This window comes from Protopterus annectens, chromosome 5.part1 (assembly GCF_019279795.1).
Source record: "Protopterus annectens isolate FY-2018-M chromosome 5.part1, PAN1.0, whole genome shotgun sequence".
Lineage (NCBI taxonomy): Eukaryota > Metazoa > Chordata > Ceratodontiformes > Protopteridae > Protopterus > Protopterus annectens.
The window spans coordinates 53,353,637-53,425,725 of record NC_056736.1 but is presented as its reverse complement, the minus strand read 5'-3'; positions in this window follow the sequence as shown (position 1 = coordinate 53,425,725).

The following is a 72,089-nucleotide window of genomic DNA, read 5'->3' as shown; positions in this document are numbered from 1 at the left end:
TTATATAGGTGTGCTAAATTACTTTAATTAAATCAATCATTTAATTAATTGGTTATTAATGTGACCACAGTTAAAGGTATATTAAACTAATGCTTGTGTTTCACTACAGCTTGCATTGCCTAAAAATGACAACGCGTGTTGTATACATCCAAAAGAGTTTTTTTAGTAAAAACATAATATAAACAGGCATAATATCTAGCATCTTGTACTTGTTTCCTCAATTAACATATTAATTTATGACATTGACTAAAAACTTTACAAATCCTAACAAGTAGACATTCTAAGAAGTTATTAATAATAAAGTCACAAACAAAACTCAGACGTACATGGATAATAACCGTTATATACTGTGATTAATTAGACCATTCAAAATAAATGTAATTTGAAATTCTAAAATGTAAATTGAATATATGTTATAAATAAATAAATAATATGTCACTAAATGTCACCCTTTATTAAATAAAAACTGGCACTACTAACATGTATCGACCAACCTTACCTATAAAAAAGGGGGGCCAAAAGGTATATAAACCACATACCTGTACCTAAAATTATGGCACAAATATATATATAAACGAATATAAATATATACACCTAATCAAACTTGAAAGGGGGGAAGTAAACAAACTTTATGTCCCTATAATTTAGCTCTCCTAATTTTAAGAACACTACTGAGACTGATAGTGTCATTGAGCCCTGGTGGTTTGGAAGCATTAAGTTTTAATTGCCACAACAGTTCTCTATACTCTAGAGACGTCTCCCAGTCTCCACCTCTTGGGTTATGCTCAACTTGTTCAAGGATTAAAAATTTTAAAGACATTTGTGTACAAACCAATGAATGTTTGTAAAAAGCATTGGATTCTTGCTTTTTATTAATTTCATAAAGGTGTTCATAAACTCTCTTTCTTAAAGTCCTTTCCGTTTTTCCAACATAAAACCCTAAACACTGTTGGCAAAACGCAAGATACACCACTCCTTTGGAGCTACAGTTAAAATATCCTGGTGAAGTAATGTTAATATTTCTAGATTTAAGGTACAGACCCTTACCATTAACAATATAGGGACACTGTTTGCAGGCCTTACATTTAAAAGTACCTAACTTCAGCTGAGTACCCGAGGAACTAGCTGAGGATTGTCTTTCAAAAAAGTCTTTTAAATTCATGTTCCTTCTACTGACAAATTTTGGTTTTTTAGAGATGACTTTATTTATATCTTCATTTAAGGACAAGAAAGGCCAATACCTAAGAATGGCATTCTCAACCTGTAAACTGTCTTTACTGAAAGAGTGCAGGAAAACATTTTCTTTGTCCGTAAGCACTCTGTTTGACCTCTAAATTTTGCTCTTGGGTTCTTCCCAGCAAAGGAAAGTATTTATCAGCCCTTTTAGACAGAACATCATTAGCCAACATGTCAAATAACTGCAAAGGGTATCCTCTTTCTAAGAACAAAGTTCTAAGAAATTGCACCTCCTCATGAAATAACTGGTCCTCACTACACATCTTCGAAGCTCTAATAAGTTGGCCCTTAATAATCCCTTTCTTTTGAAACAGTGGATAACCACTGTCAAAATGAAGGTACATATTGGAAAATGTGTCTTTCCTCAAGATGTTAGACTGAAAAGAATTGGACTCGAAATTTTTCCTCAGGTTGACATCTAAGTAATGTAAACTGTCTGGACAAACTACATATGTAAATCTTAAAAATCCATGGAAGAGTTAATATGTACCATAAACTTGTTGAACTCATCCAAGTCACCATTCCACAGTATACATAATCACAAGGCATACCCAACTGATGGTAGGAACCATGTTGGGCATCCACAGATATGCTCCGAATCACACAGATATTACAAACAACATACCAAACACACACACATATTGCTAACATACAACCTGTCAGGTGCAGTGCAAACATCCCTCCCCCCCCGAGTGCAAAATACCTATCCCAGCAGATGGTCCCCTGACATTGCAGATGTTGAGGTAACAGCCATCATCTGCAAAGCAGAACACACAGCAGCAAAGGTATGTGATGGTGTCCTGTGCTGAGGCCAACATGGACCCCAAGAGTAATGGAATGCAAAGCCACACTACTGGCCAATGTCAGCCTTACCACAGGATATGTACCCAAAGAGCAGTGTACAACAACAGTGGTCCATCACAACAAAGGTGTTGCCTGAATGGATACTCCAAACTACCACCCCAGGATCCTGACAAGCTTGTTCTGCACAGCTATGGAAAGGATCAGTATGTACCGCAGACAGAAGGCTATTGTGGACCTACTGATACTGGACCCTACACAGTGTGGCTGTTGTAACTGCAAAACCTGCCCCTAAACATGTCTGACCCATTTGAAGCAGTCATTAAGGTCATTAATGAGGGCTATGTGGTCCACACAGCGTAGCTGGACCGTGCACATGCTTCTAGACAATACCGTACGTGTTCAGTATGGATATGTTCACCAGCTTAAATATACACCCCTATGTCAGTAGAGGGGTTGCAAAGCAGACCAAGGACAGAACTGAAATGGTCAGACATGCCGCATCCATGTCAGACTACAAAGCGGATATGAGTGGCATCCCACAAGGCTTGGTCTTGCCCCCCCACCCCCGTTCTGTATACATGTCCCATAGGTATAGACCAACATGGAAGGACTGTGACTGAGCATGTATGCAGAGGAGTACAAACAGCCCACCATATCTGACCCCCAGCTGACACAAGCAACCCACAAAAGGGCCACCTACAAACAGACAACTGTAGCCATAGCCATGTCAGCAAGCTAATCGCAGAACTGTGTATAGACAACCACCATGGATATACAGTAAGTGCCCACAAATTACCACACAGGTGTTAACCCATGAGGTACCTAACATGTAATGTGAGACCTGGGTACAAAAGGGGATAAATATCCTGCACTGGACAGACATGTGTCTGTAGTGTTCGCAGAAACATGTACCATATACCCAACCAAACATGAAGGCTGGCAGATGTAGATAAGGGGAACTCACTCTGGCTCTGCAGCCATCCTCCATCAGCATCACAACTGACTACAATAGCCCCTGTGGGATATACCACAGCAGACACCTCCATCAACTGTAAAGTCCACAAAAGTACCCCACCAGGGGTAGCAAAGAGCATGAACAGATGCCATGTGTTGCCTGAGTAAACAAACTGCAGCCCCACACACCGCCATCCTTCCCAGCTACAGGAAAGCTGTGCCTGATGTATGAAGCCATGTCCATCCTGGAATGAATGAACATGTTGCACCTTGTACAATCTGAATGGCAGTGAGCTATGCACATGAGAGACCTGAACCCCAGCACTGACATACATAGGACAAGCTGTACAGAATGATCCATAACACAGAAGGCACCCCCACACTTCAGTAAACTCCTGGTACAGGTCAGCTAGAGTGCCACATATCGACACCCCTCAAGAGGCATCCTGATGAGTGTATGGGAGATGGTAGGCTACCCTGGATATCACTGTTATGTCAGAGGTAGACAGAGGCACAGTATACCAACCATGACATATGTAATGGCAAACTCCAGTTACAATGTGTGTCGAAGGACAAACACACCCTGTGACTACCATCAGAAATGGCCTACAGAACATCGCTAGTGTTTGCCAATGTCCACCCATGTTGTGGAATACACTAGCAATGTTGGACGAGTCTGGTGTAGGTAGTCCATATCTGAACATATTGCAACATGGTCATATGTGCACAACTGGCCCCTACACAGTCTGTTGTGCTCACTATGAAGATGTCAAGCAGTGATAGGATTAAAGCCCAGGATACTGTCCACCACAGGGAAAGCCCTGAACCAGTACACTATACGGTACTACAGTGTTAGGTCATTATGAAAGTATGTTGAGAACTGTCTGCAAAGTATCCCATGCAATTCCTGCAGGCACAGTATAATCCCTGTTGTGGCAGACACGAAGCAGTTGGCCAGTTAGTACACAACATGACACCTAGCACACAATCATAAACGTGCAATAATGTCGAAGGTCACACACACCCAAATATGTGGTGGTCTTCAGAGTGCAACATATGGAAAGCTCACACTGGGCATGCTCGCACACTTTGATAAATGAGGCATATGTCAGACAACATGCCATGGAAAGGCTGAACTGGGCATGCTCACACACTTAGGCCATATCTCCGTGTAGCAGTTGGTCACACATATCTGGTATTTGCACGTGTCAGTCCAGGAACCAACCACAACACAGCAATCAGCCCAGTGCACACAGTAAATGACCACAGAGACATAAGTGATATAGTGGATCGCCGTCATATGCAAACATCAGATACACAAGTTGGTCATAGAAACAGGGAATGCTATGGCAATAAAAACCTGCAAACAGTAGAACAGCACAACAAATATTGTGCATCCGACAATTGAACATATGGGTGTAGAGGTCAATACTAGGCTTCTTGCCCCAGGGAATGACAGCTCAGCCAGAGTGTGCTTGGCATCTGCATCCCCAGGATAGTAGGCTACCGTGCCACTGTAAAGTAGGTCACAGAAGGCAACATGTGAGGCTAGTGAGCTGTGCCTCTGTCAAGCAGGGGCACCGTGGAGGTCTCAGGGATTGAATGTGCTAAGCCACAGCCATGTTGTCGGTGTGTGCTGTGAGAGGGTTGCTGAGGATCTCTGACAGTAGGTGTCCGTCAATAACAGACTGAGGGGAGCCCTATCTGCATTCTCTGGACGATTCCACTGTCAACACTGTGTTGTAATGAGTATGTGTGAATGAAGTGCCATGCTGGAACTGTCCACAGATGTCCTCCCTCTGTGGGCTACAGCTCTGCAATGTATTAGGTCACTCTGTCTGTTGAACGCATATATGGCCGGTGTACAGCTGACAGGTGTCTTGCTGTGGAGCAGTCATGGGTATATGTGGGATAGCATGACCAATGCAAACTGTACACATGCTCATAGGATGCAATTGTCAAGGATTATGCTGAGTGGCCAGTATAGTCCTCCAGCATGGGTCCTCTGAAGTCATCCACCCCAGTCTACACAAGTGGAGAGTCTGCTTGTGCTAAACACAGTTTGTGTGCAGTGACAACCTTGCCTGGGGGTGGAGATGAGATATGGATGTCCAGGGAAAGGTGGTTATGGTCAGATATCAACAATGGTGGTCTACCTCTGGTGTGGAACAGTGAGTATCCACATTGCAGATGGACAGGTGCAATATGTATTCACCCATGTGGCTGTGGTGTGTGGTTCTGCCATAGCACATGGACCCACAAATTGTAGTGGCTGTAGGGTAAAGTGGTAGAGGCCTGAGTAGTTCTCACACACAGTATGCCTGTACCTGATGTTAACAACTGGAATGGTGTATGTGAATACCTGCATATCCTGGCACTGTTCCCAGGGAAGCTAAGTGTGTGTCCTGGATGTGGGTGTGTTGTTCTGGACTGGTTGTGTTGTGTGTTACAGGTCCTGTGGTCCCAAAGCATGGTATAGAACATAACCTGCCAGTGCGATGTGCATATCTGACCCTGATGTAGGTGGCTGCAAATGCATATATATGCTATCCCCCACCTGACAGGTAGTACTACATCTACATATCTCTGTGGAAATAAAGATGTCAGCACCCTAGAAATACTGCAGGTGCAGAACAGAAGCCCAGTAATTTGGATAGTGCGCTCAGCTAATGCGTCTCCCTCAAGTGTCATAATATAGTTAGTTAGGTAGGGGTTCGAATCCTGCAAGTGTGTGTGTTTGGATGAGGGCGGTTATTGTGTGTGTGCAAATATGTATGAGGGAAATGTCCCTTTTGGCAACTGGAAGAACACACTACAGGATGCACACTCCCCTTTCTAAACACAGATGATGTCAGCACCCTATAAGTACAGCAGGAGAAGGGATGCCTCCCAGTAATGCAAACAGCGTGCTCTGCTGATGCGTCCATCTCGAGTATCATAACATAGTTAGGTAGTGGTTTGAATCTTGCAAGTGTGTGTGTTTGGATGAGGGGGGTTGCTGTGTGTGTGCAAATATGTATGAGGGAAATCCCCCTTTTGGCAACTGGGAGAACACACTACAGGATGCAAACTCCCCTTTCTAAACACAGATGATGTCAGCACTCTATAAGTACAGCAGGAGAAGGGAAGCCTCCCAGTAATGTGAATAGCGTGCTCTGCTAATGCGTCCATCTCAAGTGTCATAACATAGTTAAGTAGTGGTTTAAATCCTGCAAATGGCAAGTGTGTGTGTTTGGATGAGGGGGTTAGTGTGTGTGAGGGAAATGTTCCTTTTGGCAACTGGGAGAACACACTACAGGATGCACACTCCCCTTTCTAAACACAGATGATGTCAGCACCCAATAAGTACAGCAGGAGAAGGGAAGCCTCCCAGTAATGCAAATAGCGCGCTCTGCTGATGCATCCATTTCGAGTGTCATAACATAGTTAGGTAGTGGTTTGAATCCTGTAAATGGCAAGTGTGTGTGTTTGGATGAGGGGGGGTTGCTGTGTGTGTGCAAATTTGTGTGAGGGAAATCCCCCTTTTGGCAACTGGGAGAACACACTACAGGATGCACACTCCCCTTTCTAAACACAGATGATGTCAGCACCCTATAAGTATAGCAGGAGAAGGGAAGCTTCCAGTAATGTAAATAGCGCACTCTGCTAATGCATTTCTCCCGAGTATCGTAATGTAGTTAGATAGGAGTTTGAAACCTGTAAATGGCATGTGTGTGTGTTTGGATGTGGGGAGTTTGTGTGTGTGCATTTCTGTATGAAAAACATGTTAGTTTTGGCAATCAGGAGATCACACTACCTGATGCACATTACCCTTACAAAACACTGATGTTGTCAGCACCCTATAAGTATAGCCAGAGAAGAGGAACTATCTAGTAAACCGAATAGTGCGCTTTGCTAATGCGTCTCTCTCACGTGTCATGACTTAGTTAGGTAGGGGAATGAATCCTGCAAATGGCAACTGTGCATGTGTGTGGGGGTAGTAGGGTGTGTGTAAATGCAAGTGTGAGCGCACAGATCCATTTGACAAATACTACAATACACCAGATGCTGCATACTCCCCCAGTAAACACAGGGGATGTCACCACACTATCAGCACAGCCAAACAGGGCTAGCTGGCTAGTAATGCCAATAGTGTGCTCTGCTACTGTGTCTATTACCATTGTCAGAGTACAGATAGGTATGTTTTGGTAACCCACAACTGTCATGTGGTTGTGTCACACAGTATGACCTTGTGTGGGTGTTTGTACATAACAATGCATGCCATTGCCTAAACCAGCAATGGCATTGCACACATGATGTATGTGTGTGACACATACACAAAAATACCTGTGACCTGCAGTAGTTACCATGTCTGACACATGCTTCGAGTGGATAAATGGTATTTGCAATGTATACCAATATGACTGTGTCTTACTGTGCAGGGTTCGCACGTGGTATGTCCCTATACAGTGTGGGTGTCTATGGTGAAAGACCTACAGGAGGGGATAAACATCTGGTCTGGGCCATATAGTGTACATGTAGTCGATATACAGCTGCTGCATGTCCCCACCTGTTGTGGTAATGGTAACATGTCATTCCACTGCAATTCGGTGACCACATTCTGTGAACCCTTCAACTAGTGTGTTGTAGCTACAGTAATGCTCACACACAATGTTTGGCTGGATGCAGTCCGGCCATATAAACACAGTTCTTGAGACTGTCATATTGCCAGTGTTGTTATGGAGGATAGGTGGTCTTCCTGTGTATGGGAGGGTTGTGTGTGCCAGGCTATGAACCAGATGGCAGTCCGACACACTGTCAGCTGCACATGAGTAGGCCCTGATGGTGTGTGCTGTGCCAACAACCTGGAGGTGTGTGTATCTGTGTTACCTTGGGATACCACCCCCCTATCCATGTGTGTTACATGTGTAGGGGACGACAGGCATGGTATGGGGCATAACCTGTCAGTGATGAGTAACACCTGTGAGCCATGAATCACGAATCTGGTACTGCACAGACATTGCAGTTCACCGTGCTGAGGGCAGTGTCTGGTGCATGCATCTTCCGGTGTACACTGCTGTTGTTGTGTAGCAGCACTGTTAGTGTCCTAACCTGTGTGATACCCATGAAGGTCGCTATGTAAACCATGTCCTGCAGCATAAGGCAGTATGTGTGTACCAAGGAGCTTTGCCATTATACATCGGGCCATGGGTGTCACATGCAAGATGACCCGTGCACATCATTGTGGCTTCCCTAGCATGTAAGCACATGTTGACAGCCAGTGGATACCCTATGTATGACAGTGGAGACTGAGCATAATGTAGACATACAACACCCTTCCCACATATAGTGGTAGAATACCTGGTGAGGGTATGTTGGCAACCAACATCAGGCTCATACTGGCCTGTGCCACATGCCGAGAGATCCATTCTATGTTCCCTATCATGTAGTCCAGGGAGGTATGTCTCAGGCAGCCACACTGGCATGGTCAATGAGTGAGTCATATCTGTCTATGCCTCTGACTAACCTGTATGCATGTGTGATGTGGTGGACCATAGTGCCCCTGAGGCATATCACTGTGACCTTCACCAGATACAGCCTTTTGAGAGGGACCCCAGTGCAGCACACAAGACAGGTACCTGACACATCTGTAGCAGGTGTGTTGTGTAGCCCTACAGGCTGTGAGTGTGTGGCACAGGGGATGTGAATGCCATGTGTGGCATGTGCTCTGTTCCGACTGAACATATGCCTGTGTGCCAGCTGCGGAGGTGTGTGATGCCCAGGCAGGCTGCTATTCTGAGTCCCCACATATGCCCCAGTGTGTTCAGCATGCTGTCAGCGTGTGTCAATGTCTGACTGGTATTGTAGTCACTGTAATATATTTTATTGATTTATTTATTTATCCTACATTTGTTGACTGGGATAGTCCGACTGGATGCATGTCCATTTCCAGGGGAGGCCCGTGGAGACAAGCTACGAGGGTAGCAGATACAGTATTACATAATACTAGCATTACAGATTACAAACAGATTATTTACAGAGATTACATAAGTAAGCAAGTCAAACATGTTCCACATGTTAATGTTAGACCCGAGCACAAGTCAGGATTAAATTAAAATTACACAGTAAAGTGGTTCACAGATTTTACACATTCGAGTTAGCCAGGCTCGATACATTGACATAGCCAGTTAAGTGACTTAAGTGACATTGTGGCTTCCCTAGCATGTAAGCACATGTTGACAGCCAGTGGATACCCTATGTATGACAGTGGAGACTGAGCATAATGTAGACATACAACACCCTTCCCACATATAGTGGTAGAATACCTGGTGAGGGTATGTTGGCAACCAACATCAGGCTCATACTGGCCTGTGCCACATGCCGAGAGATCCATTCTATGTTCCCTATCATGTAGTCCAGGGAGGTATGTCTCAGGCAGCCACACTGGCATGGTCAATGAGTGAGTCATATCTGTCTATGCCTCTGACTAACCTGTATGCATGTGTGATGTGGTGGACCATAGTGCCCCTGAGGCATATCACTGTGACCTTCACCAGATACAGCCTTTTGAGAGGGACCCCAGTGCAGCACACAAGACAGGTACCTGACACATCTGTAGCAGGTGTGTTGTGTAGCCCTACAGGCTGTGAGTGTGTGGCACAGGGGATGTGAATGCCATGTGTGGCATGTGCTCTGTTCCGACTGAACATATGCCTGTGTGCCAGCTGCGGAGGTGTGTGATGCCCAGGCAGGCTGCTATTCTGAGTCCCCACAAATGCCCCAGTGTGTTCAGCATGCTGTCAGCGTGTGTCAATGTCTGACTGGTATTGTAGTCACTGTAATATATTTTATTGATTTATTTATGTATCCTACATTTGTTGACTGGGATAGTCCGACTGGATGCATGTCCATTTCCAGGGGAGGCCCGTGGAGACAAGCTACGAGGGTAGCAGATACAGTATTACATAATACTAGCATTACATATTACAAACAGACTATTTACAGAGATTACATAAGTAAGCAAGTCAAACATGTTCCACATGTTAATGTTAGACCTGAGCACAAGTCAGGATTAAATTAAAATTACACAGTAAAGTGGTTCACAGATTTTACACATTCGAGTTAGCCAGGCTCGATACATTGACATAGCCAGTTAAGTGACAAATGTTGTTTGAGTCTACTGTTAAATTGACCTAAGGTGGACAGTAGGGTAATATCAGCTGGAAGTGAGTTCCAGGATCTACTTACAGGGTTTGCAAAGAGAGAATCACCGGCTGTGTTATTAAACTTGCTAGTCTGAAGTAGTACTTTGTTAGAGGATCGACGCAGTCTAGGATTGTTATAGGGGGTGATAATATTTGAAGTGCAGGAGTATTGTCTGGATTATAGAGGATTTTATAGGCCATAATCAGTTGGTTATACTGTATTAGGCTGGGTATTGCAAGCCAACCAAGCTGATTTAGATTGATGCAATGATGTGTCCCAAAAAGCAGCCCAGTGGCAAACCTGGCAATGTGGTTGTAGCAAACTGAGTGTTTGTTAAGGACAGTCTTGTTCATATTCGAGAGTAGAGGGGATGCATACAGAAGGGTTGAAACAAGGTGTGAGTGAGCTATGGCACATTTAGCTGGAGGGGCTAGGAAGGCTTTAATTCTGTAAAGTGACTCTAGTTTTCTATTGATGGCTTTGATAATCTGGTTAACATGTATGTCACATTTGAGATTATTGTCTATGATGACACCTAATAGTTTCAGAGATGGGTCAGGGGAGATTATTGTGCCATCAGTTGATGTTATGGTAACGGTGAAAGTGGTAGACCTACGTGTTGGTGAAATAACAGCAGTTTAGTTTGATTGGGATTTAGGATCAGACAATGTTTAGAAAGCCAGTTTTCTATTATATTAAAGGTGGTCTGGGTAGCTGACCATAACTCTACTGGAGATGTGGCTGAGCAGATCAGAGTAGAGTATTCAGCATATTGGATACAGCTGACTTTTGGGATGACAGTATAAAGGTCGTTAATGAAGATGGAGAACAGCAAGGGCCCTAGTATAGAGCCTTGTGGTACTCTGAGGGTGTTAGGTAGAAGGTTAGAGAGTTTGTTCTGCCAGAGGCCAGCCTGCTGTCGACCATGCAGGTAGGATTGAAACCATTGGAAGGCTCAACTATCTAGACAGTCTTTGCAGGGTGTGGAGTACAAGTTGGTGATCAACCATATCGTATGCCTTTGAAATATCCAAAAAGAGGGCTGCAGATATATAATTATTGTTGCAAGTATGGCTTATGGTGTTAGTAAAGGCTAGGAGGCCTGACGTAGTGCTGTGATGAGGATGTAAGCCATGCTGAGTGTCTGCCATAATGCGAGTTTGGATTAGGTGGTGCATGACTTGTCTATGACGAATGTTTCCATAATCTTTGCAAGTGGATAGAGTAAAGCTATTGGCCTATAATTGGAGACTTCAGTAGAGCTGCCTCCTTTGTGAAGTGGGATTACATATGACATTTTCCAGATGGTGGGAAAGTTAGATTCTAACATGGTTCCTTTGATTACCTTTGAGATGAGGTAAGCAATAGCATCATCTGGTTTTGATAGGTACTCGGCAGGGAGTTGATCAGCAGAAAGTGTAGTGGGTTTCACTGTTTCAGTCAAGGTACAGAGAAGTGAAATGGTGACTGGTTGGCAGCTGGACACAAGTAGTTTTCTAGGGGTGCTACTTTCAGGACCAGGGGAGCTAGGAGGTAGATGGCTAGCTAGGGCCTGAAATGTCTCAGTAAAGAACTGGTCAAAACTATCAGGAACATCTTCAGGGGTATTATCAATAGTAGCAGCAGGGATTGGGGTTGACATTTGTCCAGGATGTAGTATATATGACATGCCACCTGACAGGGTATGGCATTACTGGGTTCAGAGAGACCAGTCCCCAGATTGGCTGTGTGGTGGTATCCCACACATGTGTTGTACGTTCCTGGCCAAGGGTGATGGCTGACTGCATACATGTGGCAGCTGTGACAATTACACATGACTCATAAACCACAACTGGACCATAGAGGCGATTCACAGGTTACCTTTGCACATGCTACCCTAGTAGTGTGACTGCCATGGTGAGTACCAACACATAGGGCCAATGGGGAACAACATACTGAAGGTGTGTATGTGTGGGTGTACCGCTAGTGTTTCATAGCACTGACATATATGACTGCACACGTGGGTAAATGCCAGGTAAGACTTGTGCAATGTGTCACAGGCAACGTACATGCTTACAGGACAGACAGTGATGTTCTGTCATGTGTAAAGTTGACATACGTATCGTACGCTATGCAGATGTCACTAGAAGTCTACAGAAGCATTGTAACTCTGCATTGCAGGTGTAAGCAGTGTTCCAGGGGACCCCAAGCAAACATGCATGCAAACAAAGCTACAGTAAACAGGGCTGGAAGTAGTGCATTATACAACAAAGAAGGGGTAACAATAACAGTAAGTAACAATGCAAATATGTAGGCACTATCAACATGTACCCAGGAATATGCAGATCAGATGCCCATGGTAGAACCGATATTATGTCATACTAATTTGTGATTTGGATTACATTGGTACTGCACACATATCTACATGTGCAAACATCCACATGGCATAGTCGTTGTGGGCAACTTGACACCATTACTGTACATGTCCACCATTGCATATCACTACTTGCGTTAGCTTTCCCCCTGTGCTACCCATGTATGCGGCTATCTGTTGACAACCTTACCACCGGCATGCAATTATGTTCAGCTGTTATACTTTGGTATGTACTATGGGTGCAGATAACAATTCAGGACATTCATACAGTTACTGCAGCAGGCATGCTGGGATAAACACACAGTCATAGCAGCACACTGTACTGTTACCAACATGATACTACTAATACACTTCTATGTAGTCACCCTGTGCATCAGCAATGTATTTACCTGTTCCTGCAATGATGTTGGAGATTGCAGGAGGTGGCACAGTGTCATCGTATGCACAGGGTGTGGATTAGGTATGCCTGAGTCAGCCACTGATACCACCAATTGACATGTGTGTGTATGTGTGTTGGTGAGGGGCAGCAGTACAGGGTGGGGCAGTGTTGGTGCAGTGTGTGCGTGCATGTGGTTGCCCTAGGTGTTAACATTTTGCATGTGTGTATGCACACACACAGTTCCACCTCATGGCTGCCATATACAGGGGTTTGTGGACAGCCACAGACTGCACCTGGCAGGCCATACAGATCAGTGTCTGTGTGCACGGACATGGTACCTGTGCCTGGCAGGAATGCTACGGACCGTATCCAGTACAAAGCCAGACTGGGTACTGTCATCAGAAGTGGGAGTGTGTTGACTGGACACAAGTCCCTGTTGGGACTGTCCAGAGCCACATGCACGTGGTCTCCTGGGGCATTCCGATGATAGCACAGACCCAGCATTGCTGGGGCTGCTGCTGGCACTATGGGGGTGTGCGCAAGCCTGTTGTCATCCGCGCCGACTGCCAGCTGCTGCTGCTGCCAGCATACGGCCACGTCGACACTGCAAACACCCACCATTGCCCTGGCTCATGGACATCTGGTTGTGGAACTGCTGTAATATGTCCCCACAACGTCTGTCTATGACATCGGTGAAGTTACGGATAGCATCCGCAATGTCACGCATACTGTCTGTCATGGCTGTGCGACATTCTCTCAGCTCCCTCAGACCCTGTCTGGTGTACCTTTCCATACGTGACTGTGCCTGCATGACAGTCTGAAACATAGCTGAGGTTGACAGACCTCTTTGGGCACGTCGGCAAGTGGCAGTACGCCCACGGATGCTCCCACGAGAACCCATGGGCAACTGTCTGTATGGTACCATCAGAGGACCCTGCCCATGGCTGCTGTGTGGGGATGCATGTGCCACAGGTACCACATTACCCTGGTCTATGCCCACTGTATCCTGTCCATCACCTAGGGACAATGGTGACAAAGGATGTACAGGCAGGATGACTGTGCGCAATGATGGGGTTGACAGCTGTGTACTGTCAATTGGCTGACCAATGGCAGGCCCTGACACACCTTCCTGTACCATTACACAAATATCATCATTACCAGTAGCCATGGCACAGGATTGAGGTTCCCTGCTGCAGGTCACCAGAGCAGCCCCAGAACCTGTGGGATGAAGACAGGAAACACAGTTTACAGTCTCCAGACATTGTTACCAGTGATGCACTTATACACACATGCACACATGCACACATGGACACATGCACACAGGCACACATGCACACATTCACACAGGCACACATGCACACATGCACACATGCAGACATGCACACGTGGACACATGCACACGTGGACACATGCACACATGCACACGTGGACACATGCACACATGGGCACATGCATACATGCACACGTGGTCACATGCACACATGGGCACATGCACACATGCACAAGTGGTCACGTGTACACATGCACACATGTACACGTGGACACAGGCACACATGCACACATGCACACATGCACACATGCACACATGGGCACAGGCACACCTGCACACATGCACACATGCACACCCCGCAGTATACACACAGATCACTACTGAGTTACACTACTGTTACTAGCATTATCAGGACTATTATAGGTTATGTTAAACACACTCACCAGCATGGATGGCCTGTCTTGCTGTAACCCTGGAGGGACTTGCAGAAATGATGAGATTAATGTCAGTGGGCACAACTGTGCCATTGATATTGCATATGATACAGTGTACAGAACAGTCAGGTGTACATATGGCATATTACCTGCACGCTCCATGTTGTGCTGCTGTGTGGAACCAGCCTCCATCATAATGCAGGTGTACTGCTGTTGGTGTTCCGGGGCTGGAGCCACAACACTTAGGAGTAGCCCCTCCAGTCTGGTGAGGGGGGGATGTGTGGCCACCCCACCTCCTGTGGCGACCTGTTGCCTGTGGATATCTGATGCACGCTGCCGGACACTTCGGATTAAATCACTGCAGTGATGTTGTACCTGCTCATATGTCCTGTTATGCGTGCCAATATCATTTACCCTATGGACAAGGTCTTGCCACAGTGCGGCCCTCTCCTGCTGATTCTGACTGGTGCGGGAAAACAGGATTTCATACTCCCGCACCAGGCTCTGGTGGATCTCCTCATCTTCCGCCACAGAGTAGGCAGGGTTACGCTGTCGTGCCATCTCCCTGGAAGAGAACACAAACAGGATATCAGCAGACCATGCCAGCAATATATGGCACACATACTATACATGATACTCATGTGTAGTGATATACTACTACTCCCATATGTTGCATGTGTGTGTGTCGTGGTGGATACACAGGTACATGGCCAGATTTCAGTGCTCAGCCAACACCTGTGCAACAATACCTGCCACATTCCACACAACATAGTAGCATGCCCCATTGGTCAGCACACACTGACAGGTGCAATGCACAACCTCACTCTGGGGGTTCATCCCAAGGTACTGTATGTGGGACACCGTCCACTACTGTGATGTGGACAGACATTACTCGGCCTGGATATACATATCCCACCAGCACCACCAGCACAGTAGACTACTTTGATATGTATGTGATTAGACAGTTATTCACTTGCTGTGACTGAGATGGTATCCATGCAGCACACTGGGCCAGTGGAAGCCACAAGCCACACTGCGGACCCCTTTGCAAATGCTTACTATGGACATGCCACAGATTGCATGGAACTTGCGCACACATTTCTAACTCAGACCCTATGCACAAAGGTTAGGCATCCTGTCCGGTGGACCCCAGACAGAGGCAGATTGTATAACAATAGCAGGAGGCTACTGCAGGACAGAGCACATTCACATTAAGGGAAGGCATCTGTGGTCAGCACTGGTACTACGCTACAGTCCGTCATAACAACGGCCACGGCCTACTCTGGGAGGGAAATGGACACAAACATAATGGATGACCACAAGGCCTTCTTCAGTTATGTTACACATATGGACCACATGCCTCAGATATGCTCTGTGTTAATCCACACCTACTTAACATTCACCAAACACACGGATATTGGCAACAATCTTGCAGACATGTTCGGTGCACGTATCCCCCCTCCTTCTCCCCCACCTTTAAAATATTTATCCTAGCTGGATGTAACCTCCCTATCATCTCACATGTCCAGGTGAGGGCTGTCCTCAGCAGAGAAGAACACACAGCATCACTGTGACCTCGTGGTACCCCTGGATGTGTGCTACCGGCATTCCGAGAGGACATACAACCGCATATAACACTGATAGTTTATCTTGGCCGTACTACAGGATATGTACCTGGACAGTGGCATACAGCAACAGTGGTCCCACACCACTGAGGGGGCACCTTGACTGACCCTGGGAATTACCACATCATATGCATAACGGGCCTGGTCTGCTAAGCTATGGAATTATGCAGTATGGGATGCATATGCAGTGACATTGGGTACTTGCAAACACTTGTTCCCAGCCAGTGTGCCTTTGGGATGGGCTGATCCTGACTTTTGAACCTGGCTGACCTTTAGAAGCAGTCACTACAGCCATTGCTGGGCCAACGCACAGGCAACTGCTACCAGGATCATGGCCTAAGACTGATTGACATGTAATGTATGGTCAGCCCCTTTTGGTGGAACTACGTACACACAACATATCACATGGACATACCTATGGATACAGACCTATGACACATTTGGAGGGTTCACAGTATGCACACTATTAACCGGCTACTTTGCATTACCTCTGTTTATCGCAGCTTGTTGCGTTACCACAGCTTCTGCTTGCTGCTGCTGCTGTTAGTGCTGACAGCTTCGGGTGACAGAGTCACAGTGTCTAATTTTTTTTTTTTTTGCTCTCTCTCTCTCTCTCTCTCTCTCTCACTTCTCGCTCTCCCTCTGTCTGCTTACAGACAATGCAATGAATGTATTGCATGTGGGGAGTGTTAGCACTAGGTATCTGCATAGGTCCATGTGATGGCCTCTGCACCAATTGTAATCCAGCATTTGCTAATTGCATACAGCCAGTTGTGTACTGGTTGCAGTTCTCACTGTGATTTCAGGTCAGTGCTATATAAGGGTATGTGGGATAGGCGTTGCCCTTTCAGATTGTGAGGGCGGGGACCATGCTGGTATGCTGTGGACAGTGTTCTGTGAGTGTAAAGGTTAGTATCTCTCTCATGATTCAGGCTGTGTTGTATATTCACAATTCTCCATTCCTCTCTCATGTTCCCTGTAGCAAGTGTGTATGCACATTGACTCCTACAACTATATATAGATATATATTTATATATATATATATATATATATATATATATATATATATATATATACATATGCATACAAATATATATGTACTTTAACTGACCTTGTTATCTACAAGCTGCCAACTAGCATGGCTGTTTCTGTTCACACACTACTATTATGGAAATCCAGTAGTTTTGACAGTAATTTTAAATGACATGCTTTGTGTACTATACATCCTATATTCCCTTTACATTCATCCCTACTATTACATGTTATATTTATTTTAGCACAATGTTTTTGCATAAGAGTCATGGCTTAGTGGTAGGTCGTACAGACTAGTGTTTCCAAGGTCCTGGGTTCGGGACTGACAGTAGGATTTTATTTTGCTTTTGAACTGAGTACAGGACCTGTCAATCAAAGTGACTAAGGCACTTTTAAGCAGTTGTAACCGGGTTAGCGTTGGTTTGCATGGAGCTCACGCATGCGCACTGGCGTTTAGCTCTGCGCACACAAGCGCACACCCGCTTACAGCCGCTTAATGGTGCTTACTCTGGCACACACCCGCACTATTTTCTTTGAAAGAAAAGAAAATGGGGAGACAGGAAAGTGGTGAAAAAGGGGTCACAAAGAGGGTAAGACAGTAGGGAAACAAGCTTGGGATGTGCAGGAGGGATGTAGGTAAGGCCCATAGTTGCCCATTTCTTCATCAGCAACAGCTGTGCATATGTATGTAATTTGGTGTGACATTTGAAACCTTCAACCCTGAGAGAGGTGTCAGGACAACAATAATACTTGTTGTACAGCTAATTGTAATTGATAGGTTCCATGTCCAGCAGACATGTGTGTGGAATGGGCAGCTATGTATGGGGCGTAATTTTTTTGTGGGTACAGAGTGCCCTTTTTTTTTTTTCAGGTGAGAGTGGTATGTCAGGTGAAGGAAGTCGATACAGCTGGGGAGGTAGGTTGGGTAGGTAAACAAACAAGACAAACAAGACACATACAAGGGCGGTGTATGACACGTGTGGGGGGTTACACAATTGACGGGGATGGAGGTTTGGATATCCAGAGCCCATGAGCCCACAGATGGCAACAGTGGAACTGATATCCCCACCCATAGGCAGTTGCCACTATTCCTTCACTGCCCAGGACGGGGCTGTGCTGGGGGCTGTGTAGGCGGGGCAACAGGCATGCCCGTTAGTTGCACCACGCATGCCTCGAGCTGACGTAGGGGCTCAAGAACAGAGTCCCAAATCTCCCTACGCACCACAGTCCGGACGCTACGGAGGGTGAGTGGTGGTTCTCCTCCGGCCACACTTGCAGAGGGGGGGTGAGCCCCATCCCCTGCAGCGCTTCCACCCGCAGGTGGCACAGGGCCACCGGAGGAGGGTCCGGACTCGGCACTAGTGCCAGGTGCACTCGCCAGCTGAGGTGGGAGAGGTGGGTCCGCTGGAACCCGCCTTCCCTGTCATCCTATGTTTTGCATTATGTCATGACAGTTTGGGTTAGTGACATATAATACCATTCACAATTAGTTGTAACAGCATGCATTAGTATTCCCATTAACCAAACACCCAGATATTCACACCATTGAACAGTGTGCATAACACATGCATAATTTGAACAGAAATACACAGTCCAACAACATGCAGGGTTAATTGATAGCAACAGGCCATCAGGTGCGGATGTATGAACAGGGCAGATGCATCAACGGACATGCAAATATATATGACCCAACAGGACAAACGTCCAGGGGGTATTAATTGTGATTGCACATACCATTTTCACATGGAATGGGTTATATGTGGTTATAGGGTGGGGTAAAGAAAGTAATATTAACACCTTCGAATAACAATACATATGCTGTACATTTCTAATAGCTACAGTTATATACACACTACTGTTCTAACTACAGTTTCCTATATGATAACTATAACTTGGTGATAGGACTGTTACTGCAACATCAATATACATTTTAGTGTTCTTCATACACATTCATATCTAGCTTTGTTCAGCTACATCATCCTGCTACATTTGCTTTATATAGCTGTAGACAAGTGTGGATGTTTGGTATATCAGACAATCATCCTATCTGCATATTTCAGACTGAGAGCAACATATCCAGATTTTGGGATACACATTCCAGATGCAGCAACACTTTGAACAGATTTCGCTGTTTGGCTTTGAATCTCACATGCATTTCATTCTGTCTTGACTGCAGTATACTTTATTCAGAGGTTATTACTACTGTATTGCTGGATTCATGACACTTTCTCACACTCTCTCACTTGCTTTCATTTTACTATTCAGGATGGTACTTACTTCTAGGCTTTATTGACATGTTTTACCTGTAGTTATTACAGTCCTTTCTAGCAGTCTCACTTCTGTCATGTTTCAGTATTTCCACAGGGATATATTTCACACATGTGATTTCATCATCTTCTGCAGCTATACTTTTCAGCCTGCTGCAGGTTGTGTACTATTTTCTTACAGGTAGGGCATTTTTATTTCAGAATATATGTCAGACAGTTTAATTTTTCAGTTTAACTTACAGGCTGAAACACACTTTTGTAATCAAGCAAGACTTGCAGACACTTTCACACTGTTACTTGCAGATTTTATTCCTTACTGACTACACTGCACTCTTTTGCTGACTGTCATACTTTTATATTTCTTTACAGTTACTGGTAGTGGATTACTGACCTGCCTGGTGGCGCAACCGCACCAGCCTATCGCCATAGGCTCTGTGGTTCGCAGAACGGACACCCGCAGCTGTAATATAAATGAAGTAATATTGGAATACACATCTCCATAATATCAGCTAGTTTAATTTCTTACATAATTAAATGTTACTTACTCAGTAGTGGGGCGTTGGGTGTTTGCCGGGCCTCCTGGATCCAAAGGTTCAGTTGGTCCTGTTTGCATCTCTTCAGGTCTGCATGGTATTGATGGAACTGCTCACCAGTCCTTGGAATCCCTGTGGCACTGGTGAGATCATGATCCAACCGGTCCCACACCTCGGCCCTGTATGCTCCCCAGAGGACCTGGCCCTGCATGAGTTGGGCCTCATGATTATGGACTAGGAGCCAGACCATGTACCTGGACTCCTCAACACCCCACCTCTGTGCTCGGAAGCAACTACCCTCTCCTACTTCTGTCATTCTGCCTGCAGGTCAGTTTTACAATTGTTTATGTTGTGTATTCCCACCTATGGGGCTTATATAGTCCGTTTTTCCTGCTCATATCTGTGATTGGCCATTTTGGAATTGTATCAACTTCAGTAAACCTGCATTGTCATGCTGTAGTTTGTATTCATTCCTATATATTAGCTATTATTGCATTTCTAGGTACTGCTGTCATGGCTTAGTGGTTCTGTACCTTGACTATGGTGTATAGTGTCCTGGGTTCAAACCTGGCCACTGCTTTTTATTTTTCATGACTGTCTAGACATGCTGAGGGGTGTGTCTGTGTAAAGGCAGTTTTGATACGGCTTGCTCAACATTGCCCGTCGGTTAGCTTGTTTGCGCGGTGCGCAGCTCCGCGCAAATGGGGTACGATGCTTTAAGCCTCATTTGGCTATCAGCACGCATATTATGCTCAGCTTAGTTAGGGGCACATAGATTTAGCATGTTAGACCACTGCTCAGCTACGGGCACTCATTTTGCACCAGTTAAACCACTGCTCATCTACGGGCAGATGTGCTCACTCTGTTAAACTGTAGCTCAGCTATGAGCACATCTGGCATTTTTTATTCTTTTGTTACCTCACATGTCTTCAATATAAATGGGCTATTTCATTACATTTTGCATAAATTGTGGTTTTATGTGTACATATTTGTCAGGGACTTGTTTCCTGCTTATTTTGAAAAAAAAAAAAAGTGGTGTTGTGGGGGCTCGAACCATGAATGACTGCTCTTCAGCCAACATCTCTACCGCTACGCTATTGCTCCCTGGCTTATTTTGCATATTTAATTCTTATATGCTTTCCTACTGACTGCTAACTGTAGCTGCACTACGGGCACACCCGCGCAAACGAGCGCACTCACGGTTAAACATTTTTACAATTTAAAAAAATATATAAAATGTGTTTATTTATATGTTTTCTGTTCATAGTCTGTGGGGGCATGTGTTGTGTTTTGTTTATTCACATTTCCGTGGACTCTGTCGTGGGTGTTTACTTTGGGTACTTTTCCTCTTCTGGGGGCGTGTCCGCTTACAGGGCTCGGCCTACGGACACTCCCCCTACTGACTTACATGGACCGTGTTGGCCTTAAGTGTGATTCAGCATGCTCTCATTAATATGCAGAGCATGCTGACATCACTCCATTTAACTGCAGCCTCCGTGTATGAGTTATAACTCTTACACGGAGGCTTAGTGAATCCTGCCCAATGTCTTTACACTTCAGCAAGCAATATGAAGTTACAAGGTTTAATACAGACATTATTTGTAAAAGTTTGCCCAAAGGTTTTTTTTTCACATTTGCTAACCTCAGCAGGCTTATCATACTAGGTGTATTGTGAGTGTATTGTATGCATAGGCCATGACCATATCATATATGGGTTGATGTACCACATGCTGGCACACACAGGGTCAAACCGGTGGCTAAGCACTGTCAACCCAATACTGGAAAATACAGTCAGGAGGAGTAGGGTCATACAACCACAACACCAACTGTCTCACACAGACCTACAATATAAGTACCAGCAAAACACACACATAAATACACATTACCATACTCGGAGGATACAAATATTAATCTGAAAAAGAGAGAGTGTCCCCCTAGGCAGACAAGCAAGCAAAATGCACCTCCAAGCACACACCAGAAAACACATAATACACCAAAGTAGTGTGCCTCACAACAGGCCCTAAGGCAAAAACAACATACCCAACACACTAGTAATAGGTTACTTCATAGTCAGGTACACAGATGTTCCACTCACTCAGCTGGATAAGGGGAAGGTTATTGTCAGTTGTCTGTCAGGTGCTATGATCCGCCACATAACACAAGCACTTACATCACTCCAGAACAGGTACATATATGACGTGTTCTTTGTACATGTCAGTGTGAATGATCTGAGACATACCTCCCAGGACAACATGACAAGAGATATATATTAGCTCTATGATCATGTAGCCCAGGCTGGTATGACCCTGACCTTGAGTAGCATCTTACCTTCACCTACATGATACTGCAATATAACTGAAAGATGATAAACTTCAACAATTGGCTGAGCTTCTGGTGTCATTCAAAGGGGATCCAGTCTCTGTCTGCCTGTGATGAAATGATACACAAGCCTTGTTGCTTCGCTACAGATGGTTTGCACCTGTCACCCCTATGCTTCTGAATACTGGCCAAGGCTCTTGCTGTCCCCATATTACCTTTTTAGGCAAGGCTCAAAGGTTCATAGGTTCATAGGTAGGTACTAGGCTATCTGCTCAAGGGCATTTATAAGCCTAGCCATAATGTATTGGCTTTTGCCTCCCATTTAAATTAGTTTTCTGGGCCTTTGTCTAGCAGGACCACTGAAGTGATCCCAGGGGTAAATTTACAATTTCCCATCCACTCGTCAAGATTCGTCTTGAAGACAGTCAGTGAGGGGCTCTGCCTAACATCAACTGGGATTCTATTCCAGAGTGAGGGAAGTCTCTGGGACAGGAAACTTTCCCTCCAGTACGTCCTGTTTATTGCTGTGCTGAGGCTTAATTCACTGGAGCGTGTGGCTCTAAGTGGTTTGGTTTTCTTGAGGTGGAGCATGTCCATTAATTCCAGGTTGGACATGGCCTTATACCTTAGGCATAGATCACCTCTAAGCAGGCAGTAAGCAACCGAGTAGAGCTGGAGTTTCTTTAGTCGAGCTGCATAGGGCATCTCTTTGAGGTGCATGATCCTCTTGGTGAGGTACTTCTGTGGTCTTACCAGCTGTTGCATGTGCCGATTAAGGTACATACCAAATGGGGAACTGTACTCTATTATGGGCCTAATGAGTGATGAGTAGAGGGGCACAATAACCTCTCTTGATCTAGAGATGAACCCTTTCATGATTAGGTGGGTTACATAGAAGGAATTTCTAAACACTTTGGCAATGTGATTATCAAAGGAGAGTCTACTGTCCACCTGTGTCCCAAGATCTCTTATCACACTTTCAGTGTTAAGTATACCACCGCCTATGTTGTAGTTAATGGGTACAGAGTTTTTACCAAAGGGGATGACAATGCACTTTTTGACATTGAGCTTGAGGCGATGGCTTTGACACCAGGCATCTGTCTCAGTGATGCTCTTTTGTAGGATGTCCACATCGTAGTTTTGATTATGGCTCCCAGTTTGCAGTCATCTGGGAACTTCATTAGCCAAAGACCTTCTGTGTTAGCCTGTACTTCAGGGAAGTAGATACCAAACAGGACAGGATGCAGGACCAAACCCTGTGGTACTCCACTTGTCACTGGTTTGAAGTCGGACTTGGAGTCTGCTACTTTCACAGTGTGGGTTCTGTCAGTGAGCCAGTTGGCAATCCATCTTGTGACATAGGATTTATACCTAGTTTAATGAATTTATCTATAATTCCACAGTGGTGGATGGTGTTGAAAGCCTTGGCAAGATCTAGATAGGCTGTGTGAACTACCTTACCCTTGTCTACGGCTTCGGTGACTGCTTCAAAGAAGTCTATCAGGTTTAGGAGACATGATCTGCCTTTTACAAACCCAAAATGGCTGTGGTCCAGAGTTTGGAGATTACCAATGTCTTTTTTTTATAAGTTCTATGATGATACATTCCATGGCCTTGCAGACCAGGCTCATCAGGCTAATGGGGCGCTAGTTCCCAGGGTCCATGGTGGCTCCCCCCTCGTGTAGTGGGATAACCGTCACTGTGCGCCATTCAGCAAGCACAAAGCCAGAGGTGAGGCTATGATTGAACATGGTACATAGGTGTGGTGCCAGTCCATTCTGTAGTTCATGTAGAACACAGCCTGAGATGTTATCTGGTGCCATGAATGATGTGTTCCTGGCTTTGGAGAGTGTTTTTTACCTGTGCAGCCATGATTACAGCAACTTTGCATTATTCCGGTATAGAGATGGGCTCTTTCATTAGTGAGAGGGGGGTAAAGTTAGCACTGAACCTATCTGCCAGAATGTTGGCAATATCAGTTGGGTCTGTATATTTAGTGCCATTGTGCTGTAACTCAGAGCAGATCTGAGTGTTGCTGTTGAGATTATTGACATAGCTATAAAATGCTTTGTGGTTGTCTTTAGAATCAGTGGCAATTTTGTTTTCATAACTAGCTTTGGAGGATTTTATCAGGGATCACAGCTTCTTACTGAGGCTGACCAGGGAGCTCCTCCACTCATGGGATTTTACCCTCTTTTGCAACAGTTTCTTCCTTCTGTTGTGCAGCTTGTTTATGGCAGGGGACCACAAGATTGGCTTCCTTTTCTTGGAGGATAGTGTCTTGGTTCTGTTTGCGATAGCACGGTGCATGCACTTACGTAAGTGCTTATAAAGTGCAATTGGTGAAGGATTCAGTAGTCATAACTGTATTGCCCATCTGCATTGGTGTCCTGAAGTTCATCACTTCTGTCTTAAGAAGCATGAAGTTGGTTTTGGAGAAATATTTTAGCATGGGTTCCTTAATGGGGGGTGGGGCCAGAATGTGGATATGTAGGGTAATTAGCTTATGGTCAGATGGGGCCAATGAGGCGTTGACATCCGGTGTGGAACACCGGTCACACAGGGCAAACCAAACCCCATAACCAACACAAATAACCACAAAGTGAGCTAAATGCTACTTATTGCCAGAAGTCTCAGCCTCCAGATGCACACACTCGAGGCACTTCTCAGTATGGAGAATGTTGATAAATGTGAAGTAACAGAAACCTAGTTCAAGGCTCCAGAGAGCACACCAACACTTCCAGGATACTACTCATTCTATACTTTCCAGCATCAGAACCTGGATCATAGCACATAGGGTGGGGATGTATTCATATTCATCAAGGATACCTACACTTCTTTCTGCATCCTCTCTACAGAATATGTACCCACAGAATGTTGCACAGCAACTTTCTTCCCACTCCACATGGGTGGGGACACAAACGACCCTTGGCATTCACGCTCTATGAGCCTGAAGAGTCTGATCTGTAAGTCAATGGAGCCAATCATAATGGAAGTCAACAATAAAGACATTGGGAACCTTCACACAGTTGAGTACACCCAGTTTGGATTTGTAAAATGCAGATCATGCCTCCTGAACTGGGTGGATTTTTTTGAGACAGCTACCCAGGCTACAGATGATTGAAATGAGCTCCACACAGCCTACCTATACCTCGCTAAGGCCTTTGACACCATTCCCCAGTCAGGTATCATAGATGAACTCACCAACCTGGGCATGAATCCATACATCACAAGATGGACTGCAAACTGGCTCACAGATAGATCCCACAAATTAAGAGTTGCTGGCTGCATGTCAGACTCTACACCAGTAACAACTGGTGTCCCCCAGGGTTCAGTCCTGGGGTCCCTCCTGTTTGGTATAGACTTCTCAAAAGTACACGCCAACACAGGAGGGTTGTGGTTGACTAAGTTTGCTGGGAACTGTAAAGTGTTTGCCATAATAGATTCCCTGGATGACACAAATATTCTCCAGAAGGGACTCTATGAGACAGATGTGTGGTGTCAGAATCATGGCCTCAAGCTCAATGTGAAAGAATATATAGTAATCCCCTTTGGTGAAAACAAAGTACCCACAAACTACCACATAGGTGTTACCCCCTGAAAACTGACAAGGTAATAAGGGATCTGGGGACACAAGTAGATAGTCATCTTTCCTTTGACAACCATGTTGCCAAAGTAATTAGGACATCCTATGTGACCCACCTACTCAACAAAGGGTTTGCATCAGGATCAAAAGAGGTAGTGGTGGCCCTCTACTCTTAAGTCGTTAGACCCATCATTGAGTACAATGCACCATTTTGGATGTACTCGACTAAGCATATCCAGCAACTGTAGAGACCACAGAGGTACCTCACCAAGAGAATTACTGGCCTCAAACAGTTGTGTTATGCAACACAACTGGTAAAAATAAATCTGTTCTCCATTGCATATCGCCTACTCAGAGGCACACTCTGCCTAACATACAGATCCATGTCCAACACATAACTATTGAACATGCTCCATCTACGGATAACAAAATTGAGTCACACTACACACTCCAGGGATATGAACCTCATCATAGCAATGAATACAACATGCTGGTGGGATAGAGTACCATCACAGACAGTTGCCTTACTGTGGAACAGAGTCCCAATGTACATCAGACAGAGCCCCTCGCTGACAATCTTCAATAGGAACCTTGATGAGTGGATGGGAAACAGACAATTCATGCCAGGCATCACATCAGCAGCCCCACTAGAAAGGGGCTTAGGGTACTAACTATTAGAACTAGGGCATAGGAGACTACCCAATGGGGTGATGGAAGCTGCACAACTTGCCTAGGCTAATATATGCCTTCGTGAGGATATACTACATACCTATGAACCTATGTGACAGGTACATGTCTACAGATAGTAGATGTGTACTTCATTGTACAGTCATGTTGTACATAAGGCACATGGACCACACACACAGTAATGCTTACAGATACTGGTGGCTGTTATGTAGAGTGGGTGAGATGTGCACCTCATGTCTTTTGTGCCATTGGGATGTATGCTGGGTGGGACAGTCCTGGATGGCTCCCTGTCATGGCCACCCTCTTACACACATCTCTGCCCATCCATCTTTGGCTTATTATACTGTGTTCTCCTACATATATATATATATATATATATATATATATATATATATAGTTACATAGGTGGGTAATAAGCTATCTGCCTGAAGGCATCTATTAGCATGGCCAGAGTGTGTAGCTATCACCACACATGGGGTTAATTCCCTAGGCCTCTGTGTAGTAGAGCTGATGAAGTGATCCATGGTGTAACAGTTCAGTTTCACATACACTTATCAAGTCTCCCCTGGAAGAGTGTCAGTGAGTGACTCAGCTTAATGTAGGTTGGGAGCCTGTACCAAAGCAAGGGAAGTCTGTGAGTTAGTAATGTATCCATCAAATATGTTCTATTTATTGTTGTGATGATGATATCCCTAGAGCATGTGGCAAAGTGAGGTGGGTTTACTTCAGATAGAGCATGTACATCAGTTCTGCATTGTACATGGACCTGTCTGTTGGACAGAGATTGCCTGAGTAGACAGTATGCAACAGAGTACAGATTGAGTTAACTTCAGTTTTATTGCATGGGGCAACTGTTTGAGGCCAGTAATCCTCTTGTTGAGATACATCAGTGGTCTTTCCAGCTGCTGAAGGTGCCTAGTCAGATTCATCGCAAGTGTGCTGTGATACTCTCTGATGGGTATGATGACTGATGAGTAGAGGGAACCTCCTTTGACCTACATGCAAAGACCTTGGCAATTTGAGGGAACACATAGCATAATTTTCTGACCACTTTGTGAATGTGTTTCTGGAAGTAGAGATGACTATTCACAATGTGCCCATAGATCCCTTATTATTACCTCCATATTTAGGGTGTTGGCACCTATGTGGTATTTGTATGACTGTAGCTGGAGGCCATATTTTTTTCACCACATCTGTCTGACTGAGACCCTTTTTAAGGATGTCTCTGTTGTCCCAAACATTGATTATGACAACCTTTTTGCAGTCATCCACAAACTTTGCTAACCATAGCCCTCATGTGTTTGACTGTATTTTTGAAAAGTATACACCAGACAGGTGGAGTCCCAGGACTGAGCCATGAGGGACAGCAGTTGTTACCAGCTTACAGTCCAACAAGGAGACCACAATTCTTACCTTGTGGGATCTATCTGTGCCCCAGTTGGCAATCCTTCAGATGACATACTTGTTTATGCACAGGTTGTTGATTTTGTGGATACAACGTGTGTGGGATGTTGGAAAAGGGCTTTTCAAGGTCCATGTAGGCCGTGTGTAGCTCATTTCATTGATGTATGTCCTGGGTAACTGCCTTGAAAACTGTCTAGCAGGTTTAGGAAGCATGATCTGCCCCTGACCAAACCAAAATCGGTAGGGTTGGGTGTTTGTAGGCTCCCAATAGCTCTCTTTATGAGTTACATAATGATGGACTCCATGGCCTTGCAGATCAGGCTTATTAGGCTATAAGACTATAGTTCCCATTGTCTGTTGTGCACCAATACTTGTGGAGTGTGCCAAATGTAACCCATTCAACAGTTTCATATCCTGTACAGAGGGTGAGTCTCAACAGACTGTTCAGGTGCAGGGTCTGTTTGTTTTGGAGTTCACATATGACACAGCCAGGGAAACCATGTTATCTCATAGACGCCATGTTTTTAGATTTGGATAGAGCTGTTTAACCATTGCATATGTGATTTCTGGGTTTTCACAATCTCCAAGTATGGTAATGGTCCCTTTTGTCAGTGAGAGGGGGGTAAATATGTATGAACCTGTCTGACAAGATGTGGGCTATGTCAGTCATGTACATGTATTCATTTACACTTTGCACTGATTCAGAACATATATGAGTTTACTTTGATATTTATGACATAGCGAAAGAAAGCTTCATGGTTCTCTGTGGACTTTTTGGCAATATTTTTGCCAGAACATGGCTTGGATAATGTTAGGAGTACTCATTGTTTCTTGATGATACTGATCAGAGATTTACTGATCTTCTTTGGATTTTCACTTCCTTTGAACAACTTAAGTACTTGTAGTACATAGTTTGATTATGACAGGAGTCCAATATATTATATGGGTCTGTTTTCATATCACTGTGTGCACAAGGCAAGATTGGTGAATAGTGACAAGTGTCTGGAGTAAGAACTGCAGCTGCCAGATATGTGTGGCCCACTGCTGTACTCAGACATAGCCTAAGTGCGTGAGCATGCCCAGTATGACCTTTCAGTATGTTGCTGACTGAAATTTGCTAAATTTGGTTAAGTGTGTGAGCATGCCCACTATGGGCATATATACTATATGTGAGGGAAAAATCAAGTTGTTTTTTACTTCAGGGCTCACCTTTGTGTCGTACATTGACAGGAAGTATGCTGTGCCTGCAGGGCTTCCATGAATCAATTTGCATAGACTTATCAACATTTCTACATACAAGGGGCACAGCTATTATTTGTACATTTCTAGCCGGGGGGGGGGGCACACCTGATTGTTACTGTGGGTGTACATAGGATGAGGGGTACACCTGACATACACATTTGCTAGGCCTGCACTGCTGTCAGGTACTCCATTTCAGTCTCTACTGTTGCCTATCATAATGGCTTGAGGCATACCACTGTACTACAGACCTTAGCTTCTAATTACATGCATATTAGTTTGTGACTTCATAGCCTACCCAACCCACATCTCACTGCCTGGCCTGCTGTTATCTGTCTGCATAGGCCTGGGGGGAGGTTACTCATATGCCTCTTCAGAGGGCAAGATACAGCATTTGTTTGTGTTTGTGTTTGTCTACAATTTTCCTGCTGGCTGTGACTGTTAGGTATGTGACCCACCCAACTGGTATGTGTGAGTGATTTAAGTTGTGTCTGTGCCAGAGAAATGCTGTCATGGCTTAGTGGTTCAGTACTGTGACTATAGTGCACAGTATCCTGAGCTTGAGCCCTGTCACTGCTTTTTATTTTCCTGCTGGGCAGACCTGACTGGTTAAGGAACAGTAAAGCAGGTGTGAGCGTGTTTACCTGACTTTGCCCGACTTTGCCCAACATTGCCCAACATTGCCCAATGTTGCCCAACGTTGCGCTGGTTACCGCAGTGCACAGCTACGTGCAATTGTATTTAAATATGCTCAATACTGGTAAAATTTGCTTAGCAATGCTTTATATTTCTTAAAATAGGGACTCATGCCTCAGGTGGTGCAGCAGGGCTGCCTATGTCAGATGCACATATTACACTCCCTATACATGTTTGAAAAATCAGCATCCCTTTTACTGTATGTGCGAGTCAGAGAGAGGTGTAATTTCCAGGGTTCCTACTGAGTCAGTGTATGTGCTATGCGTTGCCTCTTTGCCAAGGCCAGGGCTTACTGGGCATGCCTCCTTCTGCCTACTGGAGCAGGCTCGGGTTGTTCCTCCTCCAAGTCACGCTGTGCCTGTGCAGGCCTTGGCAATGGTGGGGGGCTGTTTGGCCCTGCCCCATGTTGTTCCTGCTGCAGCTGTTTCCACAGGATCATATTGTGTAGCATGGCACATACCATGACAATTTGGGTACATATAGTTGGTGAGTACTGCAAGGCTCCACCAGATGTGTCCAGGCACCGGCTCAAGGACAGAACACAAAGGGTTAGAGTTGCTGGTGCCATGTCAGACTCTAAGCCGGTCACGAGCGGTGTCCCACAGGGCTCAGTCCTGGGCCCCCTCTTGTTCGGCATTTATTTTTCTGAAGTCCAGGCAAACATAGGGGGATTGTGGCTGACAAAATTTGCAGATGACTGCAAACCGGGCACCATAATTGACACTCCATCAGACACAGACATCCTCCAGAGAGGTCTCATAGAAATGGATAACTGGTGCCAGAGCCATGGCCTTAAGCTAAATGCCAAAAAATGTATAGTCATACCCTTTGGGAAAAACAAGGTAACCCCTAATTACCACACAGGTGGTAATCCATTAAACACGGAAGAAGTTATCAGGGACCTGGGGACCCAAGTTGACAGTAACCTCTCTTTTGACACTCACATTGCCAAAGTGGTTAGGAAGACCTTCTACATTGCCCACCTGATCATGAAGGGATTCACATCCAGATCAGGAGAGGTCATTGTACCCCTGTACTCTTCACTTATCAGACCAATGATTGAGTACAACGCCCCATTAGGAATGTACCTTACCCGACACTTGCAGCAGTTGGAAAGACCCCAAAAGTTCCTCACCAAAAGGATAAAGGGGCTCAAACATATGTCATACAATGCCCGACTGAAGAAACTACAGCTCTATTCAGTCACATACCGTCTTCTCAGAGGTGATCTGTGCCTGACATACAAGGCCATGTCCAACCCGGAATTAATGGGCATGCTCCACCTCAAAAAATCCAAATCCACCAGAGCCACGAGAGCAAGAGACTTAAACCTCAACACGGATATAAATAGGATGTGCTGGAGGGACAGATTCATCACCCAGAGACTCCCTACACTATGGAACAGAATCCCAGTCCATGTGAGGCAGAGCCCCTCACTGACTCTGTTCAAGAGAAATCTTGACGAGTGGATGGGAGATCGTAGGTTTACCCCGGGAATCATCTCTGTGTCACTGCTGGACAGAGGCACAGCAAACTAATGGGTATAGTATTCTCATCCTAAGGGGTGGTGAAAGCCACACACACTCTGGCAAGGCTTATAAATGCCCTAGGGCAGAGAGCCTAGTATGAACCTATGAACCTATGAAGCTATGAACCTATGAACCATGACTTGAGCATCCCAAACAAACGCTCAATTATGTTTTTTGTTTGTGCGTGTGCCTCATTATGGGGTTCTTGTTCAGATGTGTGTGCATTTCTGATGGGTGTCATCAGCCATGGCTCCAGTGCGTAACCAGCATCCCCCACTAGGTGACCATCAGGGATGTCCCCATTGTCAATTCTCTGGTACAGCTCTGTCAGGTGCCAGCTGTGGGAATCGTGATAGCTTCCAGGCAGCCAGCACACACACTCATTATTATGCCCTGGGCATTGCACACGACCTGGCAGTTGATGGAGGGGAAGCCCTTGCAGTTGATGTAGACCTTACCCCGCTCACCGGGTGTTTTTTTTAATGTGTATGCGCATGTAGTCTATTGCACCCACTACCTCAGGGTATTCTGCTATTTGGTGGAAAAGATGCATATTGCTGGCCAATGCTTCACAGGAATTGGGGAAATATATGTGCTCATTGACATGTGCTGACATGGCATCCAGGAACTGGTGCAGTACCCTGGATGCTGATGCCTGCGAAATCCCCATCATATCACCAGTTGGTCTCTGGAAGGTACCTGTAGCTAGTATTCTTAGGCCAACACATACCTTGGTATCCACTGGGATGGGTTCCCCTCTGTTGGTTCTGTGTGTGACGCATGGCTGGCACAGCTCAACAATTTGCTACAGGAGGTCTCTGTCCACCCTATAGCGCTCCACTATATCCAGCTCATGTAGCCCCTGGTTGGTTACCCTGGGTCTGTACACTCTTCTCCGTCTCCTCACTGTGGGTTGCTCAGCAGCATTCACATCATCACCACCCTCAGCACCTTGCACATGCTGGTTTATAATGGCAAGAGCAGCCCCTAACATTTTTGTCTGACTTGAAAGTTTTTAAGCTTTCCCTCTTTGTATACTGTAGTGTTGCAGAGTTCTTGGGAAAAAACAAGGAAGAATGCTGTTTGCAGAGTTTAAAGTGCTGGGCTGGGCTGGGCTAGTCTGCTGCCTGTGTAATTGGTTGATTCTGATATATTTCACCTGACAGCTCTGCTAGTTCTCCTTGGTTAACTTCCTACTACTTTTTTTCCTTCCTTTTCCCTTTCTGTTTCCACCCGGGTCAGCGCCGCTCAAACATGCGCACACGTGTGCACACCCTGTGTGCACTTTTGCAAGAAATTTCAAATATTTTCACAGTGTGCACCTTTGGTTTCTGGTTTTCAAAAAGAACAACTGTAGAGACGCCTCTTGCAATCCTGAGCAACTCAGGGCAAGCACAAGACACTGTGCTCCAATTAGCTTACAGCCTTTCTGACACACACCCTCATGATGTTACTATATTCTACTCTACTACTCACCTACTCCTACGCTTACACTCTTGGGACATGGCTCACATGCAAGGGAAAATTGGGATTCACTATCCTTATCCTCATTTGTATAGGATTGCTTACTAATGCATGGTTACATCTCTCACACTGAATTTACCCCCCCCCCTTAGCAACCAGTACTCAGTGGCCATGTTGTCTTCAGCCTGCCATTCACCTTCATGGCAGATAAGCTTTTTAGTAAAAATGTCTATTTTTGGCTATTTTTAAATTATTTTCTTGTTTTTAAAGTGCCGCACATCTGCGCTTAAACTTCGGAGATCAGGGGGGAAAAAGCTAATTTTAATAATTTTAAACATTTATAAATGCCAATGGCCTTATATTTGGCCATTGGCATGCTTCATCAACTGTATGCATCTTTTATTTGGAGCTGTCATAGCTCTGTTTAGCTATTTGCAGAATGGTACTCCGTTACCAACAGAGTACATTTCTGCAGATAACATTAATCTTCCATGGACTGGTTAGTGTTTCCTGGATCACAAATTTAACTAATTTGCATAGCTTTCAGCAGCAAATTATGTAATTTGCATACCATGACGCTGTCAGTGCAAGAGTAGCTTTAGCTGCTCTTTTGCACGCCCCTGCCGGCTATTCCTGGATCGCATATCAGACATATTGCCTGTTTGGCGTCTTACTCTATTCTACACCTCCGTGCAAGCTTTTGTAAATCCGGCCCTATATCTAAACTGTCGGTAAAATGGGAGTCAGTCAAATGAGTTGTCAATCAAATGAAAGTTAGGTCAATTGGGTGTCAGACAAATGAGTTTTAGGCCAAATGAAGTAGACCATCACACACACACACACACACACACACATATATATATATATATATATATATATACATATATATATATATATATATATATATATATATATATATATATATGTGTATGTCTACTTCAGTTTAACGAAGTTTCAAAACTTAGAAATCCATATGGGGGAGACCATATGTCTGAAGTTTTGAAACTTCAAACACTTTGTATTGAGATCGTTGTACAGTGGGCAATTCACGATTTACTGTTTTTCTCACTGTAGTGCAATCTTGGAGTTGGTATATTTAATTAGCAGTAGGTATGGGGGATGCAGGGGGCTTTCTCCCTGAAAAAATATAGGGCAGGATTCACGAAGGCTTGCACAGAGTCTAAGAGTAGTGTAAGACTCCATGCAGCCTTCGCGATCCAGGAACAGCCCAAAGTCCGTGTAAGAGACAAGCTAAAACATCTCTTACACGGAGTGGGCGTGGATAAGCTAGTCACCTCACTTGCAGCCGAATAGCATGCAAATGAGGATGATTAGCAATCCAGAAGCCAGAGCAGTCCGTGTAAGAGCCGTTTTAGCTGCAGAAATGTACTCAGTTGACAACTGAGTACGTTTCTGCAAAAAACATAATGGAGCCATGTCAGCTCCAAATAAAGGGTGCATATGTGTCAGGCAGCATGCCAATGGCCAAATATGTGGCCATTATCAAGATAACCTGATGCAAATATATTAAAAATATATATATTTTTTTCGGCGATCGCTGATGTTTAAACCCAGCGCAGCCCCGCGCAAATGGGCTGCGCTGTATAAAACATAAAAACGAAGGTTATAAAACCACAAATGTGGGTTTTATGCAATACATGGAATGTCAATGCAGGGACCAGCAGACCAAAACCAACATGGCCACCATGTAGTGGTTTCTAAGGGGGGAAGCTGAGTCTAAGAGATGTAACTAAGCATTAGTAGGCAATCTGATGCAAATGAGTGTTAGGATACTGAATTCCACTGTCACACAGCAAATGAGCACAGTCTGAGTAGTGTAAGAGTTACAGAAGGGGGAGGAACAGAGTAGGAGATAGGTGACATCACAGGGGGGAATGGTAGAAAGAAATGCAGTTCATTTGAGGTCAGAGTTACATGACAGATGTCAGACAGATATCATGGAAAGAGGTGTGCCACTAGATAAGCATGAGAAAGTCAAGAAATGGAAGGTGTACAGTGTTGCCTACACCAAAGTTTCTTGCTGGGTGTGCATGCACACGTGTGCACACCATGAAGCACGAGTAAGGCAGTGTGCGCGCGTGTAAGGCAGACTGAGCATGTGGGAGCGTGTTGGGAGATGTTTAACACTGTTTGCGCAGGTGTGCACGCATTTTAATCCAAATAAGCAGATTCTAAACCATGTAAGCATGTGTGCGTGCGTGTAAGCCACTGTGAGCATGTTTCTGCTGGTTTGCACACGGCTCCTCCCTGAGGAATCAGTGAGGAAAAAGGAAGCAACAGATTTAGTAGGAAGCTAGCAGGGAATACTGCTGGAGCTAGCAGGTGAAAACAATTAGAAGCAGGCAATTACACAGGCAGAATAGTAGCCCAGCCCAGCACTTAAAACTCTGCAAACAGCAGTACAGGATGTTTCTCTCAAGAGACACTGCAAGACAGGAGTAAGTTATTAGAAGTGAAAACTGAAAAAGCTGAACTCAGAGCAGAAATGTTAGGGGCTGTCATAGCTGTCATAATGAGAAATAGGCGACTTGCTGAGGGTGGTGACAATGTAGATGGTGCCAGACAACCCACAGTGAGGAGACAGAGAAGAGTGTGCAGGCCCAGGGTCACCTACCACGGGTTACATGAGCTGGAGATAGTAGAGCGCTATAGAGTGGACAGAGACCTCCTGCAGCAAATAGTGGAGCTGTGCAGGCCACGCCTCACACACAGAACCAACAGAGGGGAACCCATCCCAGTGGAAAACAAGGTATGTGTTGGCCTAAGAACACTAGCAACAGGTACCTTCCAGAAACCAACTGGTGATATGATGGGGATATCACAGGCATCAACCTCCAGGGTACTGCACCAGTTCCTGGATGCCATGTCAGCACATGTCGGTGATCATGTATATTTCTTTAATGCCCGTGAGGTATTGGCCAGCAATATGCGTCTCTTCCAGCAAATAGCAGAATACCCTGAGGTAGTGGGTGCAATAGACTGCACGCACATATGCATCAAAGCACCAGCCGGTGAGCGGGGTAGGGCATACATCAACAGCAAGGGCTTCCCCTCCATCAACTGCCAGGTCGTGTGTGATGCCCAGGGCATAATAATGAATGTGTGTGCTGGCTGTCCTGGGAGCTACCATGATTCCCACATCTGGCATTTGACGCAGCTGTACCAAACATTTGCCAATGGGGACATCCCGCACGGACACCTAGTGGGGGATGCAGGTTATGCACTGGAGCCATGGCTGATGACACCCATCAGAAACGCACACACACCTGAACAGGAACGCCATAATGAGGCACACGCACAAACACTTAATGTAATAGAGCATGTGTTTGGGCTGCTCAAGTCATGGTTCCAGTGTCTGGACACATCTGGTGGAGCCTTGCAGTGCACACCAACTACATGTACCCAAATTGTCATGGTATGTGCTATGCTACATAATATGATCTTGCGAAAACAGCTGCAGCAGGACCAGCATAGGGCCGGGCCAAACAGCCCCCCACCATTGCCAAGGCCATCACAGGCAGAGCATGACTCGGAGGAGGAACAACCTGAGCCTGCCCCAGTAGGCAGAAGGAGGCGTGCCCAGTATGCCCTGGCCTTGGCAAAGAAGCAACGCATAGCACATACACTGGCTCAGTAGGAACCCTGGTAATGATACCCCCTCTGACTCACTCAAATAATAACATGGATGCCTACAATGACATGACCTGCTCACAAACATGTACAGGGAAGTGTAATATGCGCATCCGACAGAGGCAGCCCTGCAGCACCACCTGAGGCATGAATGCCATGTGTTAAGTAATGTAACACCATGTACTATATGCACACCTGAGGACCCTGACTAACATCCTACTCTCACCAAGCATCATGCCACAATATGACAATGAGATGATCAAGTGCAATAATTGACTGAAGTATCGCAGTTAGTCAAAGGGGATCCAATGTGTGCCAGTCTGGGATGACATGCTGAGCATGACATGATGCTCCACCTGCTAGGACTGGCATGCACCTATCAGTGCAAGCCGTATGGATACTGGCAAAGGCTGTTGTTAACCACAGTGTGCCCTGAATAGGTAAGGTTCAAAACACAAACCTATCTCCATAGGTATCAGAAGGGATAAGAATAAGATAAGGGATAAGTCGAAACAGCAAGATGCATGCAGTCTAAACTCACCCAGTATGGAGAATGTTGATATCTGTGCTGTAACAGAAAACTGAGTCAAGGCTCACAACAGCACTCTAACACTACCAGGTTACACCTCATACTGTGCTGTACAGCCTCAAAACATGGAACAAGCTACAAAAGGAGGGTGACTAGCAAGAATTGTCAAGGATAACCACACCCCCATGTTGGTACCACAAGAAGCAGCATGGACTAGCCATGGTCAAGTAACAGTGGCTAAAACTGCCCCCCCAGTTTATAGCCTGCTACAGACTACTGTCCCCACACCAGGAACTGCACCTGGCCTATGCTGGAATACATGAATATATCAAGTCCTCCAAACCACATTATATTGGGTGACTGAAAATACCCAGACTTAGACTGGGAGCATTATACTAGCTCCAACAGTGTAGGACAAAATTTCATAGAATCCATAAACCAAAAGGCCCAGGAACAACGTACCACTCCTACAAGAGGGGTAAGCATACTGGATGTGATAATCAGCAACATGGGTACTGGATGGCAAGACGAGAAGTGTATTGCTCACTGGTAAAACCAGACCATAGAGTAATCACACTGGATATACAAATCCTGACCACAGTCCCTGGCCAGAAAACCACAGTGGAAAACATGTGTAAAGCAATATTTGCACTCCTCCAAACTGATGTGGGATCCATTAAAGGTCCTGTGCAGGTGCAAAATATGGGCCACACCTCAGAATCTGTAATACAGCCATTCCATGAACACTGCCAGGAATGCTTGGATTATGCAATCCTAAATTAAAACAAGACACAATGCCATACATGCAGGCATCTGGCATGGTGGACACCAGCCATAACCAAACCATGCAAGAGAATGAGGAAGCTACTACATGATAGAGAAAACATAAACAGTGAAGTAATCACTGATCAGCAGTATGGCAATAAAATATGTCCACACATAATCCACTAAGGCCAGCCACAACAAGTTGAATCTGTGAATCCTGAGGCAATGTTACACCTGCCCCAAGTACATAGACAACCCCCAACTCCACCCAAGAAATACAAATATATGTGAGAGATGCAACCATCTATCCAAACTGGAGGCTGAGCTCCCTCAACTCAGTACTCCCAAAACTAGTCAGGAGGAGAAGGTAACCACACACACCACAAACACAGTCCCACATAGACCTATCACAACTGCAAACCAAACACATAAACACAGAAAAACTTTCCCGGAGGCACACATTACAAACACAGCACACCAACAGTGGCCTCTAAAGCAGACACCCAATCAAACAACCTCCAAACATAGCACATGCAACACATAGTACACAAAGCTGGTGTGCCAAACAGTCACAGGCCAGAAGGAGAAACAACATGCCTGATACAGTTGTAATAGGTGACTCCATAGTCAGACACACTGCTGTCCCGCACACCAGACTGAACAAGGGAAAGGGTACAGTAAGCTGCCTGTAGGCTGCCACAATATGCCACATAACAGAAGTATGCAGGTCACTCCAAAGCAAGTAGAAATATGAAGCAGTCATAGTCCATGCTGGTGTGAATGACCTGAGATGTACCTCCCTAGACTACATGAAAAGAGACATAGATGAGCTCTCTGATTATGTAGTCCACGCCGGTATGACACTCACCGTTTGCAGCATCCTACCCTTACCAAGAATAATGCCACAGTACAAACACGGAATGATCAGTCATAGCAAGTGGCACACTTACTGGTGTCATTCCAAGGGGATCCAATGTCTGTCTGCTTGGGATGTCATGCTTGACAAGCCACGCAGCTGTTCTTGGGATGGCTTGCACCTGTTACCCCTGGGCATCTGGATATTGGATAAGGCCTTTGCCACCTCCATAGAGCCTTTTGTAGGCAAGGCTGAAAAGACTAACCCACCACCCTAGAAAACATAAGTGGAAAGAAACATAAGGGTAATGCTGACCAATGCCAGATGTGTAAACCCCAAATATGCATGCTCCCAAGACCATCCCCAGTATGGAGAACATTGATGTCTGTGCAGTGACAGAAACCTGCTGCAAGCCACCTGACAGCACACCAGCACTACCAGTTTATACTACATATCATGTGTCATGGCCCCAAAACCTGGAACAAAACATAAAAGGAGGGTGAGTATCCATATTCAGCACAGACACCCATACGTCCAAGTAACTGACAATGCACAAGGCATTGGAGTCCACCCATGTGCAACTAACTGTAGGCAAGACTGCTGTACAGTCTGTAGCATGCTACAGACCACACTCTGACACACAGGAACCCCACCCAGCCGTCCTGAAGACACTGGACAGTATGAATGTCCCACCAAATACCAAACAAGGTACCACAAATTACCACATAGGTGATAAACCATTATGTATGGAAGGAGTAATCAGGGACCTAGGGACACAAGTGGACAGTAACCTGTTATGTGACACTCACATTGCCAATGTGGCTAGGAAGACTGTCTACATTTGACACTGTATCAGGAAAGGATTCACATCTACTTCAACAGAGGTCATTGTGCCCCTATACTGTTCTCTTATCACACCCATAATCTAGTACAATGCCTCATATGGGATGTACCTTACCTGACACCTGCAGCAGTTAGAAAGACCTCAAGGGTACTTCATCAAGAGGATAAAGGGTCTCAAATATATGTCATATGCTGCCTGGCTGTAGACACCCCAGCTGAATGCAGTCACATACTGCCTACACAGAGGCATTGCATGCCTGTTGTAGAAGGCCATGCCCAACACAGGAGTAATGGACATGCTCCATCCCAGAAAACTTAAAGCCATCGGAGCTGTGAGAGTGAGAGATGTCAACCTCAACAAATAATGAAATAGGATGTGCTGGTGGGACAGATACATAATCCAGAGGCTCCCCACACCCTGGACCAGAATCCCACTCCATGTTAGGCAGAGCCCCTCACTGACACTCTTCAACAGGAATCTTGCCAAGTGGATGGATGATTGTAGAGTTACACTGGGGGTCTTCACTGTGTCATGTCCAGACAGAGGCACAGCAAAGCAAATCATAAATGGCCATAATATTCACATAGCAAGGGGTGGCAAAAGCCACACACACTCTGGCTAGGCTAACTAATGCCCTAGGGTGGATAGCCTAGTATGAACCTATGAACCTATGAAGATACAAATTGTACAGGACACTAAGGATAATCCCAAGGCTTTCACAACTGATGGTAGGAACCATATTGGGAATTCACAGATATGCTCTGAATCACACAAATATCACAAACACACACACATATTGCCAACATACATCCTGACAGGTGCAGTGCAAAACCCCCAGAATGCAGAATATCTATCCCAGCAGACTGCTGGCCCCCTGACATTGCAGATGCTGAGGTAACAGCCAGCATCTACAAAGCAAAACACACAGCAGCAATGGTATGAGATGGTGTCCTGGGCTGAGTGCAACATGGACTCCAAGATGAATGGAATGCCAAATCACACTACTGCTCAATGTCAGCCTTACCACAGAATATGTACCCAAAGAGCAGTGTACAACAACAGTGGTCCTTCTCAACAAAGGTGTTACCTGAATGGATACTGAAAACTACTACCCCAGAATCCTGAGAAGCTCAGTCTGCACAGCTATGGAAAGGATCAGCATGTACCACAGACATAAAGATATTGGGGACCTACTGACACCGGACCCTACCCAGTGTGGCTTTCTTAAGTGCAGATCATGCCCCTAAACATGTTTGACTCAATTGAAACAGTCATTAAGGTCATTGATGAGGGCAATGTGGTCCACACAGTGTAGCTGGACCTTGCAAAGGCTTCTATACAGTACCCTACGTGTTCATTATAGATAAGCTCACCAGCTTAAATATAAACCCCTATGTCAGTAGAGGGGTTGCAAACCAGACCAAGGACAGAACAGACATGGTCAGACATGCTGCAGCCATGTCAGACTACCAACCAGATATAACTGGCATCCCACAAGGCTTGGTCCTGGGATCTCCCTCATCTGGTATATATGTCCCATAGGTACAGGCAAACATGGAAGGACTGTGTCTGAACATGTTTGCAGAGGACTACAAACTGCTCACCATATATGATCCACCAGCTGACACAAGCATCCCACAAAAGGGCCACATAGAAACAGACAACCGGTGCCATAGCCATGTCAGCAAGCTAATTGCAGAAAAGTGTATAGTCAACCCCCATGGATATACAGTAAGTGCCCACCAATTACCACATAGGTGTTAACCCATTATGTAGTTAACATGTAATGAGAGACCTGGGGACACAAGGTGATAGATATCCTGCATTTGACAAACATGTGCTGTAGTGTTTATAGAAACATACCATATACCCACCTAATCATGAAGGTTGTCAGATCTAGATAAGGGGAGTTCATTGTGGCTCTGCAGTCATCCTTCGTCAGTGGTACAATTTACTACAATAGCCCCTGTGGGATGTACCTCAGCAGACACCTCCATCAACCGTAAAGTCCCCAACAGTACCTCACCAGGAATATCAAAGAGCTTGCACAGATGCCATGCATTGCCTGTGTTGCTGGTATCAATAAACATGCTGCACCTTGTACAATCTGAATGGCAGTGAGCTATGCACATGAGAGACCTGAACCCCAGCACTGACTTACATAGGACAAGCTGTACTGCATGATCCATAACACAGAAGCCACCCCCCACCCATGAGTGAACTTCCAGTACAGGCTACCCACAGAGTCACTTATCAATTTTCCTCAATAGGAATCTTGATGAGTGGATGGGAGATGTTAGCTTTATCCTGGGTATCACTGTCATGTCACAGGTAGACAGAGGCACAGTATACTAACCATGACATATGTCATGGCAAACTCCACTTACAATGTGTGTTGAAGGACAAACACACTCTCCAACTAGCATTAGACATGGACTAGGGCACATCACTAGTGTTTGCCAATGTACACCTATGTTGTGGAATACACTACCAATGTTGGACAAGCCTGGTTTAAGTAGTTCATATCTGAACAGAATGCAACATGGTCAGATGTACACAACTGGCCCCTAACCAGGCTGTTGTGCTCACTATCAAAATGTAAAGCAATGATAGCACTAAAGCCCAGGATACTGTCCACCACAGTCAAAGTACTACCAGTACACTATACAGTACTACAGTGTTAGGTCAGTGTGAAAGGATGTTGACAACTGTATGCAAAGTATACCATGCAAACACTGCAGGCACAGTATAATCCTGTTGTGTTCACACACAAAGCAGTTGTACAGTAACTACACAACATGACACACAACACACAACCATAAACGGGTGATATTTGTTGAAGTTCAAACTCATCCACAAATGTGGTGGGCTGCAGAGTTCAACATATGGAATGCTCACACTGGGCATGCTCACACACTTTGATAAATGAGACATATGTCAGACAACATGCCATGGGAAGGCTGAACTGGGCATGCTCACACACTTAGGCCAAATCTCAGTTTAGCAGTTGGACACACATATCTGGTATTTTTACGTGTTATTCCAGGAACCAACCATATTACAGCAGTCTGCCCAGTGCACACAGTTAAATGACTACAGAGACATACGTGATATAGTGGATCCCTCCCATATGCAAACATCTTCCACAGATGCACAAGTTGTTCATACAAACAGGGAATGCTATGGCAATAAAGATGTGCAAACAGTCTATCAGCAACAAATAATGTGCATTTGACAATTAAACATATGGGTGTAGAGGTCAACACTAGGCTGTTTGCCCTAGGGAATGACAGCTTAGCCAGAGTGTGCTTGGCGTCTGCCTCCCCACAGGATGCACATTCCCCTTTCTAAACACCGATGATGTCAGCACCCTATAAGTACAGCAGGAGAAAAGAAACTTCCCAGTAATGCGAATAGCGCGCTCCGCTAATGTGTCCATCACAAGTGTCAATACATAGTAAGGTAGGGGGTTGAATCCTGCAAATGCTCAGTGTGAGTGGGGTTGTTGTGTGTGTAAGTCTGTGGGAGAGAAATGTCCCTTTTGGAAACTGGGAAAACACACTACAGGATGCACATTTCCCTTTCTAAACACAGATGATGTCAGCACTCTATAAGTATAGCTGGAGAAAGGAAGCCTCCCAGTAATGCAAATAGCGCGCTCTGCTAATGCATCCATCTCAAGTGTCATAACATAGTTAGGTAGGGGTTTGAATCCTGCAAATGACAAGTGTGTGTGTTTGGCTGAGGGGGGGTTAGTGTGTGTGCAATTGTGTGTGAGAAAAAGGTCCCTTTCGGCAACTAGGAGAACAGACTACAGGATGCACATTCCCCTTTCTAAACACTGATGATGTCAGCACCCTATAAGTACAGCAAGAGAAGAGAAACCTCCCTGTAATGCGAATAGCACACTCTGCTAATGCGTCCATCTTGAGTGTCATAACATAGTCAAATAGGGGTTTGAATCCTGCAAAAGGCAAGTGTGTGTGTGTTTAGCTGAGGGGGGTTAGTGTGTGTGAGGAAAATGTCCCTTTTGGCAACTAGGTGAACAGACTACAGGATGCACATTCCCCTTTCTAAACACCGATGATGTCAGCACTCTATAAGTATAGCAGGAGAAGAGAAACCTCCCAATAATGAGAATAGCACGCTCTACTAAAGTGTCCATCTCAAATGTCATAACATAGTTAGGTAGGAGTTTGAATCCTGCAAATGGCAAGTGTGTGTATTTGGCTGAGGGGGGTTAGTGTGTGTGTGAGGGAAATGTCCCTTTTGGCAACTAGGAGAACAGACTACAGGATGCACATTTCCCTTTCTAAACACGGTTCAGCTGAAGGCCATGGCTCTGGCACAAGTTGTCTGTTTCTATGATACCCCTTTGGAAGATGCTTGTGTTGGCTGGAGAGTCGATTATGGTGGCCAGTTCGCAGTCATCTGCATATTTGGTCAGCCACAGTCCGTCTGTGTTGGCCTGTACCTCCAATAAATATATACCAAACAAGAGAGGTCCCAGGACTGAGCCTTGTGGGACACAACTCGTAAATGGTTTGGAGTCTGGCATGGCTCCAGCAAGTCTAACCATATGGGTTCTGTCCTTGAGCCACTGTGCAATCCATCTAGTGACGTAGGGGCTTATATTTAAGCTGGTGAGCTTCTCTAGAATGTCCAAGTGGGGTATTGTTGTGAAGGCTTTTGCGAGGTCCAGGTAGGCTGTGTGAACCACCTTCCCCTCGTCAATGGCCTTGGTGACTGTTTCAAAGAAATCAACCAGGTTAAACCGGTAGTGCTGGTGTGCTCTCAGTAGCCCTGAACCAGGCATCTATTACTGCACAGATATCGATGTTCTCCATGCCAAGGAGAGTTTCGGGTGCATGCATCTGGAGGTTTAGACTTCTGGAGTTGGGTAGCATTACTCTTAGTTTCTTATCCCTTGTGATACCTATGAAGGTGGGTTTGTCATTTGAGCCTTGCCTAACATAGGCACTATGGGGGTAGCAAGAGCCTTTGCCAATATCTGAAAGCCCAGGGGTGACAGGTGCAGGCCATCCCTAGCGAAGCAGGTAGTTCAACAGAAGATGAATATGTGAAGGTGTAGTGCCTGTGATTAGTTAGCAGTAGCATATATGACTGCTCACGTGGACACATTCCAGGTAAGTCATATGCACTGTGTCACAGGCAATGTACATGTGAACAGGACAAACAGTGAAATCCTGTCAAGTGGGACATGGACATACATATAGTAAGCTATGCAGATGGCACTAGGAGTCCACAGAAGCTCTATAACTATGCATTGCAGGTGTGATCAGTATTCCAGGGTAATTGCAAGCAAACATGCATGCAAACAAAGCTACAGTAAACAGGGCTGCATGTAGCCCATTGTACAACAAACAAGCTGTACCACTTCCAGTAGGTAACACTGTAAATATGCAGGCACTATGCACATGTACATGGAAATACACGGGTCAGATGGCTAGGGTCCAGTCTCAGCGCACACAAGTGTACAGACCATGTTCTGTCAGGATGTACAATAACTGGATGGAAACCCATGTGCTCATACCTGCAGTAATACACATGTCAAATAACAGACACTGAGCCTTCACTCAGTGGTTCCATACTTAGTAGGATGTATGCTACCTGGCCTGCCACCACAGTATCCTTGACATATATGGGGACTCTCCCTCCTGTGACAGTTAGTTTTGTGTGTTGGGGCTGTCTAGCATGGTATGAGATGTGAGCATGCAGTGCTAGGGTGCTCCTGTGTGTCCTGTACCAGTCGTGTAGTACTGCACACATATCAACATCCTCAAACATCTGCATTGCAGAGTCCAGTGTGGGCAACATGCCACTTGCAATTTACATGTCCATCATTGTGTATTACTCTATTCATTACCTTATCCCCTGTGCTACCTATGTATGTAGCCTTCTGTTGACATCATTACCACCAGTATGCCAACATGTGCAGATGATACACTATGGTACTTACCATGGGTGTAGACAACAGTACATGACAATTACACACTTACTGCATCAGGCATGCTGTGATATACCCACAATTAATTCAGCACACAGTACTGTTAACAACATGATACTATTACTACACATCTATGTGGTCACCCTGTGCATCAGCAACATGTTAACCTGTACCTGCACAGTTGTTACAGATTGCAGGAGGTGGCACAGTTTCATCATATGCACAGGGTGTGAACTTGGTATGCCTGAGTCAGCCACCGATACCACCGATAGACATGTATGTGTATGTGTGTTGGTGAGGGACAGCAGTAGAAGGTGGGGCAATGTTAATGCAGTGTGTGCGTGTATGCGGTAGCCCTAGGTGTTGTCAATTTGCATGTGTGTATGGATGCACACAGTTCTACCTCATGGCTCCCATATACTGGTGTTTGTGGACAGCCACAGACTGTACCTGCCAGGTCATGCAGATCAGTGTCTCTGGCCACGGACACGGTACCTGTGCCTTGCAGGGGTGCTACGGACCGTATCCGGTACCAACCCAGACTGGGTACTGTCATCAGAAGCAGGTGTTCGTTGACTGGACACAGATCCCTGTCGGGCCTGGCCAGAGCCACGTGCACGTGGTCTCCTGGGGCGGTCTGATGACAGCACAGACCCAACATTGCTGGGGCTGCTGCTGGCACTACTGGGGCAGCCGTGGCCCTGTTGTCATCCGTGATGACTGCCAGCTGCTGCTGTTGCTGGCATACGGCCACGTCGATGCCTCAACCACCCACCATCGCCCTGGCTCATGGACATGTAGTTGTGGAACTGGTCTAATATGTCCCCACAATGTCTGTCTATGACATCGGTGAAATCACGGATGGCAGCCACAATGTCATGCATACTGTCAGTCATGGCTGTGCGACATGCTGTCAGCTCCCTCAGACCCTGTCTGGTGTACCGTTCCATACGTGACTGTGCCTGCATGACAGCCCAAAACAGAGCTGAGGTTGTAAGACCTCTGTGGGCACGCCTGACAGGGGCAGTACGCCCACGGATGCTCCCACGAGAACCCCTGGACATCTGTCTGTGTGGTACCATCTCTGGGCCATGCCCATGGCTGCTGTCTGGGGAGGCATGTGCCACAGATACCACATTACCCTGGTCAATGCCCACTGTATGCTGTCCATCACCTAGGGACATTGATGACAAAGGGTGTATTGGCAGGATAACTGTGCGCATTGATGGGGTCGACAGCTGTGTACTGTCAATCGGCTGTCCAATGGCGGACCCTGGCATACCTTCCTGTGCCATTACACAGATGTCATCATTATCAGTACCCACGGCACCTGATTCAGGTTCCCTGCTACATGACACCAGAGCAGCACCAGAACCTGTGGGAGGGAAACAGGAAACACAGTTTACAATGTCTACACATTACCAGTGATGCACACATGCACAGGTGCACAGGTGCACACATGCACACATGGACACATGCACAGGTGCACACATGCACACATGCACAGGTGCAAACATGCACAGGTGCACACATGCACACATGCACACATGCACAGGTGCACACATGCACACATGCACAGGTGCACACATGTACACATGCACACATGCACACATGCACAGGTGCACACATGTGCACATGCACACATGCACACATGCACACATGCACAGGTGCACACATGCACACATGCACACATGCACATGTGCACACATGCACAGGTGCACACATGCACACATGCACCAATGCGCAGGTGCACCCATGCACACATGCACACATGCACAGGTGCACACATGCACACGTGCACACATGCACACATGCACACTGTTTCACACAATTGTACAGTACTCAGTATGTGTGATATCAACACACAGACACAGACACACCTACATGCATACAAAGAGCACTACTAAGTGAGCCAAATAGTACTATTACTATCAAGACTATTACAGGAATTGTTAATACACACTCACCAGCATGGATAGGCTGCATTGCTGTTATACCAGATGGACCTGCAGATGTGAAGAAACTAATGTCAGTGGGCACAACTGTACCATTGTTACTGAGTGTGATACAGGTCAGTAGTACAACAGTCGCCTTTCACAGGTCAGCTGCTAATATTGAGGATATCACACTTGCACATTAAATACTATGGTGACAGCTACAAACCAAGGACACACCTCACACATGCATTAAATACCAGTGTACACAACAGTCAACTATACATATGGCATATTACCTGCACGTTCACTGTCTTGCTGCTGTGTGGCTCCAGCCTCCATCATAATGCATGTCTGCTGCTGTTGTTGTTGCTGGCGGACTGGAGCCACTACACTCATGAGTAGTCCCTCCAGTCTGGTGAGTGGGGGATGTGTAGCCACCCCACCACCTGTGGCCACCTGTTGCCTGTGGAAATCCGACGCACGCTGATGGACATGTCTGATTAAATCACTGCAGTGATGTCGTACCTGCTCATATGTCCTATTATGCGTGCCTATGTCATTTACCCGACGGATAAGGTCTTGCCACAGTGCAGCCCTCTCCTGCTGATTCTGGCTGGTGCGGAAAAAGAGTATTGCATAATCCCACACCAGTCTCTGGTGTATCTCCTCATCCTCACCTGCGGAGTAACTGGGATTCGCGGTGGGCCATGTACCTGAGAAAGAAAATAACCTGATATCAGCAATATATGTCAGCAGAATTTGGCACACATACTACACATGCTACTCGACTGTTATGATACAACATATCTCACATATATAGCATCTGTCTGTCTATTGGTGGATACACATGTAAATGGCCAGGTATCAGTGCTCAGCCAGCAACTGTGCAACAGTACCTGGCACACTCCATACAACATACTACCAAACCCCAGCAGTCAGAACACTGATTCAGGTCAAGAGCACCTCCTCACTCTGGGGTTTGTATCTAGGTACTGTATGGCCTACATCATCAACTACTGTGAGCTGACCACACACTGATTGCCTTGGATATACATATCCCACCTCCACCACCAGCACAAACGACTATAGTGAATAACATTACAGATGCAAACTTTACACTTTGTAACAGTGACATGGTATCCTTTCAGCCCACGGGGCCAGTGGCAGATACAACCCACAATGCTGACCCCTACACAATTGCTTTCTACAGACATCTCCAAGAATGCATGGATCATGCAATCCCATATATGACCAAGACACTCTCCACAAAGGGACAGCATCCTGTCTGGTGGACCCCAGCCATAGACAGATTGTATTACAGAAGATGGAAGCTACTGCAAGACAGAGCATAATTCCATAAAGGGAGGGCATGTCTGAGCAGCACTAGTAAGGATCTATTTTCCATCAAGCAAACATCCATGGGCAGCTTTGAGAGGGAAATCAAGAGGGACACTACAGATAACCAGAAGGCCTTCTTCAGTTATGTCAACAACCTGGTCAGGATCCATCCTCTATGCCCATAGTTAGTACACAACAACAAATTTTTCACTGACACCACAGATATTGACAACATTGTGGCAGACAGGTTCAGTGCAGGTGTCACCCTGCCCTCTCCCCCAAAATAAGACATAGTTATCCCAGCTGACTGTAACCTCCCTGTCATCACAGATGTCCAGGTGAGAGCCACCCTCAGGACAGCAGAATACACAACATGAATGGGACCTGATGGTATCCCCAGTTGCATGCTACATAAACTCTGACAGGAGCTAAACACACATATAGAAGTGCTATGTAACACTAGCCTGACTACAGGATATGTACCTGTACACTGGTGCACAGCAGCAGTGGTTCCACTCCACGAAGGAGGCACCTCAGCACACCAATACAATACAACACAATACATTACATTACAATACAATACTATACAATATGCTATTGCCCCTGGGACTACAGCAGCGTACTGTTCTGCTACCCTGACCATTGTGACACATGTGGTGTGATGGTACCTGCTGCTGTCACACAGTTACACAGGGTGACTCATATGGCATATTACCTATCTGACTAACATCCAGCAGGGGTATGTGTGACATGTACTCATGGGGAGTCTTGCTTCTTAACACTGTGTGGTTTATTGCAGGGTATGTCTTATCTGTGGGTAGGAACTTTTACCTCCACATGTGCACTCTATTGCAGTGGCACGGACGTCACACAGCAGTCATTTAGGTTGTGGATGGTGTGAGGTGTTACTATGGTTGTTGGACATCTGTCATGGGTGTGACTTACATATGTAAATCCGGGAGTGGTAACCTCTATGTGGGTGGTATATGTGTACTCTGTGGTGTTGTCAGACACTGTGCATTGGTAATGTGTTGAGTGCATTGTCACAGTGTTGTACATGTCACTGTGTCCTTCTCCATATCTGTAGCTGTAATGTGAGGTCCATACCATGGCATCCATTATGTGGTGTGCAGGGGTACACCGACCTACATGTCCATAGCTGACACACCATGTTTGCTGACGCATACCATGTGTAGGTATTCCAGGGATAGTGTGCCACTGTGAATATCATTGGGGCCACTATTGTACACATTTATGACCCTGTTCACCCTTGACACATGCAGTGGTGGGCAGCCAATCACATATCTGGTGGTTACTGGTGTAGGTGATTTGAAATGTGGTATGGTACTCCGGTTTTGACACTGGTGTTCACTCCATGCCTTTGTCACCAGGCACCTGTTGCAATACATCTGTACACATGTGCCTCACTCAGAATTTATATACATCTCTCTCTCTCTCTCTATATATATATATATATATATATATATATATATATATATATATATATATGTGTGTGTATATAGATATATGTATATATATATATATATATATATATATATATATATATATATATATATATATATCTGTATACATATACACATATTTATTTATTTATTTAGTTATTTATTTTTATTTTACATTTGTTGACCGGGCTAGTCTAGCTGGATACATGTCCATTTTCAGTAGAGGCCCAGGGAGAAAAGCTCCAGAAAACAGAGGTACATAGACAAAAAAAGCAGAACAAGTAATTATTATTATACACATAGGAATAAAAAAGCAAACAAGTAGGTTTTCCATAATGTTTAAAACAGGTACAAACTTGTGTAGATGGTCTAACATGGCTACATTGTGAACCCTTAAGGATTTGGGTTAGGTAGAGGCTTAGGTGGGCCTGGGACATTTGCTGTTAGTCTGGATTAGAACAAGGGCATAGCCATTGGGACTTTAGGAATTCTTTGAGGTGTTTTTTGAATTGGTGAAGAGAGGTCATGAGTCTTAGGTTGTTTGGGAGGGAATTCCAGGTTTTACCAATGGAGTTGGCATAGAGAGCTTCACCTCCCGAGTTGTTAGATTTGATGGTCTGCACTTGAAGACTTTTGGATGACCTGAGGGACATAAGGTTGGAGTAGGGGGTAAGTATTTTGCTCAATGAGGGGGTTTTGTCTGGATGGTTGATTATTTTAAATGCCTCAGTGAGTTGGTTGAGTTTGAGAATGTTGGGCAATTCTAACCATTCCAGTGTCCTTAGGTTTAGGCAGTGATGGGTGCGATAGGGCATTCCTGTTATGAATCTGGCTATATGGTTATAGGTTGTAGATAGTTTATTGATCTCTCTCTCGTTAAGGAAGGAGAATATCGGGGAGGCGTAAAGAAGTGTTGAGAGGAGGTAGGTGCGGGCGATGTTAGTTTGGTGTGCAGGGTTAAGAAGTTCTTTATTCTATACATGGACCCGAGTTTCTTGTTTACCGACTTAATGGACAGGCTAACGTGTGTATCAAATTTAAGTTTGTGGTCTATGGTCACCCCTAGTAGTTTGGTGTGGGAGACAGGTACGTTTGTGGTCCCATTGTTGGAGGACACATGGAAGGTTGGGTTGTTGGTATTAGGAGGTTCTATTCCTTGGGAGGTAGTTGGAGTGGGGAAAAATAGAAGTAATTTGGTTTTGGTTGGGTTAAGTAAGAGTTTTAGTTCCGAGAACCATTTTTCGACTATGGTAAAGCAGTTTTGGGTTGTGACTTGGAGTTTGGCGAGAGAGACATCAGAGCAGATCAGGGTGGAGTCATCTGCATATTGAATACAGGTGGCTTTGGGAATGATAGAGTGTAGACCATTTATAAAGACGGAAAAGAGAAGGGGACCGAGAATAGAGCCTTGGGGAACACCGATATTAGTGGGGAGTAGGTCTGATAGCCTGTTTTGCCACTGAATCGCCTGTTTTCTACAAGAGAGGTAAGCATTAAACCAACTTATGGTTGATTTGCTAAGATGAAAGGTTTCCAGTGTGTGGAGCAACTGCTGGTGATTGACCATGTCAAAGGCTTTCGATAGGTCGAGAAAGAGCGCAGAGGATATTAATTTGTTATTGCGGTTGTGGTTGACTGAGTCAACAAAGGAGAGGAGAGCTGTGGTTGTGCTATGATGGGGGCGAAAACCATGCTGGGTGTTAGACAGGAGGTTGTTACGAGTAAGATGGCTAATGAGTTGCTTGTGAACACAGCGTTCCATGATTTTGGCTAGTGGAGACAGTATTGCTATGGGTCTATAGTTAGATGTGTCCGTGGAGGACCCTCCTTTATGGAGAGGGATGATATGAGAGATTTTCCAGATTGAGGGAATGGAAGCTTCAGTAATGGTTCGGTTGATCAAGATTGAAACGGGATAGGCTATGGCATCAGATGCTATCTGTAAGTATTTGGCTGGGAGTAGGTCAGCCACTAGGGTGGTTGGTTTGAGTTTTTTCAAGAGGGTACGAATATAGGAGGTGGATGTTGGTTGTAGGTTAAAGGAGGGTTGAGTTGGGTCATTAGTTAAGGTTACAGCCGAGGGAGAAGAAGTAAGCTGACTGGCGAGGGACTGGATGGTCTCGGTAAAAAAAGAGTTAAAAGTTTTGGCTATTTCTCCTGGATCTTTACCCATGAGTTTCTCAGGGGTGGGGGTGGTAGATTTACCTGGATGAAGGAGGTGACTGAATCCAGCCCAGAATTTTTTAGGGTTATGCTGGTGTTTATCTTGGAGGTGACAGAAATATTGTTTTTTAACTGACGTAACGGCTGCTTTGGTTGAGTTTCTGAGCTGTAGAAACTTGATGCGATCTAGGGGGGTTTTAGTAGCTCTCCATTTGTTCCAGGCCTGGTCTCTGAGTTTAATTTTGGATTTAGTATCTTTTGTTAGCCAAGGTGCGATTCGTACCTTAGTTCTAGTAAGTCGCTTAGGAGCGTGAGAGTCAAGTATCTTGAGGAAAGTGTCATTAAAATATGACACACTCTCATCTAAGGGTAGAGTTTTTAGGATGGACCAATTACATGCTTTAAGGTCTGCAAGAAATTGGTCTGGGACAAATTCCTTACTGTTTCTAACTAGTCTGGTTAGGGGGGGGGGGTTGTAGTCGGACATTTATGTTTTATAATAAAGGTAATAAGGTGGTCACTAAGGTCGTTGGGATGGGTCTCTGTGGTATAGTTATTTGTATCCTTGTTAGTAAGAATCCAGCCAATGATGCTCTCCTTTTGTTGAGCATTTCCAATTCTAGTGGGAGATAAAATATTTTGGGAGAAGCCATGTAAGTTGATGGGGAGAGGATTTGTGTGTACAGAGTAGAGGGACCAGTCAATGTTAACGTCCCCTAGTACTATGGTTTCTTGGGGATAGTTGGTGGCAAACCAACTAAGAGTTTGCTCTATGTTTTCTACATTTTTGCCTGGTGGTAGATAAATTACTATGAGATTTATACTTTTTTGGCTGTTTAGGCATACCTTTAGGGCAATCAGTTCTAGGTTAGAGACTTTGGGAGGTTGGAGTGGATTCATTATGATGTTCAATGAGTTCTTGAACATGACAGCTATTCCCCCACCCTTTCTCGTTGTTTGATCGGCCCTAAGGATGTTATACCCAGGTGGGATAATTTCTTCATCCTTAGTACTAGGTTTGAGCCATGTTTCCGATAGACACATGATGTCAGGGGAATGGGTTGCAAGCATAACATGCAAGTTGTGAACTTTATTATTGATGCTTCTTAGATTGAGGTGGAGCATAAGGAGGGAGCCCTCAGGGCTTCTGGCTGCTTTCATGGAGTTAGGGCCTAGGTCAGTATTAGGACCTGGGTTGGGGTGGCTGTCGCCATCTTTTGTGATGGATTTTTTCAAGTAATCTAGTAGTTTTTGGAGTTTAATAAGTAATTTAAGATTGTCCTTTGTTGTGGTTGCTTTAGGGTGGCAGAGGGTAGGATGAGTTCTTTTGGAGATCGGGTTATTAGCAGGGTAGTGAGAGGGAGGGATGAGGTTGGAGGGGTTGTGGGAATGCAGGGAGGTGTGATCCCTGAGGAGGTAGGCTCCTGCTAGGGCTAGAGTTTCATATCTTGTTAGAAGATAAGGTATAAGAAGGAGTAATACTGTGAAGGGGAGGGTAGCAAAAGAGTTTCTATCAATGGTGTGAAGAGAGGCTGGTGAGTGAAGAGGACTGGGGGAATTACCTTGGTAGAATGGGTGGGTAGAAAGCGGGAGGGGGAGTATAGAGTGTTAATGGAGAGAGGTTAGTGGGTGGGCGGACAAGGGGAGTAACCTTAGTAGTATAGACAGACAGAAAAATGGGAGGGAGAAGTATCAGAGTGAGGGACAGTTGTGATTGGTTGGTGGTAAGGGGGATGGGCTGGATAACCTAATAAATGTAGAGGTAGTGGGGGCGGGTGGGATAAGGGGGCAGGGTGGGGCGCCGAGCGAGCCCGAAGGCGTGCTGAGCGGGGACTGCACCACAAGTTTTCCTGGGTCATAAAGGTAACCGTGTTTAATGTCAGCTTGCCATTTTTGCTGGACATAGAATTACCAGTAAGATATATAGCCTGATTTTTTTTAGAGCTGGTACTGTCTGATTCTTGCCAACAGAACGCTAACAGACAATACACTTTTAGTTAGGAAGAGTATTTTACCCTGAGTCACTTTAGGTATTTTACACGTAATTCTGAGGTATTGTGTGGAGGCTGGTCTGTGCATTCGCACTGGGAGGGAGTCCAATCAAGTCAGCGACGATAGTCTAGGTGCCACGCAGTGAGCATCTAGCACAGGGGGCTATCTAAAGTGAGATAAGGGAGAGAGATAGTGGCTTTAGTATCAGAGTACAAGGTTTCCTTAGTTTAGTTAGATTCAGCCATTACCATTGCCAGAGTCTTAACAGTATTAAACAACAAAATATTGGAAACAGTTAAAAACGCACTCTAATTCAACAGGTAAGACAGTTAATAAGCACCCTATTTCAACAGGTAAGACAATGCAGTAACTTTGTATGTGTGGCTACCAATAGTAGAACTTGTCCATCTATACGTTGACTAAATACACTTACAACCCTATGTGAGTCCAATAGTACAATCAAACACTTCAGTAATACTGTATTAGTCAGATATACAAGTATGCTAAGCGACTCATGAAACTTGGCACTAAAAAAGCAGGCAGAAGTTCTTTTCGTTTTAAATGCAGTTATCAGATTTAAAAACGTCGATGAGCAACGCTACAGTACATTCATGCTTTTAGAATGAGCTTGACAAAGAAAGCGTACACTCACTCTAAGCAATACAACATTTCCATGATTTGTTAGCTTAGATAGGTCTAATTTTAAAGCAACGCTAAACAAAGCCACAATGCATCCAGTCCTTCAGTATGAGCGTGCACTAAAAGCAATACATTCGCGTTAAGCAGTACTCAAGAAATACAGTGCAGGAATAAACACATGTCTAGTGTTTTCTTAGTTTACATCAGTTTAGAACATACCTAAAAGCATGGAGAAGCGACCGGGCAGGAGGGCAGGTCAGTACCTGTGCTTTTCCAATGAGCAGGAAAATAATGGCGGAAAAACTACTAGGGTGTAATGTAACTTCGCTGACGTCAGGGACTACACCACAAGGAGTTTTCCTGGGTCATAAAGGTAACCGTGTTTAATGTCAGCTTGCCGTTTTTGCTGGACATAGAATTAACAGTAAGATATATAGCCTGATTTTTTTAGAGCTGGTACTGTCTGATTCCTGCCAACAGAACGCTAACAGACAATACACTTTTAGTTAGGAAGAGTATTTTACCCTGAGTCACTTTAGGTATTTTACACGTAATTCTGAGGTATTGTGTGGAGGCTGGTCTGTGCATTCGCACTGGGAGGGAGTCCAATCAAGTCAGCGATGATAGTCTAGGTGCCACGCGGTGAGCATCTAGCACAGGGGGCTATCCTGAGTCACTTTAGGTATTTTACATGTAATTCTGAGGTATTGTGTGAAGGCTGGTCTGTGCATTCGCACTGGGAGGGAGTCCAATCAAGTCAGCGACGATAGTCTAGGTGCCACGCGGTGAGCATCTAGCACAGGGGGCTATACTGAGTCACTTTAGGTATTTTACACGTAATTCTGAGGTATTGTGTGGAGGCTGGTCTGTGCATTCGCACTGGGAGGGAGTCCAATCAAGTCAGTGATGATAGTCTAGATGCCACGCGGTGAGCATCTAGCACAGGGGGCTATCCTGAGTCACTTTAGTTATTTTACACGTAATTCTGAGGTATTGTGTGGAGGCTGGTCTGTGCATTCCCACTGGGAGGGAGTCCAGTCAAGTCAGCGACGATAGTCTAGGTGCCACGCGGTGAGCATCTAGCACAGGGGGCTATCCTGAGTCACTTTAGGCATAATTCTGAGGTATTGTGTGGAGGCTGGTCTGTGCATTCGCACTGGGAGGGTTTCCAATCAAGTCAGGGACGATAGTCTAGGTGCCACGCGGTGAGCATCTAGCACAGGGGGCTATCCTGAATCACTTTAGGTATTTTACACGTAATTCTGAGGTATTGTGTGGAGGCTGGTCTGTGCATTCGCACTGGGAGGGAGTCCAATCAAGACAGCAATGATAGTCTAGGTGCCACGCGGTGAGCATCTAGCACAGGGGGCTATCCTGAGTCACTTTAGGTATTTTACACGTAATTCTGAGGTATTGTGTGGAGGCTGGTCTGTGCATTCACACTCTGAGGGAGTCCAATCAAGTCAGCGACGATAGTCTAGGTGCCACGCGGTGAGCATCTAGCACAGGGGGCTATCCTGAGTCACTTTAGTTATTTTACACGTAATTCTGAGGTATTGTGTGGAGGCTGGTCTGTGCATTCGCACTGGGAGGGAGTCCAATCAAGTCAGCGACGATAGTCTAGGTGCCACGCGGTGAGCATCTAGCACAGGGGGCTATCCTGACTCACTTTAGGTATTTTGCACATAATTCTGAGGTATTGTGTGGAGGCTGGTCTGTGCATTCGCACTGGGAGGGTTTCCAATCAAGTCAGCGACGATAGTCTAGGTGCCACGCGGTGAGCATCTAGCACAGGGGGCTATCCTGAGTCACTTTAGGTATTTTACACATAATTCTGAGGTATTGTGTGGAGGCTGGTCTGTGCATTCGCACTGGGAGGGAGTCCAATCAAGTCAGCGACGATAGTCTAGGTGCCACGCGGTGAGCATCTAGCACAGGGGGCTATCCTGAGTCACTTTAGGTATTTTACACGTAATTCTGAGGTATTGTGTGAAGGCTGGTCTGTGCATTCACACTGGGAGGGAGTCCAATCAAGTCAGCGACTATAGTCTAGGTGCCACACGGTGAGCATCTAGCACAGGGGGCTATCAAAAAGCATGGAGAAGCGACCGGGCAGGAGGGCAGGTCAGTACCTGTGCTTTTCCATTGAGCAGGAAAATAGTGAAATAGGAAAATATATATAATGATGTACATATATTGCTATAGATGTGTAGAGTGGGGACACAGAGTGGGTGAGAGTGACAGAAGGGGTGGGACAGGGTGTGTTGAAGGTCGTCATATACAGTCATACCTGTAGATAGTCAGATCAGTCTGTCTATGTATATGTATCTACATATATCTATATCTGTATGTGTGCATTACATATATATGTTTGTACAATATTCTATCTACATCTGTCGATGTATTCCTACATCTCTCTTTCTATATATGTATACATATATGCATATTTTATATATATATATATATATATATATATATATATATATATATATATATATATATATATATATATATATATATATATATATATATATATATATATATATACACATACATATGTTGACATACATACGTATCCAGATAGACAGGTATATCAACATGCTTGTCTACCATACTGTATACACACACTAACATACTGCTAAACATACATAACTGTGAAACCTACTTTGTACATGGCACTACAACCTACAATCAACCAACATTGATATGTGCACATAGATGCTCTCACATACAAATGTATGTACAGCCTTCACTGATAGTTGCTGTATGTCCCCTGCCCATTACACATCTTCATATACATATGGATACAGACCAATGACAGATATGGAGGGTTCACAGTATGTAGACCTTCATAGTATTACTTTATATTACCTGTGTTTGTCACAGCTGCTTGTGTTGCTGTCTGGTTCTCTGTCCTGCTGCTCCACTTCCCAGTTGTCAGCTTTCAGGTGGCTGTTGCTGAACAATTTGTTTGTGACTGCTTAATTGCAATTTTCTCTGTCTCTGTCTCTGTCTCTCTCTCTCTCTCTCTGTCTGTCTGTCTGTCTCTCACGTCCTTCTCAGGGTGCAATGAAAGTATTGCATGTGTGGACTGGGAGTACAGCATACTTTTGTAGGTATCTGCATATAGAAAAAATGAATTAGCAACTAATGAAAGACCAAAATTGAAGACAAACCACACTGGCAACTGTTCAAGTTGATTAGTGCTTTCGTTTACTGGCAAATTGTAAACTTCTTCAGATAAAACAGCCAACATATTACATTCTTTAAATAGTGTAATATATTATGATGTCATAATTATACAATTCAATTATTCAATAAAACACTTGATTTTTAAAGAAAGAAATACACATATAGGGAACCAAATAACTAAATATTAACTACTTATTGTTAAAAATGAATACCCTTTATAAAATATAATACATTTAAATGCATGAATACATATACATAATGTTACCAACTACCTGCAGAGTGCTTTTAATTTCAACAAACTTTTAATTGAAATCATTTCATTCAGCCCTGGTGGTGCATTTGCATCAAGCTTAAGCTGCCACAAAATTTCTTTCTCTTCCAGTTTTAGGCTAGATGGACCTCCCCTCTCGGTGTTATAAACACAATCAATAATCACAAACTGAAAGTTGTGGCCAGGGTTATGTGTAACATGCCTAGCCAAAGCATTAAGGGGATTCTGTTTATTAATAGCATAAATATGTTCACAAATACGATTCTTGAAGCTTCTATCTGTTTTGCCCAGATAAAATGATGTGCAAAGGGCACAGATTCCCAAATAAATCACACCTTTGGAATTGCAATTGAATTTATTATTAATATAAATCCTATGCTTCCTTATTTGGATGGACCCAGCAGTTTTAACGTATTTACACCAAGAACAAGATTCACATTTATACATACCACAATGGGGTTTGTAAGTGGAATTACCCCCTTGTTCCAAAAACTCCTTCAGGTTCAAACCCCTTCTATAAGTAAATCTAGGTACCGGTGCAACAATTTTGTTAATTTCAACATCATTAAGTAAGAAACACCAATTTTTCTCAAAAATGTGTTTCAGACTTCCTGCCCCTTCAAAGAAAGTAGTAATAAAATTAGAAAGTAAACATTCAGGCCTTTTCTCCTGATTATATACTGGGCCTGGATTATTTACTTCTAGCCCCAAATGTTCATTAAGACCTAATTCAACACTAGGGTCAAGTTTATTAGTAGATAAAAGAGGAAAAAAGTCACCACTGAGTCTTTTCCTAATGACTTCATCTATCAAACTATTCAATAATTTATCCGGATATTCTCTCTTCCTAAACATCCCTTTCAGAATTTCACATTCTTCATAGAAATCAGAATCCAAGCTAGTCATCCTGGATGCCCTTACAAGTTGCCCCTTCACTATACCCCTCTTTTGATGATAGGGGTGGCAACTTGAAAAGTGAAGGAAGGAATTAGAATATGTTGATTTTCTAAATATTCTAGACTTAATGTACTTAGAAGTCACATCCTTCCTTAAAGAAACATCCAGGAATGAAATATTATCACAACTAAACTCCCAGGTAAACTTTAAAAAATCGGTCTTACTAACTACAGATTCAAGCAAAGATTCCACTGAGGTCCTATCACCTCTCCATAATATAAAAATATCATCCAAATATCTGGTGTACCAGATAGCATTTTGGATGTAAATGGGGTCGGTGAATAGGAATTTGTTCTCCCAAAAGGCCATTACAATATTTGCAAAGGTGGCCCCACACGGTGAACCCATCGCCACCCCTGACTTCTGTAAATAAATCTTTTTATTAAAAAGGAAGTAATTGTTTTTCAATACTACATCCAACAGGTATATAATGTTGTCAATTTCCTCATATTTAACTTGTTTATGTATAAGAAAGTCCCTAACCCAATCACACCCAATATCATGGGGTATGGATGTGTACAAATCACAGACATCAATGGTAAGGAAATTGTTTTGACTATCAAAGGGTATCTCATTTATGGCTTTCAAAAAAGCCCATGAATCCTTACACACTTGATGTTCACTTTTCAAAATCTTTTGCAACTTTATGTCAATGAATTTAGCACAACCAAAAGTGATTGATTGACGACCATCAATGATAGGGCGGAAGGGTGGCTTTTCAATGTTTTTGTGGATTTTAGGTAATCCAAACAAGCATGGAGTTAAAGGAAAGGAAATATCCAAGTATCTAAAAGTATCCATGTCGATACGGCCATCTATAAATAAGTCGCTAACAAAACCGGAAACTTTACGGATTGCCCCATTCATCTCATTCATAGATACTTCTGAGTAAGAATCAGTTCCAAGCAATTCATTCATACTGCTGATGTAATCATCCCTATCCATGAAAACCAAGCCCCCTCCCTTGTCTGGTTTCATGATTCTGACATCTGTAAATTTCAAACTTTCAAGAATGTCCCTCTCTGCTCTGGTTAAATTAATGTCCTTGGACTTCATAGGGGCTTCCGCTAAGTTCCTGATGTCATTCTCACAAACTTTTTCGAACAAGGCCAAGGTAGGATGCAATATGGGGATAAATACACTTGGTATCCTCAATTCCATACCAGAATTTACAGAATGCTGGCTGTTGAATAATGAGTTTAAATTTAACTTCCTAGTAAAGATTTTTAAATCTACCAAGGCTTTTTCCACCTTAAAATGGGTTGAAGGAACAAATGTCAAACCTTTAGCCAGAATATCAATTAGTCCTATTTCAGGTAAAAAAGAAGAAGAGTAGTTAAAGATTTTAAAATCCCCTGTGGAATTAAACAAAACAGAAGGGAAATTGTTGGTACCTGAACAAAATTCAGGGCCTAACATTTCCTCCTGTTGTTCTTCCTCTTCTTCCACTGTCCCTGATTCCTGTTCTGGTAAGGCCGTTGTTTCTGAATGGCCCCTGAGGGTATTTGAAAATCCCCCTCCCCCACAAAGAAGTCAGCGTCATCATTTTGGTTATTAAAAGATGTTTTTCTAGATTTACTAGCAATACGTTCGCTTCTCCTAATGACTGGGGTAGGGTTAGTATTCTGATTTAAATTATTACTAATACTCTCATTTACGTTGTCACAGAATGCAACATTGTTCACATTAGTGTTTATTTTTAACCTATTATTCCCCACTGGTGGAGGTGGTGGATAGGGTGAACCCTTCTCATAAACCTCATAATCTCTTTTAAGTTTCTTCCTATTATTTTCCTGTATTTTCCCCAATACATTTTCCATACTGGAAAATATTCTTAAAAAGTCAAATCTATACCTGGGAAAATTAGGATCATTCCTTATAAGGTTATCAATCTCTGCAAGTTCCTTTTTCAAAAGCTCTATTTGTTCATTATAGTAAATAATCAGACACTCCATATATTCAATACTATGCTTATCAAATAAACAAGTCAAAGTTTTATAAAATGCAGAGTTAATAATAACACCCATGGGGAACTTCCATTGTCGGAGCCCCTTAGGTACCTGTTTCCTTTTAGAACATTCAGTTAAATATTGAACTTCAATTTGTAACTTTTTATATTTAAATAACTTTGCATCATAGACTTTTAACTTGCTAGAAATGTCCCCAGTGTCAATGTCCGAAACAGCACATTCATTTCTTCCATTATTAGAAGAATACTGCTGTATATTAACAAAATTGTCAGGTTCTTTTAACCAATCGTCCAAGTTTGGTAAAGTATGAATAGTACTTACTGCTGGGCGAGATGAATTAGAACGCATCAAGTTCTCATCGTTCAGGTTATCCAAATTGTTATTTCCCATATTTAAACCTGTTGTATTAATTTGTACAGAGTTCCTCGAAGTGTCTTTCGTTGTTCCTTTTTCGTTGACACGACTGGAAGAAGAAAAGGAAACAGCATTCCCTTGCTGTGAACGGGCCGCATCACTGAAAGTTTGTGATGTTGTAGTTAAACGGCTCAATTGAGTCGCATTCTGTGGAGCTCCATTAGACGCTCGCAAAGAGCTGCCTGATGCTTGCAGAGAGCCAGGGCTGACGTCACTATAGCCCAAGCTCGTCGCAACTTGATGCGATAACCGATCAACGCGTTGTGTTAGCAGCTCCAAAAGGGCAGTGAGCTTGCCCATTCCAGATGGCTCATTAGAAGTTCCAGAGCTTGAATTAACAATGTTAGTCATGTTGGTCACAGTTCCCAAGTTATGGCTCATACCTTCCTTGAGCCTGCCCTGACTGTTAGGGCTGTTAGTTAATTGTGTTCTCTCCAAAAGCACACTAGGAGATGTCATGTCATTCAAAGCAGGTAGCGGTTCTGAGGCTGAGGAATCATCAAATAACAGCTGTGAAGCAGTGCTGGAAATGCCTTCCATGAAAAACAACTCCACAAAGAAAAAATGAATTAGCAACTAATGAAAAACCAAAATTGAAGACAAACCACACTGGCAACTGTTCAAGTTGATTAGCACTTTCGTTTACTGGCAAATTGTAAACTTCTTCAGATAAAACAGCCAACATATTACATTCTTTAAATAGTGTAATATATTATGATGTCATAATTATACAATTCAATTATTCAATAAAACACTTGATTTTTAAAGAAAGAAATACACATATAGGGAACCAAATAACTAAATATTAACTACTTATTGTTAAAAATTAATACCCTTTATAAAATATAATACATTTAAATGCATGAATACATATACATAATGTTACCAACTACCTGCAGAGTGCTTTTAATTTCAACAAACTTTTAATTTAAATAATTTCATTCAGCCCTGGTGGTGCATTTGCATCAAGCTTAAGCTGCCACAAAATTTCTTTCTCTTCCAGTTTTAGGCTAGATGGACCTCCCCTCTCGGTGTTATAAACACAATCAATAATCACAAACTGAAAGTTGTGGCCAGGGTTATGTGTAACATGCCTAGCCAAAGCATTAAGGGGATTCAGTTTATTAATAGCATAAATATGTTCACGATTCTTGAAGCTTCTATCTGTTTGCCCACATAAATGATGTGCAAGGCACAGATTCCCAAATAAATCACACCTTTGGGTTGCAATTGAATTTATTATTAATATAAATCCTATGCTTCCTTATTTGGATGGACCCAGCAGTTTAACGTATTTACACAGAACAAGATTCACATTTATACATACCACAATGGGTTTGTAAGTGGAATTACCTTGTTCCAAAATCTCTTTCAGGTTCAAACCCTTCTATAAGTAAATCTAGGTACCCGGTGCAACAATTTTGTTAATTTCAACATCATTAAGTAAACACAATTTTTCAAAATGTGTTTCAGACTTCCTGCCTCTTCAAAGAAAGTAGTAATAAAATTAGAAAGTAAACATTCAGGCCTTTTCTCCTGATTATATACTGGGCCTGGATTATTTACTTCTAGCCCCGAATGTTCATTAAGACCTAATTCAACACTAGGGTCAAGTTTATTAGTAGATAAAAGAGGAAAATGAGTCTTTTATCTACTAATAAACTTGACCCTAGTGTTGAATTAGGTCTTAATGAACATTCGGGGCTAGAAGTAAATAATCCAGGCCCAGTATATAATCAGGAGAAAAGGCCTGAATGTTTACTTTCTAATTTTATTACTACTTTCTTTGAAGGGGCAGGAAGTCTGAAACACATTTTTGAGAAAAATTGGTGTTTCTTACTTAATGATGTTGAAATTAACAAAATTGTTGCACCGGTACCTAGATTTACTTATAGAAGGGGTTTGAACCTGAAAGAGATGTTGGAACAAGGGGGTAATTCCACTTACAAACCCCATTGTGGTATGTATAAATGTGAATCTTGTTCTTGGTGTAAATACGTTAAAACTGCTGGGTCCATCCAAATAAGGAAGCATAGGATTTATATTAATAATAAATTCAATTGCAATTCCAAAGGTGTGATTTATTTGGGAATCTGTGCCCTTTGCACATCATTTTATGTGGGCAAAACAGATAGAAGCTTCAAGAATCGTATTCGTGAACATATTTATGCTATTAATAAACAGAAAACAGAATCCACTTAATGCTTTGGCTAGGCATGTTGCACATAACCCTGGCCACAACTTTCAGTTTGTGATTATTGATTGTGTTTATAACACCGAGAGGGGAGGTCCATCTAGCCTAAAACTGGAAGAGAAAGAAATTTTGTGGCAGCTTAAGCTTGATGCAAATGCACCACCAGGGCTGAATGAAATGATTTCAATTAAAAGTTTGTTGAAATTAAAAGCACTCTGCAGGTAGTTGGTGACATTATGTATATGTAATCATGCATTAAATGTATTATATTTTATAAAGGGTATTAGTTTTTAACAATAAGTAGTTAATATTTAGTTATTTGGTTCCCTATATGTGTATTTCTTTCTTTAAAAATCAAGTGTTTTATTGAATAATTGAATTGTATAATTATGCCATCATAATATATTACACTATTTAAAGAATGTTATATGTTGGCTGTTTTATCTGAAGAAGTTTACAATTTGCCAGTAAACAAAAGCGCTAATCAACTTGAACAGTTGCCAGTGTGGTTTGTCTTCAATTTAGGTATCTGCATATACCCATGTGATGGCCTCTGCACCAATTGTTAGCCAGCATTTGCTAATTGCATGCAGCCAGTTGTGTACTGATTGCAGTTCTCACTGTGATTTCAGAACAGTGCTATAAAAAGGTATGTGAGATAGGCATAGCCCTTTCAGATTTTAAGGGCAGGGACCATGCTATTATGCTGTTGACAATGTTCTGTGAGTGTAAAGGTTGGTATCTCTCTCATATTTCCAGGTGTGTTGTAGATTAACATTCCTCCATTCATTTCTCTAGTTTCCTGCACTAACTGTGTATGTACACTGACACCTACAACTACTACTACTGTTAATGTGTGTGTGTGTGTGCTTTCCTTTCACTTTTGCTTGCACTTTGTTGCTAAGGCTTCAATATTTGCCCTTTACAGTCACTACTTGTATGCCTGCTAGGTGTCCTGACTGTAGTGTGCTGCTGTAGCTTTCCTATTTTCCATGTACATTCACACTTTGGAATGCTTGCTATATCTGCTAGGGTGTTACAGCATGCAGTGTGGTCTGGCCATGGTGTGGGCATTGACATCTATTAGGGTATTTGAGTATGCTGCAGAGCAGGCCCCAGAGACTTTCATGTTCATCTGTTATCTGCCTCATGGAATGGTATATATCAGTGGGGTACACCCATTAAAATGTCTGGTATGCTGCAGTTGTGACTGTGGGTTAGCATGAGCATATGTATTACTACACTTTTTCTGCCATGCAAGTGGTGAATACTTTCAGGACTCCATAGTTACCATTGCATGTGTTACACCTTTCTGCCTACTGTTTATACATTTCACATGGAGTCTGTGGGGCATCCCTGTAAGTCATTCACTGTTGCTATGTCTAGGCTCTTAACTATTCAAATATGGTTGTGTCAGACCCGTCATGTGTACAGATATTTGCAGGTTGTCCACATTTCTGCCTCATATTTTGGTCAATATCTCATGCACACCTTTTTCTGGCAAATCACTCTGGGCTCAAGTCAGAATATGGTGACAAACATTCAAGTTTCAGACTTCATACCCTTCCAAGCATCCCACAAAATGCAGACCCTGTAACTCTCTGAACTGTCTGCATTTGTTGTAACATTATTTGTAATGTGTCCCTGGTTTTGGGCCTTTGCTCCACATATTTTATTACTTGGTCCAGATGTGTTCCTGTAAGAGGTTGTGGGGTATGGGCAGTGATTATCCTGCTGTGAGTATGTGTGTGGCTTGCAAGGTGCTATAGTGACATTATTACCTACTAGCTACCAACTGGCATGGCTGTTTCTGTTCACACACTACTATTATGGAAATCTACTAGTTTTGATAGTAATTCTAAATGGCATGCTTTGTGTACTACACATCTATATTCCCTTTACATTCATTCCTACTATTACATGATATATTTATTTTAGCACAATGTTCTTGTATAAGAGTCATGGCTTAGTGATAAGTCATGCAGACTACTGTTTCCAAGGTCCTGGGTTCGGGACTGCCAGTGGGATTTTATTTTGCTTCTGAACTGACTACAAGACCTGTCAATCATAGTGACTAAGGCACTTTTAAGCAGTTGTAACTGGGTTAGCGCTGGTTTGCGTGGAGCTCACGCATGCGCACTGGCGGTTAGCTCCGCGCATACAACCGCACACCCGCTTACAACCGCTTAACGGTGCTTACTCTGGCGCACACCCGCGCTATTTTCTTTGAAAGAAAAGAAAATGGGGAGACAGGAAAGTTGTGAAAAAGGGGTCACAAAGAGGGTAAGACAGTAGGGAAACAAGCTTGGGATGTGCAGGAGGGATGTAGGTAAGGCCCATAGCTGCCCATTTCTTCATCAGCAACAGCTGTGCATATGTATGTAATTTGGTGTGACATTTGAAACCTTCCACCCCTGAGAGAGGTGTCAGGACAACAATAATACTTGTTGTACAGCCAATTATACTTGATAGGTTCCATGTCCAGCAGACATGTGTGCGGAATGGGCAGCTATGTACGGGGCGTCATTTTTTTGTGGGTACAGAGTGCCCTTTTTTTTTGTTTGTTTCAGGTGAGAGTGGTATGTCAGGTGAAGGAAGTCGGTACAGCTGGGGAGGTAGGTTGGGTAGGTAAACAGACAAGACAAACAAGACGCATACAGGGGCGGTGTATGACACGTGTGGGGGGTTACACAATTGACGGGGATGAAGGTTTGGATATCCAGAGCCCATGAGCCCACAGATGGCAACAGAGGAACTGATATCCCCACCCATAGGCAGTTGCCACTGTTCCTTCACTGCCCAGGATGGGGCTGTGCTGGGGGCTGTGTAGGCGGGGCAACAGGCATGCCCGTTAGTTGTGCCACCCGTGCCTCGAGCTGGCATAGAGGCTCGAGAACAGAGTCCCAAATCTCCCTACGCACCACAGTCCAGATGCTACGGAGGGTGAGTGGTGGTTCTCCTCTGGCCACACTTGCAGAGGGGGGGTGAGCCCCATCCCCTGCAGCGCTTCCACCCACAGGTGGCACAGGGCCACTGGAGGAGGGTCCGGACTCGGCACTAGTGCCAGGTGCACTCGCCAGCTGAGGTGGGAGAGGTGGGTCCGCTGGAACCCGCCTTCCCTGTCATCCTATGTTTTGCATTATGTCATGACAGTTTGGGTTAGTGACATATAATACCATTCACAATTAGTTGTAAAAGCATGCATTAGTATTCCCATTAACCAAACACCCAGATATTCACACCATTGAGCAGCGTGCATAACACATGCATAATTTGAACAGAAATACACAGTCCAACAACATGCAGGGTTAATTGATGGCAACAGGCCATCAGGTGTGGATGTATGAACAGGGCAGATGCATCAATGGACATGCAGATATATATGACCCAACAGGACAAACATCCAGGGGCGTTAATTGTGATTGCACATACCATTTTCACGTGGAATGGGTTGTATGTGGTTATAGGGTGGGGTAAAGAAAGTAATATTAACACCTTCAAATAACAATACATATGCTGTACATTTCTAATAGCTACAGTTATATACACACTACTGTTCTAACTACAGTTTCCTATATGATAAATATTTCAACTTGGTGATAGGACTGTTACTGCAACATCAATATACATTTTACTGTTCTTCATACACATTCATATCTAGCTTTGTTCAGCTACATCATCCTGCTACATTTGCTTTATATAGCTGTAGACAAGTGTGGATGTTTGGTATATCAGACAGTCATCCTATCTGCATATTGCAGACTGAGAGCAACATATCCAGATTTTGGGATACACATTCCAGATGCAGCAACACTTTGAACAGATTTCACTGTTTGGTTTTGAATCTCACATGCATTTCATTCTGTCTTGACTGCAGTATACTTTATTCAGGGGTTATTACTACTGTATCGCTGGATTCATGACACTTTCTCACACTCTCTCACTTGCTTTCATTTTACTATTCAGGATGGTACTTACTTCTAGGCTTTATTGACATGTTTTACCTGTAGTTATTACAATCCTTTCCAGCAGTCTCACTTCTGTAATGTTTCAGTATTTCCACAGGGATATATTTCACACGTGATTTCATCATCTTCTGCAGCTATACTTTTCAGCCTGCTGCAGGTTGTGTACTATTTTCTTACAGGTAGGGCATTTTTATTTCAGAATAAATGTCAGACAGTTTCATTTTTCGGTTTAACTTACAGGCTGAAACACACTTTTGTAATCAAGCAATACTTGCATACACTTTCACACTGTTACTTGCAGATTTTATTCCTTACTGACTACACTGCACTCTTTTGCTGACTGTCATACTTTTATATTTCTTTACAGTTACTGGTAGTGGATTACTGACCTGCCTGGTGGTGCAACCGCACCAGCCTATTGCCATAGGCTCTGCGGTTCGCAGAACGGACACCTGCAGCCGTAATATAAATGAAGTAATATTGGAATATACATCTCCATAATATCAGCTAGTTTAATTTCTTACATACATAATTAAATGTTACTTACTCAGTAGTGGGGCGTTGGGTGTTTGCTGGGCCTCCTGGATCCAAAGATTCAGTTGGTCCTGCTTGCATCTCTTCAGGTCCGCATGGTGGTGACGGACCTGCTCCCAGTCCTTGGAATCCCTGTGGCACTGGTGAGATCATGAGCCAACCGGTCCCACGCCTTGGCCCTGTATGCTCCCAGAGGACCTGGCCCTGCATGAGTTGGGCCTCATGATTATGGACTAGGAGCCAGACCATGTACCTGGACTCCTCAACACCCCACCTCTGTGCTCGAAAGCAACTACCCTCTCCTACTCCTGTCATTCTGCCTGCAGGTCAGTTCTACAGTCGTTTATGCTGTGCATTCCCGCCTATGGGGCTTATATAGTCCATTTTTCCCGCACATATCTGTGATTGGCCATTTTGGAATTGTATCAACTTCAGTAAACCTGCATTGTCATGCTCTAGTTTGTATTCATTCCTATATATTAGCTATTATTGCATTTAAAGGTACTGCTGTCATGGCTTAGTGGTTCTGTACCTTGACTATGGTGTATAGTATCCTGGGTTCGAACCTCGCCACTGCTTTTTATTTTTCATGACTGTCTAGGCATGCTGATGGGTGTGTCTGTGTAAAGGCAGATTTGATAAGGCTTGCTCAATGTTGCCCGTTGGTTAGCTTGTTTGCAAGGTGAGCAGCTCCGCGCAAATGGGGTACGCTGCTTTAAGCCTCATTTGGCTATCGGCATGCATATTACGCTCAGCTCAGTTAGGGGCACATAGATTAACATGTTAGACCACTGCTCATCTACGGGCACTCATTTTGCACCAGTTAAACCACTGCTCATCTATGGGCAGATGCACTCACTCTGTTAAACTGTAGCTTAGCTATGAGCACATCTGGCATTTTTTATTCTTTTGTTACCTCACATGTCTTCAATATAAATGGGCTATTTCATTACATTTTACATAAATTGTGGTTTTATGTGTGCATATTTGTCAGGGACTTGTTTCCTGCTTATTTAAAAAAAAAAATTGGTGTTGTGGGGGCTCGAACCATGAATGCCTGCTCTTCAGCCAACATCTCTACCACTACGCTATTGCTTCCTGGTTTATTTTGCATATTTAGTTCTTATATGCTTTCCAACTGACTGCTAACTGTAGCTGCTCTACGGGCACGCCCGCGCAAACGAGTGCACTCACGGTTAAACATCTTTACAATTTAAAAAAATATATAACATGTTCATTTATATATTTTATGTTCATAGTCTGTGGGGGCATGTATTGTGTTGTGTTTATTCACATTTCCGTGGACTCTGTTGTGGGTGTTTACTTTGGGCACTTTTACACTTCTGGGGGCGTGTCCGCTTGCAGGGCTCGGCCTACGGACTCGCCCCCTGCTGTCTTACATGGACCGTGTTAGACTTAGGTGTGATTCAGCATGCTCTCATGAATATGCAAAGCATGCTGACATCACTCCGTTTAACTGCAGCCTCCGTGTAAGAGTTATAACTCTTACACGGAGGCTTCGTGAATCCTTGCCATAAAGATAACATTTTTTATTTAGTTTTATTTATTTTTTTTATTTTACTTTCAAAGTTTCAAAATTTTGATCATAAGGTCTCGGACATATGGGTTTTAAAGTTTTGAAACTTCTATAAACTGAAGTAGATCCATATATTTTATATATATATATATATATATATATATATATATATATATATATATATATATATATATATATATATATATATATATATATATATATATATATATATATATATATATATATATATATATATATATATATATATATATACATACACACTATGCATTTATGTGTGTGTGTGTGTGTGTGTGTGTGTGTGTGTGTGTGTGTGTGTGTGTGTGTGTGTGTGTGTGTGTGTGTGTGTGCGCATGTGTCTCAAAGACATACAGATGGATAGAAATGGGATCAACATCTTGGTCAGAACATTTCCTGATAAAGTTGACTCGGGATATCTCCACAGTAAAGCAGCATTTCATTCAGATAGCCCTATATTAATTACCCAGGGAACTGTCAGAAACTGTTTTAAATGAGTGTAGACAGTTAATACTGCCTGTCAGTCAGAAAAAGGCATCCATGCCAAAAGCAGAGTGTATGAAGTTAAGCTGTATAGCACTTGCACAGGGCGGGAGAGGGAAATAAATGAGACATAAAGTAGAAAAGACAAGAAAGAAAAAAGTCTGCATGAAGTGTTTGAAATGAAAACCTACTTGTGGAGTTGTTAAGGAACATTAATGTAGTGCATCTCATTGAAATAAAATTGTGGAAATACATTCTGTGGCTGGACTTTGCTTCTTTTGGTACTTTGGACTTTTATTAGTGACATTCTGGTGCCTTTGCCATATTTTTCGACTTCTTTGACCACAGAGTATGAAGCTTACCTACATGTTTGAATATTTCTAGTATCACCTCCATTAATTTATCATTTGAATAATATTCTCCCAGGTCTCTAATACTGATTTTTGTCTCTCCTTGGACTACACGCTAAAAGATCTGAGTTTGCCTTTTAAGGGGACTGAGCTTTTTTTTTTTTTTTTAGATTGATTAGTTTGTGATAACTCCCTAAATTAGAAAGCCTGTATTCAAGTTCTGACATTCTTCCCTATAAGTTATGTAAAGATGCTTTATTGCCTGCTATGCCAGACTGTATGTCACTGACAGATGCACATAGTGACTGGATCTTTTTTGTGATTGCAAAGATTAGCATCATAAAGTCCTATAAGGTGAAAGGAAAATCTCCTAAGTTTGTACCCTTGGCCTGAGGTGTGGAAGACGCCTGTAATTCCACATTGCACAAACTTTCATTATTAATCAATAAATCCATTTTCCTTCTATGCATAGACTTATCTGACATCCTCATGCATTCAGACTAAAGAAGTATTTTTTTGTTTCTTAATGAGACAATAAGAAAGGATAACACAGAAAATCAATTTTGCACATGTATAATTGGCATAGCTTTTATTCTTGGTTTTTATTCTTAAGCATTCATGATTCTGAACCAAAACATCAGAGATATCATACTTTGTAGTTTTGTTAATGCCTTAAAAATTCCTTAAATATTTTAATGCCACAAAGAAGTTCAAAAGCTGCAACACTTTATTGCCCTGATACCAGTCACAGAATGGCATTTATATGACAAAAAAGTTGCACATAATTCATTTTATGGTCAAAAATGATGGAGTGACACCAAACTGACCTGAGTTCCATTAGCAGCTTGGGCGACTGACAGAGTGGCAGGGAAGGGATGGGCAATGCTCATCCAAGGTGGTAGGATGCTTGTTGATATGTTCCCTAAAAGATGCCATAGTCCATACAGGGGAGTTGCCTTCAGACACAATCAATGAGTGTGCGTGTTTGTGTGTGTGTGTGTGTGTGGGGGGGGGGGGCTGGCAAACAAAGTGGATAGGTCAT